This window comes from Euprymna scolopes, chromosome 34 (assembly GCF_053919585.1).
Source record: "Euprymna scolopes isolate OS-2025 chromosome 34, ASM5391958v1, whole genome shotgun sequence".
Lineage (NCBI taxonomy): Eukaryota > Metazoa > Mollusca > Cephalopoda > Sepiida > Sepiolidae > Euprymna > Euprymna scolopes.
Window position 1 is genome coordinate 86,787,924 of NC_136515.1, and position 72,089 is coordinate 86,860,012.

A 72,089-nucleotide genomic window follows, 5' to 3' on the forward strand; every position below is an offset into this window, starting at 1 on the left:
TCAGTGGAGGGTAAATAATTAATCGACTTTTTTTCTAACTTTCATTGATATTGTCACACATCAAGAATATGTGTATAAACAAAAGAGGAAAATTACTAAAGCACTCCAAACACATATGAATCAGTGAACCTTGGGTCTACTTTCAGCATCCTCTTAACTCTCAATCTTTATTTTGTCATTTAGTCTTCCCATTCCATGAGGAGTGTTTCTTACAAAAAGGAAGAACTGCTGTTTTCTATCTTAGAATCTACCTATCTAATACGCAGGCTACTGTACCACAGGAGTGGGGCCTGGCTGGTGGCATTTGGATACCAAAGGAAATGAATTGAAAGGGATCATAAATTTTCGCCCTATATCGCTCCTAAATGTAAAGGAGAAAATATTTTTGGAGCACTTGCTCGTCATATGAAAAACTGCCTAATGAGCAACCAATATTTAAATACATCTGTTCAGAAGGCCGGGAAACCCGGTTTCCTCGGATGTCTGGAGCATTCAAAAATCATCTGGAATTCATTAACATCGGCAAAACAAGATGAAGCGGAACTACATGTAATTTGGCTGAATCTGGCAAATGCATACGCGTTAGTTTCGCATCAATGAATAGGAATGGCCCTTGAATTTCCTAACTTTCCGAAGAAGATGAGTGAAATTATCATGAAATATTTCAATTCAGTCTTCATTAAATTTACTGTAAAAAAAGTATACCACAAAATGGCAGACACTCGAAATCGGTATCATGATGGGTTGTTTGATTTACACCACTTCTTCTCGTTCTAGCAATGGAAATCATATTGCGTCGTGCAGCAAATACAGCAAAAGGAGTGATGATTACTGAGCAGCCGAATCTTCGTCCATCCCGAGCTTTTACAGATGACATCATTGTTCTTGTCCCATGTAAAAATGATGCCGATGCACTTCTACAAAAATACCATGATCTTTTTACATAGGCGAGGATGAAGGTTAAGTCAAAGAAAAGTCGAAGCCTTTCGTTAGTCTAATGATCTGTTAGAGAAATCCATTTCAAAATTGTTAGTGATACGATCCCAACAGTTAGGGAGATTTCGATTAAAAGCCTTGGGCGTGTGTACTCAATCCCCTTGACTGATCAACATTGGAAAGTAACTTTGAATTCAATTCTGAATTCAATTGAAAAAATAAATAACGTGTCTGCAATGTCGAGAATCAGTATGTAAAAGAAACTTTAAGAAAATACTTCACTGAATATAATTCCTTATGTAATGAAATTTATATTAAAAATGTAGCACAGGTGATCGGTGTAAAAAATCGGTAATTGTGAATAAAACCAGACCCTAACTTTAAAACACGCGTGCAAGTCTGTCAGCTGAAGTAGGGAACAAAAACATGAAAAATCTCTAAACAGTCTGACAAAATATATAAGATAATAACTTAAATAAACATAGTTATTTGGAAAAACATGCAATAAAAATTTTTGTTAATAAAAAGTTACGAACGTTTATATATTTTTTATTATAGAAGGAAATATAGTTAAATATAAATAAGTTTAACAATTTTAAAATGGGAAGAATATATACAGCGAAATACAAACCGAACAAGCGAAAGGGAGATAATTTAATGTTTGAGGTTTTGTCTTTGAAGCGACCAAGCGAAAGAGAAAGAGAAAGAGAGACCTAGGAAGAATATATGCAGCGAGATAATCCATTTGATAGGGCAGGTGTTATTAAAGTATAATTTAATGAATTACATTATAAAAAAACATAACTATGTTGAACACTCATAGGGCAAAAGTAGGTATCATTGCGACGCCATTTTGGAATGGTACATTAGCATTCGTTTAACATGCTAAATCCATTATTCCTAAATATAGAAATGACCAGAGCTCATCCAATAAGAAGGAGGGCGATCAACCCGAGAAGACGTTATTATTTTTGTAAAGAGAAAAGGAAAGTTTTCGATCTAGTTTCCAAGGGTGAAACCCCTATATCTGTCCAAAGTGCAGAAAACCTACCGGTTATGACTGGGGACGATATGAGTACTTGTGATTTAAAGAAAAAAATAAGAAGTACCTTCTCTAAAGATGGTTGCGATGGTGATGATTTTGCTCCAAGGATTAAATGTACAATTTTACTATAACGATTAATGTGTCTAAAATAGCGTTCTAAACTTAAATAAGGTAGTGGATAATACATGATAGAGTTGTATGTGGCATCTGTTGTTGCAAACCTACGGTACTTTGGTCTAGAGAAGAATTTCTGCAATTAAAATATTTGAAAGGAGATACAATATAGTAAAAATTTCAAAGGTTAAAAAATAACGTGCGTGGCATCAGCTAAAATAGAAACTAATACTTGGACTGAATATTGGGACTGAAACCTTAGTCGTTACCGGCTGAAACCTTAGTCGTTACCGGCTAAGCTATCGAAAGACGAATAAGAAAAAAAATTATGAACAACGTACAAATTATGCATAATGCAACTGAGCGTAATAGTTCAATGAAAGCAATCATCTAATAAGAAAACGTAATAATGAATAATTAAATAATGAATGCTTGTTTTTTAAAAGACAATGCAAATTTGGTTTCCTTTATTAAATCGCCGCATACTCATGATTTTGTATATCAAAGAGTTTGTTTTTATAATTTTTAAATAGAAAAACAAGGGTGTTAATAGAAATGCTTGTGCTACGAGAAACTCAACTTTTTGTATAGATAGAAGCTATAGATACAGTCAAATGACATTCATCCTACAGTAAAAACATTATGTATTTCCTTTTAAAATTACGTGCCTTGTAGCTTAGGATGTATTACAAATCCTTATCATTTTTTTATACCGTTACTAAATTATATTTTTCATCTAATATAAATTCCCGGGAAAAGCTGTTTATAAAGCGGTGGCGATGTATGAGTTTAGCGCGCATAAAGCCAGGGATTTCGACATGTAATAAACCTTGGTGGTTAATGCACATCGTGTGTTTACAGAAACAAAATTAAAGGTCGAGCTGCTTCTTCTCAGAGAACACAAGTTAAATAAACAAAAATAATTCACAATAAAGAACAAAGAGAGTATGTACAATGCTTGACGAATGGCTTTTCGTTTGACGCAAGAAATAAACACTCTTCGAGAAAAAAAGGAAGACGGAAATGCTGTTACAAAGAAAAGTAAAGAACGTGTTGCTACAAAAAATAGGAAGGAAGTTTAATAAATCTTTATTGAAGAAAACTTCCAAATAAAATAAACGGATAAGATTTGTTGATGTAGGGAAAACACATGATACGATATATATATATATATATATATATATATATATATATATATATATATATACTAGCCTGGGTGCCCGACGTTGACAGGGTGTTTGGAGGTGCGTGTTCAGCAAAATAAATATATTGTAGTAGGCGGGCAGGCAAGAACCAGTGACGCTAAAGCGGAAAAGAAAATGGTGGTATGCGTAAGGGCGTTGATTGAACAAAAAAAAAAAGGGAAAATTGCAAGCGCAAAAAAAATAATAAAATCAGTAAGCAGGCTCGAACCAGTAACGCGCCAGAGGAAAAAGAGGTGAAAAAAGGTCTTACTGATGTACCTACTGTGGTTGTAGAAAAGTGACCAGTTGAGGGGGAGAAATTTTTGGCAGATTTTTTCTATATTTTCGTCCGAAGGGTCGATCTTCAGAATGATACTGATCTCGTGAAAATCTGTCGCCTCTGTCGAAAGTTTTAGGCATACATACATACCTACGTTTAAATAGACAGGTGAGATTTATATTATAGATATAACGGAGTTTAGAGTTTTGTACATACTAAAATGGATGAATAAAAAATATCGGGTTTAGATGGAGGGCTACATGGAGATGATGAATTCTTTTTAGTTTATTCAAGCGATCGAATAATAGAAAAAAATTAGAAAGAATAATAAACTATTATTTAATTAACTTAAGATAGAAATAAGATTAGACTGCAATTGTAAAGGTGATTTATTTATATAACCCTAAACCTTAACAACAATTCTCATAAACCGTATCACAATCCGAACCAAACACTATTTTATATAGACTATAAACCTCATCATCGTAAAGGTACAAAAAAGCAATTATTTCCAGTATAACAAAAAGTATATCTAGGAATTCAAAATATCAGAATGTATTCGATAAAAATTATGATTACTAACACGAAGCATTAATTAGATCAAATACAAAAATGAAGTGGATAATGGTATAGTAATCCCACCATGGCAGATATGCTATGCAACTACCTTCATTATATAATAAGATATACTCCTCCTATATCACAGAGATCACTTTAGTTATTCGGACGCCAAAAAGTATTCTCTATCTGTATAAAAGCCAAGTACGTCCAAGGATGGAGTACTGCTGCCACATCTGGGCAGGAGCTGCTAAAAACAGCCTATCCTGCCTTGACAGAGTACAAAATAGACTTCGTGATTCAGTGGGGGGATTCCCTTTTCTCTTCCCTGCAGCCTCTCTCCCACAGAAGAGACGTTGCGAGCCTGTTTTTGTTTTATCGTTATTTCCATGGCAGGTACTCGTCTGAGCTCCAATCCCTCGTCCCCCTCGCCAATCTTTCACGAGAAACACCCGTCTTGCTGAAACTACTGTCAATAATTTTCCCCACTCTCTATCTGTGCCTAAATCCAAATGTAGATTCCATGAGCAAAGCTTCTTTCTTAGAACTGCACGCCAGTGGAACTCTCTGTGCCGCTTACCTGTTTCCCACCTGACTACAACCTGAACGTCTTCAAGTCCAACATAAACAAACTCCTGACAAACCGCCCCCTTAAGTAAGACACTATTAAAACCCCCAATACTAATGATTACTATAATACTATCTCATTTATTACTGTACACACAATAACCCTTATCCCTGAGTGGCCTTCGGGCCTTGATAAGTGGTGACCCCATGTAAAAAAAATATATATATTATCTCTCACTTCACAATTATTTTGCTAGACGTCGCATCTCTATTATGTTTCCTAGCATCTTCTCTAATCTTCTGATAAGAAGCATTAGGCTTCGAAATACCATGGTGCAAAGAGTTTATTTATCCTACACTCCTAATGTATGCATCATCCTTAGTGAATAAATGAATTTTAAAAATATCATAAAAGGTTAAGTGTTCTTTAAAACCAAATAAAATCGATTTCTGTAACTTATGAACATACTTCGTACTACTGTTCTCATGTTCCTATTAACTTGCCTCACCTAGAGAGTAAAGTTAAAACACAAGGTCGGTTTTTAATGTGGGGAACAACCAGCTCCAAAAAAGGGGCATTCTGGTCGGAATAAAAATTAAAATTGTCACAGTCTAGTAGGATTTCTCCTTCATTGAATGAGGAGAGAATAGGTTAAGTGTAGCATTGGAACAGATAGTATATTTTTGTTAATGTTTCGATCGATGTTACCTCCGACTGAAATTATGTGCAGATTCTCGATTTCAACATAAAAATTTCAGTTCGAAAACACAAAACAGAACAATTAGTATATTAATATTTCTTTTTTAATTGGGGTGAGGGATGGGGGTTTAGGGGCCCTCTGCTTAAAACAATATCTCCCCCAAGAACTGTTCTAAAATTTATTTCCAATGATATTTATACAATAATTGCCTTTTTTCCTAACTGGCCAAAATGGCTCTTTTTCCGCTGCCCTTTCTTCCTTGGACCAATTTTCCTAAATTCATAAATTTAACGTAAAATGTTCACCCGTTTCCGGGCTATTCTAATTGTTTTAAAAGAGTTAACTATTTTTTTTTTACCACTGATACCCAAGCCCAATCATCAAACTCATAAAACCACAAATAATCGCTTTATTTTTCGTATTATCACCCGGATATAGGGTTAGTAGTAGGAAGAGGTCGCGTCTTTTAAGAACGTTTGTACGATGACATATTTTTTACTACAGTTTGACCAAGAACATAACGTGGCCAAAACTAAAAACAAACAAAATCCGTTACATATTCTTAAAACACTGTTTGGTTCGAAAAAGGTGATCATTTTACGATAAATATACATACGAAACTGTTTTTATTTTTCAGATTGTTTCATCGATTTGTTTTTTTCGCAACAAAAGTTATAATTGCGATTCGCGAAAAATTAAAATAAAATTTTCACTTCATTCATAGAGAGAAGAACTAAATAATTACCAAATCTAACGCCCTCTCTATGTTGAAAATGATTTTCTAAATAGTAATATTATTATTTAGGAATTCATTCATAACAGAAGGGGGCGTTGTTAAATATTTTGTTCTTACATCGTGTTATCATTTAGCCTTCCAATCGTCGACTATTTTACACTGCTTATAAAAAGTTTCAAGTAGCATGTAACATGTTGCACACTAAGGACAACCAGATACAATTTGGTTTTGTTCCAAAATCAAAATAATCTTTTCTTGTCTTACAATTTTCAATTAATTACAATGAACACATTTGAGAAAAATATACACTGAAATTAGCGGGGGTTATGTAAAAAAGAGAGACAAGTAAATAGTAAATGAGTGTAATCTTTCTAAAATAAAGAAATCATTTGTACGGAATCCAAACAATTTGATTGTCTGATCCTCATATGTAGATATTCAGCAAGAGATTTTATTTATTTATATATATATATATATATATATATATATATATATATATATATATATATATATATATATATATATATATATATATATATAAAAAGTCTCTGGAATATATATATATAATCTCTGGAAGTACAATCGAAAAAACTACGAATCCCTGATGTTTTAAGCGGCCATTAGACCTCTGGTATATATATATATATATATTATGTATATATATATATATATATATATATATATATGTATGTATAAATGTAATTCTTGGTTCGTTCAAAGTCCATCAACCATATTTCTACATTACCAATTTAATTGAAATTTCCAGAAAATTTGTCTGTAAAGTCAAGGAATGTTTGCATGTTATTAAAATAAATTAAGATCGTTAAGATCGCAAATTATAAAAATATATTAAATAAAATAAAAATATTTTTCTTAACTGTGAGATTGTCCGCCATTTCATTTCCGGTAGAAATGAGCCTTTTACGTGCACTACACGTTAACGACTTTCGGATTACAACATTTAACTATCTAATTAATAGATGGGTAAAAACAAATTCCCTATTTTTTTAAATTATATATATATATATATGTTTTTTTTGTACTTTAACCTTACAATTGAATAAAAAACATATAATAAAACTTTAATTAAACTTGGAAATACGATTTAAAAAATAGCGCGGATCGGTAAGTGCACTAGCACCATTTGTTTATCTTAATTTTTTATTTTTAAAAACTTTCCGGACGAAACCTACCTAAAATAAAGTTGTCTAATTCTTATTTCTTATATTATTGGGAAAAAAAAGAACGTAAATATGAAGAATTACTCCATCCTCGAAAATTCCTTTTAAATTAGCACTCTTATAGGTTTTCGGTGTCGCTGAAAACGGAAATAACGTTTATAATTAAGGAAAACGAGTAGTTTCTAAGATATGAAGAAATGTTGGTTTAAAAAAGTGGAGGATCACTTTTCCATAATAATTTAACGTAAAATGATAACCCACTTTGTAGCCACGATTTTTGAGGGGAGGGGTGAATTTCTTTCTACCCTTGGAAAATCCTTTAAAATTACCTGTTTTAATTGCAAAATGCAAAAGAAATCGAACAAAAAACTTTTTAGCCAAGAAACACACAAAAAAAATTTTTTAAATAGCATCCATTTTTTCTATCGAATTCATTTGCTGTTTTTATTGAAAACTATTTTCTCCCGGATTTTTGATAAAATTTTCCATAAAGGGTCGTGCGTCGTATATAACAAAAAATGTTTTTGTATATTTCGGTGTGCTAAAAACGAATCTGCAAACCGTTCCCGTCGCAAAAAAAATAGTTTTATGATATGAAGAAATTACTTTTTCGAAAAGTAGGCGATCACTTTTCCATGTAAATTTTACTTAAAATAAGCAACCACTTTCTAGCCACCTGAGAGAGGGGGGATTTTTCCCATGTTTATTGGCTAAACAGCTTTCGTTTATGCTTGCGCGTAGCATAAACGAAGGCTAGGGCTGTGAAATGGAAAATAGTCCCAGAGTTCAGGGGTTATTATCATGCAAAAGAAATCAAACAAAAAACTTTTTAGCCAAGAAACACACAGAAAAATGCCCCTCTCTCAGATGGTTAGAAAATGGGTGCTCATTCTAAGCTAAATTTACATTGAAAAGTGATCACCCACTTTTCGAAAAAGTAATTTATTCATATCATGAAAACTTTCTTTTTGCGACGGAAACGGTTTCCAGATTCGGTTTTAGTACACCGAAATCTACAATAAAATATTTCGTTATATACGAACATGAGACGGACCTTAAAGTAAAATAATACCTGATTTTTGGGGCAGATTTGCCGTTTAGTTGTACAAATATCCTCAAACCAGGTAATCACTAAAAGGGACTCTTAAAAGTCGTCACCTGTATCGAGCAAAAGTTTAAAACCACTGTTTATATGTTATCCTACGTCACAATGACATATATTGAGTGAGTCCCTAACAGTATGTTGTATAGTTTTTTTGGTTTAAATTCATTTTCCCAAAATTCCCCCAAACTTAACGTGTTCGATAGTCTGCCGCCATTTGTATTTTTCAAATATACCTATAAACACTGCATATTTTTGAACCGATTAAACATTATACATTAATTAAAACACTACAATCTTATCCCGCTAGGTAGAACATTTACTTTTCTTGCCTTTGATAACATTTATTTGTTATATATTTATTTTTTGATAACTTCTTTGTACCTGTGTTTAGTAATACAAACCCTTTTCATTTAATGTAACGTTTAGTCGGCTCGAAAAACAGTGTTTATCTGTGTATTTGAAAGATACAAATGATAGCGGACACTGTTGATTATGTTAAGTTTGAGAAAGTGAGTTAAAACTAAAACCTATACAAAATACTGTCACAAACCCACCGATTATGTCAACCTATGTCATGGTAACATATATTCGGTGGGTTTTTGACACTGTATTGTATAGTTTTTAGTTTTCAACTTACTTTCCCAAACTTAACGTATTCAACAGAATCTGCAACCATTTCTGTTTTTCGAGCCGATTAAACATTTTACATTACATAAAAACACTAAACAATTATCCAGTTAGGTATAAACATAACTTACCTTACCTTTGCTTTCATTTATTTGTTTTTGGACAACTTTTTTCGAATCAGTATAGTAACACCCCCTCACTCAAATATCAATTGCTAACTCACATTTTTGTATACAGAAAACAAAAAAAACAAAAAAACATTTAGCGTATCAACATTTTTGCTACGTTCAGTTTATCCACTGATTGTTGGTCGATCCCAAGCCAACAGGATCCAATTCTGCAAGAGTACCATTTTTTTTCCATTTTCGCCTTCTTTTTTTTACTTTTTGGAGTTGATTGTTGTACTAAGAATATAAGAAACATGCATTTTCTCTTTTTATTCGAATTTTCCATTACACCAAATTGATCCACAGCAACGCGTAGCAGGGTACAGCTAGTATATATATATATATATATATATATATATATATATATATATATATATATATATATATATATATATATATAATGTGAGTGTGTGTGTGAGAATATATATATATATATGTGTATATATATATATATATATATACATCCTTTTCATTCCAAGTAAAAAAAAAACTTCTCCAGCGTTTTTATGTGTCTCTGATGGTAATGAATTTCCGCTATTCAACATAACACCTGTAAGACGTAGCATATATATATATTTGAATAAAATACTATGGGCGTGAAGCAAATACATTTTTTTCGATTATTAATTATATGTGTGTGTGTGTGCGCGCGTGCGTGCGTGCGTATAATAGAAAGAGAGAACATGGGAAAAGGCTATAATGATAAAGAAACTAAAATATGTAAGCATAAAGAATATTCCTAAAATAAATTAGATATAAACTTATAGATAGATATAAACTTATACAGTATAAAGAAATCATTTATATGGATTTCAAACAATTTAATTGTCTGATCCTCATATGTAGATATTCAGCAAGAGATTATATATATATATATATATATATATATATATATATATATATATATATATATATATAAATTTAAAGGAGATTAGAACAATAGTCTAAAGAGCAGAGTGTATTTTAATATAATTGTAAAATTACTAATTTAATTAAAATACAGGAAAGGAAAAAGTGCTCGTTGTATTACTGAATATATATATATATATATATATATATATATACATTACTGAATATATATATATATACATTACTGAATATATATATATATATATATATATATATATATATATATATATATATATATATATATATATATATATATATAATCTCTGGATAGACAATCGAAAAAACTACGAAGCCCTGATGTTTTAAGCGGCCATTAGACCTCTGCTATATATATATATATATATATATATATATATATATATATATATATATATATATATGTGTATGTGTGTGTGTGTGTGAATATATATATATATATATATATATATATATATATATATATATATGCGCGATATATCCTTTTTTCTCAGTAAAAAAACTCTCAAGCGTTTTTATGTGTCTCTGATGGTGATGAATTTCCACTATTCAACTTAACATCTGTAAGACGTACCATATATATATATTTTAATAAAATACTATGAGCGTGAAGCAAATACATTTTCTTCGATTATTAATTATATGTGTGTGTGCGCGTGTGTATAATAGAAAGAGAGAACATTGGCTAACTAAAATCTCAATAGAAGGAACGTATATAAAAACGACAGACGACCACAAAATTCGCACATAAGCCTGAAGAATCCTAGAGCGGATGAAACGCGGAATATTCAGTGTAGCTTAATCGCCATATATATTTTATAAATTACTATATATAAATATATATATATATATATATATATATATAGAGAGAGAGAGAGAGAGAGGGGGGAATGGAAATGGATACATACGGAGAAAGAAATAGAAAGGATAAGAGAGTAAATGACTGGAATGCTGGTATACATATAGGGACATATAAATAGTTAATAAAAAAAAATTGGACGTGTAATCTATATTTTTAAAACAAGACCTCGGTTACTGGTCAGCATTACCTTTAGGGAATTACATAAAATCACGATTGGTCTGGCGGTTCGGTTTCGTTCTTCGGCTGAAATAATATCTAATTTCAGTTTTAGATTTTTATATACTTATTTATTTTAATCTATTTTATGTATTTATTTTTTGTCTAGCTGGGGTGTATTTTACATTTTCTTCAAACAGCGAGATTTCAGAAACCCTGAAAGATCTTGAAATATTCGACGTGAAAAGCGCAGCAACCAAACTTGAGACGTACAATCCGCCATATTTGATGACGACAAAGATTCAGTCCGTTCTCGCTCTGACTCTCGCCCTGCACAGATGAAAGTCAAACCCCGACGGAACGTCCCAAATTCCCTTCTGTGTCAGAATTAATCAATCCGTGCATCGATCGACAAAATAAGATGTTAGAACTGAGTTGATTTATCTGGATGAACACGTTTCTTTCTAACTCTGTTATTTCAGCGCTTCGACTTTATTTTGCAGTTACCTTCAACTTCTGTCTATTCTTGGTAATTTCCATCTATTCTCGTTTATTTCAGTCATTTGATGTCGATTAACCTCATTAATTGATGTATGTAAATGCTTACTTTTCGCCTTTGAATTATAATTTGTTCTTACAAGAAAACCAGACGACTGCTAAATTAGTTAGTTCTGCTATTTTGAACAGTATAAATTACGCGGTTTTGTTTTCCTTTGGGCCGTGTTAGAGCTATTCGTTTTTTTTTTCTTTTTCGGCATTTATTTAAAATAAGAAACATACATTTATAAGATAGAATATATGATAAAATTAAATGGAAAAAATGAATTACGAAAACAAAATAATAATAAACAATCTATAAGTATATGAACAATTGATATTTCGCCTAATTCAGTAATAGGTGCCATTTAAATAATTATACGGCATGTAAGCTTTAATTCTTTAGCGTACATTTAGTGTTCGTTTATAGAGCTTTCAAAAGTTATTCAAACAACGGGCAAAAGAAAATAAAACACTTAAAGACGCATTATCTAAAAATCACAAAATTACTAGGGTTGAAGTTTTTGTCAGTTGAAAGAATCTCAATTTCACTATTGGAATTTAAATACGACCCAGATATTAATTCAACGTTTTCAGCCTGTTTTCATGGGTTGTAAACGATATTTTCGAAAAGATGTGAACCAGTGTCGGACGAAGAAAAAATCGCGCTATAATCACAAAAGTTGAAAACGGAGGAAAATTCTAAATACGCAAATTTTATTATCTGCCTCCCCAAAAATCATTTCATTCATTGAAACATTAGAAATGTTGTCGAAAGTTTTTTGATTAAATAATATTTCTTACACCATATACATGCTAAAACATCGAAAAAGTGAGAACTATGATTTTGTCCCGTGTTCTGGTACAGTGATTGCAAAGTATGACACATTCAATTTGACAGAATAATTGAACATGTTTAAACATGTTTAAATTTTCAATTATTCTTCAGATTAAAGTCAGTAAGGAATGTTCGGATTTACTGACAAAAACAACATATGAAGAAACCTTTACACTTGATCATCTTTTTTTGGATTTCAACTAGCTCTATGGATATTCTAGCTGTCTACAATGTCTACAATGTTGAAAAGAATGGGATATTCAAGCGCATATTTTCGTGATATTTTGATTAAAGCAAAAATGAGACGAAACACAAGGCCTACATTAGTTCAGTATTGTAGAATATTGCGAAATACGGATTGTTGTTCTTAAATAAGATAAAATATAAATACAGATTATTGGCAGTAGGTGGTTCGCACGGCAACCAAGAAGGCTAACATACTTCCCAGTCGGTTTGCCTGAAACTCCACATTGGACCCAGCAAACCACTCCCTCCTTGACTTTCATTTGCGGAAAGATGTACAACTAGATAATCTGAAAATCACCCCTCTCAGATACATGATATTATAAAATACTAGACACTTAAAAAGCAGGTTGACTCTGCTGAGGTTGCTGCAATCCTCTATAAACTTCACAACAAATGTCTTAACGAACCTTGCTTTCCTGACTGCTGAAAACTGCTTCTGTCGTTACCAGTTTATAAGATTTTTGCGAAAAGGCTGGCCCATTAAATTATCGCTCCATTATCTTCATCCCGCATTTCGCCAAAATATTTTAGTTCATAATCAAATCACGCTCTAGTCCATCACCTTACAGCTGCTAAACTTCTGATTGATCAACACTGTCTCTGAACGCATATACCATACACCGGACGAAGCAGGGGAAGGTAGAGTGATAGCCCTAGATATATATGTTTTTTGATAGGATATGGCACGATGGTCTACTTAGGAATATAAGATGATACGGTATCACTGGACGAATATTAACATAATTAAATGCTCGACAACCGTAAAGCTAAACAATATGATATAAATGTGTCTGTATGTCAGGAGTCTGTCCTGAGGCCTTTATTATTTCGAATATTCAGAAATGACCTCCCTGATAAAATTCTCTCTGAGATGAGTATATTTGCTGATGACAGCACTTTCGGTTAAAGGCACGAGGGGAAAACAAATGAATACATATCTAATGAAATGACAGAAACACCAATGGAAGACTTCGAATCTGTAGTGGATTATCGGCAAAAATGGATGGTCACATTAAATATTGCCAGGACTAAGCTTGTTTCCTTCAATAATTACAAGAAACATTCTTTACTACCGATAGCTCTGGCTAAATATAAAATACCTGAAAGTACTTCTTTTAAACTCCTCTGCTTAATGTTCACAGGGAGGTGGAACAGTAAATTGAGAGCATTTCCAGGGCCGCTGCGAAGAAGGTGGGCTCACTCTACCGTGCTACTTACGCCTGAAAGTATCCTGTATCTCTACAATGTCATTATTCACCATAGAGTATTGTTGTCACATTTGGCCTGGTACATCTGCTATTAGTCTCTCGCTCATGGACAGGGTTCAAAAGAGAGTCGCTGTTTTGATAGGCCCTGAACTGTCATATAAGCTTCGGCCTCTGTCCCATCGATGAAATGTTGCATCCCTCATCTTATTCTAAAAGTATTTCAATGGTGGATGTTCCGGCGAATTACAAGCCTCTGCACCTCCTTGATGTAAATACCCCCGACAAGCAGAAACCCCTCACTCCTACACAGTAGAGATCACTAGATGTAAGAAAGACTTCTACTAATAGTTTCTTCGCCAGAACTGCTAGACTTTAGAATTCTTTTCCGGATTTCTGCTTCCCTTACTGTGTTGACATGCAGATCTTTAAGTGTAATGATAACAGACATCTTACTGCTCAACTCTCTACATAGTAACCCTGAAACTTAAGGCCCCAATAGTAGCCCCCTACATAAAAGTTGCTCTGTGCCTAGTTTGGAAGTAAAATTGAATAAAAATGAAAACAAAAGTAAAAACGAAAGCCACACTCAGAAATGGTTCACGCTATAAAGAATATGCCCGTACATCATACCGTTGTAAAATTCTACACTTTTTATGTAAATTACTAAGCATATATATTCAAAATGTGTATGATAAGAGACCGCCGTGAAATAATATGCTAAAAAGGGCAGGGGGTGAATATAGTCAGAAAAATGCGAGCATACGTTGACGTTTTGTCCATTAATTTAAATTTATATAAAAAGATTAACAGGGTCAATTGGAAATTCTTTGACCACAACCATCAGCGCAACACAAAGACAATATGTCTCACAGAGTTGAAAAACAGTGTATGGCTAATTGAAGTCGGATGCCAAAGTTGTATTGCCATCTCAATCTCGTGTTCTTGCATAATCTCGTTCTTTTCTCGTCAGAGAAGAGGAACGCAATAAACTAAATACAAGAAAGACTCAATATGTTTCAACATATATCAATCCCACAAAGTGACAATCAATTAAAATGTGGTTATATCGTGAGACACTGCTAGAGTGCTCTAGACTAGTGTTAATGATGTGTCGGCCGCGAAAGCACGAATTAACCTAGAGTGATCATCTGATAAATATTTTATTAGAAGCAATGCAAGAAACAATTATTGTATAAGCATGATGTATATGTGTACATGTGTCGCCTATGGATGTTTGTGTCTGTATGTGTGTTCGTGTATCTGGGGTATAAAAATACAGAAAAAGAAATCGAATTAGAGTAACACACACATACACACACACACACATATAAATATATATACATATATACATATATATATATATATATATATATATATATATATATATACTGAGATGGTTGAATACTTATACAGCGATTATGTTTCATTCACCTATATACGTGTTGTCACAGGAAGACACAATAAAATATGGGATGGCGGCGTACCTAGAGGACATATATGTGAACGAAGACATTGTGTCAGCATTATGTGTAAGGTCCAAACTGGCTGAGTTTGGTTTGACGTGCAAGGATCCAGAACGATTGCAGAATGGCGTCCGTGTCTTGGGCCTGAACGTTCGACAGGAGCGAGGGACTTTGAAATGGAGGTGCGGAACTGCAGTTCCTGAAGTGCCCGATGTCTTCACGATGCGAGGAGTATTCTCCCTGTGTGGAAAACTTTTGGGGCACCTACCAGCGTGTGGATGGACTCGTGTGGCAACAGGCAGCGCAAGCGCAGTCACCAAAGGCTGGGATGATGAAACAACCGACGATCTGTTGGTTTGCACGGTGAAGGAAACTATCGCAAGGATAAAGCAGGATGACCCCGCCAAAGAAGAATGGGACTGTGATTGATGATTGAGGACACCTGCTTGTTGCGACCGGCAAATGACGCTGCTCATATCAACTTGGTAGAGCTCGATGCGGTGATAAAAGATATCAACCCGACACTCCAATCGAAAGTCAGGAAATTACGCATACACACGGATTCGCTATGCGTGTACCATTGGATGTCAGACACACTGACAGGGAAGATCACGGTGCGCGCTAAGGCAGCCAGCGAGAAGCTGAACAGACGGATGGTTGGAGACCGTAAAAAAGATGGTAACTTGTTTGTGGATGCGGTGCTGGTCACTTCAAACTGCAACCTTGCTGATAGGCTCAATCGGGTGCCACAGATATTGTATGACACTATGAAGAAGAAAGCCGAGCCAGTACGATTATGTGCCGCCTCTATTAAGGTGGTGGATGAAATCAGGAAGATGCACCACCTCAGCGGACACCCCGGAGTGAGAGGGACATGGTATTTTGTGCAGTTGTCCAATCGGTCGGTGTACAAAAGTGCAATGAAAGCGGTAGTCAAGGAATGCCAAACATGCCAATCAATCGACCTCGCCCGGGTCAGATGGCGGAAAGGTCAGCTGGGAGTAGACGCGACTTGGAGCCGACTGGGTATTGACATAACCCACTATGGCAGCCAGCACTTTCTCACCCTGATCGATTGTGGACCGACAAGGCTCGCGATCTGGCGCCCGTTAATAAGACAGGATTCCTCCAGTGTCACCCGTGAAGGGGATTCCATATTTTATGAAACGGGGCCGCCTGAAGACATCCTCACAGACAATGGCATGGCCTTCTGTAGTGGGGAGTTCAGACGTTTCGTAGACAAGTGGGGGTCCAGCTCAGACACATACGTGCATATGTACCGAGTAGTAACGGCATAGCAGAGCGGTGCCATCGAAGTGTGAAGAGGATCGCGGCAAGAAAACAATGCACGATCTCAGAGGCGGTCTGTAGATATATGCAACACCAAAGGATGGCATGATTGCTGCAAGCGCACCCACCAATGCTATCCATTGCTATCGAGTGCGTATCAAAGACATTGACGCCCGTCTTCCTGATCTGCAGGAAACCCGAGGGCCGTATGAGTTAGGGGATACTGTCTAGGTAAATCCTCCCAATAATCGATGCACCAACAGCTCTCAAAGAGGCCGAATCACTGGCATCATCAATGAGTAAGCCGTGCTAGTCGATGGTACCCCACGCCATGTGAAAAATATCCTGCTAGCACTAAATACGAACCAGTTGATGAGTAGCAGTAATGGTGAATCATCCAACGATGACCTGTAGGTCCGACTTATTCCCCGTGATGGTACAACTGCGAACCCTAACGCTGACGCCGATAGTTTCAGCACCCCTTCTGAGAGCTCCGATGAGGATGAAGAAGCCCAGCCTGATTGTATGACTGTACGCCCTAATGCTGATGCTAATGGTTCCGACACCCCTTCTGAGAGCTCCAATAAAGATGAAGTAGTCCAGTCAATCCCCCCGTCGTAGGAGTGCCCGCAACAAACGATCACGTCCACCATGCCACATATGTGGTCTGGAGACCAGGAGGGAGTGTAACGTTGAATGTAATTATCAAAGTAGAAGGCGCCCGCGCCCGCGCGCGCGTGTGTGTGTATGTGTGTGTGTGTGTGTGTATGTGTTCGTGTGTATTATGCGGCTATACAACTTACCTTCGGATAGGACTTGAGAGAAAGAGAAATTGAAGATGGCAGCCATGGATTTATAAGGTGTAGTCTCGTGTAATCTCACGAGATCTTATCTTCCACTGCACACGTATGCAAATGGAATGGGATCAGTTTTCTAATAAAATGCCTGTTGGCAGAAGTGGTGGCCAGAACACGTACTGGAAGTTGAGAGAGAAAGTTGACCGTGATGAATTCTAACTGAACTGTTGCTTATTGTATTTATTTTGTTTTGCTGTTTATCAGCCCATTTAACTGCATCAACATTCGGCTCCCTCTTTCTCTCTATCTCTAAACACACATGCACACACATATAAAGTGTGGAACGATTCATTTGTCACTCAAAGGAAAACAACACTACAGCTTTATTTTAAAACTTTTATTAAAAATATTATTTCAGGTAACTTGATTTTGTAGTAGAGCTGAAATCATTTCAATTTAGCCGCCTTCAGCCTCAATCACTGCCTCGTTACGAGTCCAGAACTGGGAGTATGTCTTTTCCACAAAGACCGACAGGAGTTCGACGGATGACAGCGATCAAGCTGGCTTTGGTGTACTGAGAGGTCATGTTCATGATACTCTTGACGTATAACCAAACGAAGTAATCCAGGAGGTTCAGGTTGGAGGGGAAGGCGGCCCTGTAAAAATAGGGTAAAAAGTCGTAGCACTCCTTCTGAAACCAAGCCTGTGTCTCTTTGGAGTTGGCCGGAGTCGAGTCTTGCTACAAAACCTAGGGTTTGCCAGGAATTCCACCAGGAAATCACCACACTCTTCAGCACATCTATGTACACTTTGGTGTTGTCTTTCAAGCCGACTTCAAAGATGTGAGGTAGCATGTTGTGGCTCTCACTTAAAACTACACCAAACACCATAACCGCGGCCGGAAATTTTGTTTTCATCACTCTGTGTATGTCCCTGTTATTCTTGGCAATCCAACAATGAATTTTGAGGATGCTGGCAACGATCCTGTTTTAATAAATTGGACTGTTATAGAGCATGAGTTGTACAGCGGCACCTCTCCAACATGACAGAAGATTCCTATCGCTCTTGGGATGTATACACAACTGGCAAACTAGTAGATGGTCTGACAAAAAAAATGAACACGGCTTTCATCAAAGCGAAATGGAATTAGATCGTCTTTTCTAGGGCGAAATGTTTATCGTTCCACCCTATATACACACATATATACACATATATTAAATAAAGATTGAGGACTTAATCCTACATGTAACTTTATTATATCGTCATGACTATAAGGAATAGATATGAGGAATTCTAAGAAAAAATTAATTAAATCATGATATTTAGAAGCTAAGTGCTTCTTATCAGAAGAGGAGAATAGCCAGAATTATACAAATTGCAAATATATAAAGAAAATGGCTTTAATGTATACCGTTTTCGTTTTATGGGTTGAGACTATTATGTTAAAAACTGAATCACTGTTAATTTCGAGTTAAGCACAATGTATCTATTTCATAGGTGCAGCGTATATATAGTACAAAACTTTGTTGAAATTCTAAGACTTACATTTTTTCTTTTTTATAATTTTTGTACATAATATATATATATATATATATATATATATATATATATATATATATATTAGGTGATAACTCCTTACGAAAATGCCAAATCATAGAATTTACACTCATTAAAAAATCCAATATTTTTCTGTACAAATGAATTCCACTCTATGCCGGTAACCGTAAATATTTAACGGTAAATGTGCTACATACTTGGATTTATTACCGTCCAATAATATGTATGGAAACTTATGTAATCTCATTAGTTGATTTTATATGGATACTTTTACACTAACTAGCCATATCTTCTTCACACAGATATATGTGGGATTATCTCAAATATTATGTTTATTAAAACAATTTCCAGAACTGAAAAGAACCATCTCATCCATAATCAAAATCAGTGTAGTAACAGGAGAAACATATACCAGGTGTTTCCTTAGCACGCCGGGATGATCTGAAATAAATTTTAGAAGTGGGAGTGAAGAATGAGTGCCCTAGAAAAAGAGCACCTCAGTCTGCAAAAATGTCTGGACAGCCAAGTCGACAATCTCACACAGGGGCGCGTCAGGGGGTTAGCAATAAGCTAACTATTCTCAAAGAGAGAAGAAAGGATTGGCGGATGGAGCTGTTAGAACTGTACAGAACCAGCAATATACAGCAGTTAACAAGTCAAAAGACATTTAAAAGTGGTATCATAAAATTGAATAAGTATTGGCTAAAATATGGATAAAAATATTTAATAGATATATTTTATATATTAAGCTTGAGAGTCCCGGTATTATCGGATATATATACATAAATACACATATATATATATATATATATATATACATACATATATATATATATATTTATATATTTATATATATTTATATATACATTCTAATGACAAGAAAGAAACAAAATGCTTGCTTATTCGTCTGTTCAGTGGGTTGTATATGTAAGGTAATACATTTAAACATATATATATATATATATATGATATGTGCGTATTGTCAATATATTACAAAAGATCAGGTAATGCACTTTTTACAAAGGAGTCACCACTTATCAAGGCCCGGAGTCCACTCGAGGATAAACGTTAATGGGTGTATGGTAGTCAACGGGACACTATTGTAATAATCGTTTGTAATATAAATTCACTAGAGTTCCCCGGCTTCCAATAATGTGAATTATAGCGAATTCTGTTGTGTTTGAGCTCCGAGTTTTTGATAATTTTTAAAAAAGAATTGGTTACATACCAGCATTTACCGGTTTCCTGAAGTCTAATAATGTTTTGAGACATATTATTTGAGTCGTGATAATTTCGAACCCTGAGTGAAAAGACATGCTAACGACAAGGCATACGATCAAAATGGTGGTAGGTGTTTTGAGAATCTGGGGGTTTGGACATCCACTTGCATCGGCCGAGATAGGTATGTTTGAACGAAAGTCCTGTTCGATTGTGGGGCCGGAGATGGTGGTTTGGGGCGAGTCGAATTCTGGATGTCTCCGTTGACGATCATTCTGGTATTCGGTGTATCGCCAGTAGGTGCATTTTGTAGACCACATGTAAAGGTTATGAACAAGTGAAATATAACGGCGGTGCAACAGATTAGCAGAGGCTGATACGACGTGGGATACCCTATGACTTAAGGTGGTGTAAAGGCCCTAACAGATTCACATACTGTTGTAAACTCCTGCTCTCACGATAGTGCCAGTCATTCTGCTCGCCGTTCGATGAAATGCTGTCGATGAATATTAAATTTGGAGGAAAATTTGGAAACATTAGATTGTCATTCTTAAGACAATGTGGGAACTACATGAACCCGTTAAGTCTAGGAATGAAAGGATAACGCATGAAGACAAGGGAATAAATTCTCCATACTATAACGGAGGTAGACCTGATCACGCTAGAGCATTTAATGGAGCTCCAAAGATTTATAAAAGCCCGTAGAATAAAAAGTGTGCCGTCTTTTAAAAAAACTAGCGATGATAATCATGCATTCACACCTGTCAGTGACCTTAGTGAATGATTAGAACCTGTGGGATATTAATTCGAGAATATCAAAAGGTAATCGACAAGATCGATTATGCTAGGACACCTTTAACTAGTAATTAATACTACTAAGGTAATAATCACGCATTCGTGCCCTTCAGTGACTTTAGTGGGTTGTTTGGAACCTGTGGAATATTGATCAGTAAATATCAAGAAGGAATCGATGAGTTTGAAGAGGCTAACTAGTAATGGAATATATAGAGGAATATGCCCGAGCATTAAACGCATTAGAGGATGAGTTGCGGTTATGACGACATGAGTGGTTCGTGCAACGTAATTATCTAAGGAGGTTTTAAGTGTTGGAAAGCAGACCAGAACGGGTGTTATGCTTGCAATGGGGAAGGTGTTGAGGGATTCTGGATATTCATTACTCCAAGCGTGGGTAAGTTCTTGTTGCTTGATATTACGAGTCTTGAAAGTGTAGAGACGGCAGCCTGTTAATGCCATAAATTGCCCATTGCGGGCCGTGAAGAAGTATCGTTGAAGAAATCCAATACGAAACATAACGAAACGTCTCCTGTAAATTAAAGCAGTAATGTTGAAGAGATCCCGTATTATGAAATAAGAAAGGTTTCTCTCAAAGTAGAGACGGGGATATTAAAAGAAGTATTGTTGAAGAAATCACGTATGACAAAATACGAAGCGTCTTCTGTAAGGTAGATACAGTATTGTTGAGGAAATATCGTGTGAAAAAATACGGAACGTCTTCAGCAAGATAGAGACAGGGATAATTCGAGAAAAAGCATTGTTGAAGAAGTCCAGTGTGACGAAATATTGCATATATTTGTTGGGACGTCTCCCGTACTGTAGAGACAGAGATATCAAAAAAAAATCCGAACAGTCTCTGGTACTGTAAAGACGGAAGTATGCAAAGAAGAAGCAGCTAACTATGAGGTTGGTGCAAAAATAATGTCATTTTATCACATAACGTTGAACACCAAAAAACGACTATTTTTGCACCAACCTAATACAATCAAAAGGTGTAGAAAAAAAAAGCAGAAACCTTAATCCAATTAAGTCAGGAGAGATTCTCGGTATTAACGATTTCAACCGTAGAGGGACTTGTACGAGTGTGCATGGCTTGAGGTTATGGGAAGTCGAGGGGGTATTGATACTATAATTACATTTACAAATCCTAATGAAGAAATGTGAAACGTCTCCGATAAGGTTGGTACGGATGCATCCAAAGAAAAAAAATTGTTCCCGAGATACGTCACGAGAGTTATATATGCTGATCCGGCTAACGCCTGAATTGTGTGGACTGAACATATAAGGGTATGATTAAAAACGCCTGGAGTTGAGACTCAAGCAGTTGTGCCAGATGCGATAACGATGCGACAAATAACGGCTGGTCATTTAAAACTGCCTAAGAGTTCGGAGAAAATTCGGGATGTTGATCAATGTCCTCGGGGATTGGACCCCACTGGACAATATTACACCACTCTTTTGTCCCCACCTCTCTGAACACACCCAGTTGAAGTTGGATTATAAATGGAGGAGTGGCAGCCAGACCTCACGCCATCCTCAATTTATAAGGCACTGCAGAGCAAGGAAAATCAGTTCGGAGAGAGTTTTTCGAGTTTTTTGTGTTGGGAGATCGCGTTGTTGTCCACCGCTCCACCTCCGCTTAAAAACACCGTTTACTAATCGATCGATAAGCAAAAAAAATCGATTGTTAAAAACAAGAAAAACACTCCCTTGGAAAACTATCAGCAAACTGCCAGAAAAAGAAAATATATCTAATATTTTTATTTTATTTTTTCCTGATAACTGTACATATTTCTTTTTCGTTCTTGCAATAATTAATCCTTATAACCAAAACTAAACCCAGCATTCGCATCAATTATTCATCGTTTGTTAAGTTGTGAATTAACTACAGGGACGGGAAACCATATTGAAGTGATCTTTTTTTTTCAGTGAACAGCCGACGAGAGGGAGGATCACCAAACTACTCAACCAGGAGCGGGGCCGCAGCGTCATATCAACCCTGTCATTATAGAAGCGGCTGAGACTGCGCCGTTTGACTTTTACGTGTGTTCCAACCGAACCACGTAGAAATAAACTTGTAGCTGGGGGACACCACGATCTTCTCCGTGTTATATCTTAATTGGGGTGTAACCGGGAACACCATGTTATATTAGTCCCGTTTAACCAGTGCGTTTTCTATGACTGAGATAAACAACGGTGTTCGTAATTTTATGTATACGGGAACATAAATATGTATCGATATAATTTTTACACTCCATACTCTTATACGGGAGGTAGCACAACAACGCTGTGCTAGTTACGTCCCCCATTTTCTATTTTACACAACAAATTATTCTGACTTTTAATAACTACAAGTTTTTAATAACTGTACTAACATTCATCAATTTATAAGCTAGCATATACACATAAAACTACTACAAAAAAGATAAATAAATAAGTAAATAAACTAGTTATAGTAATGACTATTTCGACCATATAACATATTAATATAAATTACAGTAACACTTTCCGCCATGTTAAAAAATTAAACATAAAATCAACTCTAGTGCAGTTTCTTCAAAAACATAAATAAAACAAAAACAAATGAGTAATAAGGCTACCATTCGCCCATATATGGAGTATTGTTGTCATATTAAGGCTGGTTTATCTGCTACTAGTCTCTCACTCCTGGACAAGGTTCAAAAGAGAGTCGCTAACCTGATAGGTCCTGAACTGTCATCTAAGCTTCAGCCTCTGTCCCTTCTACGAAATGTAGCACCTCTCTGCCTGTTTTATAAGTACTTAAACAATGAATCTTCCGACGAACTGCAAGCACTTGTACCCCCTTGACGTAAATACCCCCGACAAACCCGACAAGCAGTTGAGATCCCTATGTGTAAGAGAACCTTCTACTCCAGTAGTTTCTTCCCCAGAACCGCTAGATTTGGGAATTCCCTTCCGGGTTCCTGCTTCCCCAACTGTACTGACATGCAGAAGTTCAAGTGTAGCGTGAACTGACGTCTTGCTGTCCAACTCCCCACATAGTACTCATGTAGCTTATGTCCTTGATAGTCGCACCTTATATCAAAGTGGCAATGTGCCTTGTTTGGGGTGAAAATGTAATAACAATTTTTTTTTTAAATATATCCAAAAAGGCAATATAGGCATATATATTTTTGGATATGGATAACACATGTAGCAGCTGGAGTTAGTTACTCCCTTTTTTTACAATAACATAAATTTGATTAGGATAAGGATAGATAATCTTTATTCCATTTACTCGCGAGATGTGCATTTAAATTCGATAATTATTGTCTGTTAAAACCAAATTAATACTAAATGACCTTTTAAAAATATCAAAATAAAATTGCTACAAAATAAACAAATAAATAATAGGAAAAATCATATATAACAAGAACGATTTCGCCATTTAATGTACCTTGTGTGGATTTTCTTTCATGCCATTATGGTTTTTAGATCCTGGCCAAAGTATAAAAATATAAATTGATAATGAACCAGTATGAATAATATTCAAAGACAAACCAACTAATATTAAAAAAGGCAATATATACAAAAATAATTGAATCCACACACATATTAAAGAATAATCTCCCAAACTAATGAACTGATCATATAATATTTTGCAGTATGTATTCTACTCAACATTGTAACATGGACACAGTGTTTCTTTGTTTCAGCTTACATTTAGTGAGAGCATACATATGAGGTTTATTGTTGGCATTATTATTATTGGCTCACAACGAGCTTTCACACAGGTCATCAAATATCTCATTGAATACAGCCTGTGGTGTTCCCTGAAAGTTGAGTGACAACAAGTCTCCCCAGATTTTCCAGTACTCTCAACCTCTTTCGATAAAATTTGCAAATAAATTTGCATTATCGCAACAGCTGCTTGCTATTAATTTCTCGTTGGCAGTGGCCATTGGTTTTTACTGGAATTTGAGTGGCAATAAGCCTCCCCAAGGTCCCAATTCTCTTCTCTCTTATACAGTGGAGGTCTGGTCAGTGCTCACTCCTCGGTAATAGGATGGGGTGGGGTTAGAGAACTTATAGGTATGCAGCTTCAATGTTTTTGCTTCCATATAGCGCTTCATGTTTTGTCTCGGTAACAGTTTGTCTGGTCTGCGCTTAAGGTTCGTGTGTGTTCGTCTCCACATTCAAGTGTTTTCCTTAATATTTCAGCTGTTGTCATTATTGTTGTTCGTTGTATTTTTCCAGTCATTCTTCTGATTCCAATTTTTCCCATTCTTGTTTCAAAGTTTTTCGTATTGCTCCTAGTGTTCCTACTATCATAGGTATGATTTTGATTTTCTTCATCATCCATATCCCTTTCAGCTCTTTGGCTAGCTCTGTGTATTTGCTCCGTTACTCTTTTTCTTTAATATTCACCCTCTGCTCAGCTGGAACAGCAAAGTATATGATTTGACAGCATTTTTATTTCTTGTTAATTATTACGACATCTGGTTTCTTGCTTGGATATCATTATTTACTAAATAAGTTACGGAAGGCATTATCAAAGATTTTTGTTAGATAACAACTACTGGCATTCTGTAATCTGAGTGACAACAATTTCTCCAGATTTCCAGTACTCTCCAACTCTTAGGATAACCCTAGCAGATGAATTTGCGTTATCGTAATATCCGGTTACTATTGATTTTCTTTGGGGGCGACCATTGGTCTTCACTAGAATTTGAGTGACAAAAGTCTCCCAAATAATTCCTCTTTGCACTCATCCAGTCCTTTTTGCACTCATCCAGCGGAGATCTGGCTAGTGCTATCTTTCCTCGGTTTTTCAATTCTCCTTGACTCACATCACATATTTGGTGTAATTTCAGTTTTTCATGACACATACAAAAAATGCGAGAAAAGTTAAGGGTGCGGGGGGTTAACTTACGGCTATTCAATTTCAGTTTTCATGCTTCCATATAGTTCTCCTTTGTGTTTTACATTTGGAGCATTTTCTGTACATTCATTATGTGTCGTAACTCATTTTTCCTTAATATTTCAGCTGTTTTCGCTACTGTTATCCGTTATATCTTATCGGCCGTCCCTCTTATTTCAATCTCTTCCATTCGCTTTTCAAAATAGCGCTCCTATTATTGTTGTTGTTGCTGTTGTTGTTGTTTAATGAACAAATTCTTTCATTATGCGGAAAATATTGATAATAATTTATGAACAGGAAACAGTTGTCCATATTCAAATTATTTATTAATAACAATCATATGTTTATTATAGTTTTATTAGTCTCTACGACGATATAACAAGTAATACAGGCACAAAAATTTATACGCACCCACACACATACACACTGACACATTTATATACATACTAGCAAAAGTACCCGTCGTTGACTGGGTTCAAAAACAGCCTACAGAAAATAGACTCTGATTTATGAAAGTATGATAGGTTATGAAAAGGAAGGGTTGTAAATTTGGGTTGAATTTGGGGTTATCAAAACCAAAGCAAAATATGATGAAAGTAAAAATAAAATAGATAAATCCCATAATTTATTATGCCATACCTGTTCACACTGAAACACTTATCACAATATTCTGTGGATCTATATTAAAAAACCTTGTTAAACTTTGTGACATATTTCCATTCTATGGAGGTCAGGTTCGAACGAACAACCCATAATTTTATTATACCATATTTCTTCACACTGAAACATAATTTATCAAAATATACTTACGCAGATAGATATGAAAAATCTTTATTAAAGTCTGTGCCTATTTCCATTCTATGGAGGCCAGCGCGAACGCAGACCCCACAAATTTATTATACCATCCCTATTTAAGTTAAAACATACTTATCAAAGTATTCTTATGTACATCTATATCAAAAACACATGTAAACGTTTTTTTTTTAATTTTCAATTTTTTTATTTCCATACTTTGTGGACAAGGCGCGAACGCAGACACCCCAACCAATTTTAATGAACCGCCGTTCTGCCAGATCAAACATACCCATTCCTGTATCTCGATACATATTCTATCATTATATGTAAACAGTTTTTTTTTAAATAGTCAACCATATAGGAGCCTATTCGTGACCAGACATGCGCGCGCACAGCCATTCAGCTTTACATTATAGATGCTAGTAGAAGTGTACGTATAGAATCATTTTAAAATTTCATAAGATTGTATAGATATATATATGTCCATATCATATGTGTGTGTGTGTGTGTGTGTGTGTGTGTGTGTGTGTGTGTGTGTGTTGAACGATTAATCGGGACCGGAATCGGGAATCGAAAAAGTCGAAACTTTTGGGAGTATTAGAATCGGTGTCGGAATCAGAAAAATGTGTGCATCATTTCCGATACTAAAAACAACTCTTTACTTGTTTTTATTTTATTTTGTATAAAATAAAATCTTCCACTTCTGCTAGTATGAAAGGATAGTAATGGAAAAATAGTAAATATTTATTGACTTAAACTGTATATCATTTCCCAACAATTGGGTTTTACGTTTGAGAAAATATATACACATTTCACATGTGTTTTTACGATACTCGAAAAAAAACCCTTTATACTTCAATATTTAGGGATTTATAAAGTATCGGAATCAGAATTATTAAATGTATCTGAATCGGACATTTAGTAGGGAATCGGCAATTGTATCGCAATCCAAAAAATAATGCAATCGTTCCATCATATATATATATATATATATATATATATATATATATATATATGGGTGTATGCATATAAAATTTATTAGTTTTACCGTTTCCAGCAATGTGTATGTACGCTTTTTGCTAGATACTAATAAACTGATATCGGATTTATTATAAACATCCCGTTTGTGCAATCAATCTTTACCCAATATCTTCTTGTATTTCTTTTGTCTCTGTGTTCGTTCTATCAGGTGACATCTGGCTTTTACTTAATTCCCCAGGTGTCAATAATTCAATAAACCACCATTTGCCTGATTGTTGAATAGAACAAAGATTGTCTGTTCTTTCTTTTTTTAGCTAAGTTAAAACGTATGGTTTGGAAGCCATTTGCATATCCAAACAAATGAAAACAGTATACACTCTTCCGTGTTAGATTTACTTTGTAATGCATATTTATTAAACACGTCTTTAATATATCTCAATTTATGAAACTTAATCATACATATATATATATATATATATATATATATATATATATAGCCAGTAGAGTTTAGTTTCCTAGAAGTACATCCAATGAAACAACATGTGTCTACCAAAATAGTGCTCAATGAGTGAACAGAGCAGGTACATTAATTTTATTTATACAAACATTAATGGCTACATATGTGCATACATGTTTGTGTTATCACCCACGTTGGGGGATTACGTCTTCAGGCCAAGAATTACTGTCGAAAGTAATATTTCAACCAAATACATTTTCCTATTTCGTTTATCAAGTTAGAATGTAACCTGGGTGGGAGTCATAAAAACAGTGAGAGGACAAGTGAGGTCTTTGAAGATGATAAACATCTTTTTCATTTCCCTTTCCCCCATCCAACCTATCTTTTGGTTTTATGGCGTAAGGTACTTGAAAATTTAGTTTTTTTGTCTTGGAGTCTGCAAATTAAGAACATTAGCTATGGTCACCAAACACTGACCGGTGCCTTTCAATCTACATCCATCCCCACATACATGCCACACACACACAACACACACATACACAGACACCGCCACACACACACACACTCACGTTAATACATATATTCAAAAGAGAATCTATGCTGTTCGCTTTTATTTTACCCACAACACACGTACTGAAACTAGGCAATAACTCTAAACTACGCAGAAATAAAGTTAAAATTAAAATAAGGTAAATTAAACAAAACAAAAAATAAATAAAAATAAATACAAATAAAAATAAAAACCAAATAAACAAACAAAATATGAATAAACATAAAACACGAAAGTTATCTAAACCCCACATGTATATATACATATTAATATATCAATATACTTATAAACGCCTACACTTTGCTACACCCGCGCATATATACATACACACATACAGACATACAGAGACAAATATTGACATTTTTCTTTACTTCAGTAGCGTGGTTACCCCTTCATATATGAAATAGTATGCTACTACACTCCAGACGGGTGTATATATATATATATATATATACACATACACACATACATATATATACACACATATATATACATACATATACACATACACACACATACATATATATATATAACATACATATAAACAACCTTTGGACATCCATACATTCTTGTAATCTATATTGTTACAACAATCATATAAGAGACAGCCTATTCTAATAGTTCAGAAATATATATGCATATACATACATATATATATATACACACATACAAATACATCCATATACAAACATACACACAGATATATAGATACATATATATACATATACAAACATACATGCATACATAAAATACACTTATACATACATACTCACACAAATATAGACATATATATATACATGTACCCTGCCACCAAGTGATACATCTAAAGTAGAAACAGACATGAATACATTTACTACATAAATTCCCTTTTTCTATCAAACTCCACACGCATAGTTATACTTCATGGCCCCACCCGCTTGTTACATTTTCCTAAGTTGTAGGTTTTTTTTGCTACGTAAAAAATTATACTACGTAAAAATTTATATTGAATTCAGCATGAAGTTCATAGGCCTATCTTCATATTAAGCAAGCACTCTTTCGATGGTTAGGCAGATATACATAAGATGTATAACGATACAATAATCATATATAATAAGACATGACAGAAATAAGAGTATTTAGGTTATACAAACTGAGTATACAAGCTTATATATTGTAGTACTTACCTTCACCTTTATTTATTCACCCTAATATCCTTATCCCCTTTTCTTTCAATCACCCTTCATTCCTTACTTTCTTTCATCTATTTATTTATTTATCCTTTGTTTTTAAATTAATTTTCCTACCCAGGTATATAAAGATCATATATTCATACATGCATACACCCAAAAATACCCATATGCATACATTATTACGAGGTTCGCCCAAAACAATCTATTACTCGTTTGGTTCAAATATACCTTCATACAGGTACTTATTTAGGTTAGTAATATTATAACTGCTTGATGAAGTAGAATATTAAGCGACTTACGTAATCCATACGGGTATGATCATAGTTGCGACCCCACTTATCCTCTTTGTAGGGGGGGGGTATTTGATGGGGGTTAGTTGTACTTATAGTTGTTCTGGTCTACTAATTTAGAGTTCTTTAAGTGCGTGTATTCTGAAATGTTTGCAGGATATAGCAGTTTCTTGTTTAATATTTAATAATTTATCTCTGTCTTTAAACCTAGTTATCTCAAGTTTTTCTGATAAGCATAATGGACATGGTGAGATCAATGAGTGGCAAGTATTGGCCCTCCTAATAATCTTCCATTCTATACTAGGTGTTTTATTTTCTCTAACTAATTTCCAGTAATTATATATATATATATATATATATATATATATATATATATATATATATATATATATACATACATATATATAGAATTATTTACTATAATAATTATAAAATATCTACTGACACTTGTGCTGCATCCTTTCGGGAATCATCAGTGCAGAGTGTCACGATTACCACCAATCGATAGATTCGAACCCGGCAATAGAAGCCATGTATGGCTTCATTAGCAAAGCAATTCAATCGGCTACGGTTAACCGCGAGAAATACTGTTGAAATTTTAAAATTTATTTATTTTAATGTTTTAACGTATGTCAGAGTGCTCTAATCGTTATATGATGATCTGTGCATATGAGTTAAATTGACCGACTTTTATTTCAACTAAAAGTGCTCAACGATAAGAAACGAGTTACGTAAAGGGTCTGACATAATTATTTACTATAATAAATTTTAAATACCTACAGACACTAGTGCTTCTTCCTTTCGGGAATCATCAGTACAGGGTCTCGCGATTAACACTAATCGATAGATTCAAACCCGGCAATAGAAGCCATGTCTGACTTCATTAGCAAGGACCAAATCTAATCGGCTACCGTTAACCACGAGACATACTTTTGAAATTTAAACATTCATTCTTTTTTATATCAAATAGAACACATATATAAAATACGTTTTGAAGCTATCCAACGGAAAAAATAATAAAGAATTTCAACGTAATGTTTATTGATTATTTTTTTAAATAATTTTGATGACCAGACGATTCTAATTGACTTTAGTCTTAAAAAGACCAAGGTTATATGTGCGAGAAAATGCGTCATCAGTAAAGAAACCTTCAAAACTTCTTTTAATAAAGATATTGGAATAGGAAGATTTATTACAATTAATACCAAAACAGGGAATTGATGGTGACGACTAGACCAATAAGTAAATCAGCTGTAACAAGGAACCATGAAATATATGTTATAATTCTGGAGAACACTATAATAGGGTGTATATAAAAACATAATTAGTTATTTAAGAGAAACGTTTCCAATAAGTAAGGATAGAAACATTAAATTATATATACGTGTATGCATAATATCAAGGAACTTCTCTTGCTAACAAGAATTATTCATAGTCTCAATGAGACAATGCCTGACTACATTTTCTTTCGCTACCCGAACAAATTTATTACTCGGATCTCTTATCGCATACACTATACTCTCGCGACGATGCTTATATCAGAATATTTTGGTGAGACGATTGGAATTAATATATGTCTTTTACACGAAAACACTCACACATACATATATATATGTGTGTGTGTGTGTGTGTGTGTGTGTGTGTGTGTGTGTGTGTGTGTGTGTGTGTGTGTGTGTGTGTGTTGTGGAGACGCCCACTAATTAACATAGGCGGGTGAGTGAGATATATAAAGGTATTAATCACAAATACCGGAGGAGTCCGACAACGACCGCCAAATAGACAAGACGCCCATGCTGCCTCCAGTAAGACATGCAACACGTCACTTATTTCACAGAGTTTCAAAGAATGCAATTCTTGTTATTCTTCTAATCACAGGACATAAAGAAATCGGCAAATTATATTTGTAGCAATGCTAGAATTTGCTATTCATGGCAATAAGTGAAACCTGCAATTCATTATAATTATCAATTGCCAAGAAAAGAAGTGAAAAAATGTTGGATACGTAAAAAGATATAAAAACCGTGCATAATGTATATATATATATATATAGAGAGAGAGAGAGGGAGACAAAGTGATTGAGACCAGAAGAGAGAGAGAAAAGGGGCGAGAAAGAAATATTTTACATTTGAGAAACCATTAAGAATCTATTATTTTTATTAACACAAATGAAATGCATTAAAAGAATAGCGGGATTCATTACAAATGTAGACCCAGTTTGAAAAAATCATTTTCCTATGATATTTTTTATTTGAAAAAGCGTTAAGCATGCATTATTTTTTAAATAAATAATATTTATTTAAGCCTTAGATCTTAGAATAAAATATATTTTAAATGCAAAATATTTTTTTTTATTTTTTACGATATACATCTGGTGTCGTATGGAATAAAGACTTAAGTTTTGCATATTTACAGTTAACCCATCAGATGCGAACCCGATCATCAAACTTCACTAAACCCTACCTGCTCAATTTTAACGTGTTCATCAAGCCACTATCTCCTGAAACGATTGCTAAAATTAGAAGGTAACATAGCAAAAAAAGAATAATCATGGTTCCTTTGAATTACAATTCCACTCGGTAGATGGATATGTTCTCTTCATTTTTACTCTTCAATGAAGACGTGATTTTCTTCTCTAAATCGATCAAATCACCTGTCGCTGGAATGCTTTGCTTTTCGAAACTGTGCAACACCATTTTTCTGTTACATTTTGCCCTGATCTAATCGTCCGTTTATTTAAACTGAAGCTTCCATTTCTTTCGTTCGATCGGTTGCTCTGTCAATCAGGTTTTATTCTTAAATGCCATAGAAATCGCTATGTTACGCTAGAGTGTAAAGTAACATTGTCAGCAGTTTCATGTTGTTGGTCTGTCACATTTCATTCAGAAATTATATTTTAGTAAGTGCAGTGTTCTTAAGTTTCAAGTAATATTTTCATCGATAAACGCGCTAAGGAAATGGGGGTATCTTACGCCATTCGTTTCTATTTCTGTGTTTGGTTAATTTTGTTTTTATTCGTTTACCTTAGCCTTACGCGTTTTTCTTTTTCAATTTTTTCTTTTTTGTTTGTTTGTTTTTTTGTTTTTGTTTTTGCTTCGCTATTCGCTTCTATCCCGTGTCCAAGTTAAATAAAAGTAAACCTATTGGCCTTACCAAAGATGATTGTCTTTTAGACCAGTCTGCTCATGCATTCTGCCCAGTGTGATTTATTTTGGCTGAAGTTAATGTCGTAGATTTTTTGCTAAGACAAACCACAACAGATAGCATCAGTCCGCTTTGTACGGTTTCTCTCTGCAGACATTTTTCTGGTCTTCGCACAGAACCGAATTGATTAAATCGATTGAAAACTATCCAGTATCCTCTCTTTGCTGAAAGTTACGAAATCTTACAAGGGTCGCAGACAAAATGTACTGAACTATTTGTTGCCTATCGAAAATTTCTCCGTGGGCATTCACAACAAGAACGTGTTTTTCAATCATAACGGAAAAAAGAGTTTCCTTTCTTTATGCAATCCTGAATCAACAAATACTTGAAGGTTCCATAACTAATCAAACAAAGTGCATTGGGTTGATCAATTCCTTACCTTAATAAGTGCCGAATAAAAGGAAAATAGCTGCGTTTGTAGTTACAGATATTTTACCATTATTACAGTACAACGCTGAATTATATTTTTGCTGTAAGACCATCATTTGGAGGGTGGACCATAACGTAGATGACTTCTAGCAGTGGAGGCGTCGATGTGATCATGATTTTTTCTATTTCTTCTTGGTGTAGTTGTCTCCTTTTCTTTTTAAGAACTGGTTGTAAAATGGTATTCACAAAATCATTTGAAGTTTAACAGCACGCAATATATTGGCGTCTACCAATTCTGGATTTCTTTAGTTTACAGTATATAGTGCAGAAAATTTTTGTGATTTATTCCCAAGCGCATCTAATGTAGAAGAGGTAGCAATGTTTTAAAAAACCTTTCTTCTAGATTCAGAAACAAAAAAATATTTTCTTTCTGTGACAAATCCTCAACACATACTGTATATTAAAGGCGACAGCTCCTGGGTTTTTATTTAGAAACGAAGTAATTAAAATCGGATATTATTATTGAAAGACGAATACTGGAATTGAATACAGTTTTTAAAATTAATACATTTTTGTTAGTTATTTACAATTCAAGAAATGCCATGAATTATCCATTTTAGTGTGAAATGCAAGGTAGAAATAACGTATACAGAAAGGAAGGCGCTTAAACAGAAAGTTGTGTTGGTTTGATTTGGTCAGAGCAAAAATAATAGAGCAATGGAATTAAGGAATGTGCACATGGAAAGTCTGGGACTTGTGTTGCCAAGGCACGTGTTGAAAGGAGGTGCATGGAAGTCACGTTTACCCACGTGCTTATCTCACAAAAAAGTATAGAATTAATATATACTATTAAGAAGACTAGAAAAGAGAGTCAGTCCGAGTGAGTCTGGGAGAGATATGCAGTTAGTTCGACAGACTGACAGAGCTAGAGGAAACTCTTTAGGGGTGAAGGGATCAGGAAAAGACGATAATGTAGTAACTTAGCAGGCATCGAATTCTAATCACGGCTGGATGCATAAACGTCTTCTATTTGCCATTGTTATTATGAAATGACTTAGCATACCCTGTACAATTATATAGAGGCAACGTAGATATACTCCTACAAGAATCAGAGAGTTCCAAGACACCGGAAGATATAGACCCTCGGCTTATATCCTTGTAAATAAACCTTTCTATTAACCCTAATTGAATGTCCTGTGTTACATTATCGAAAGAAATATATATTATTTGGCGAAGAAAGATGAGCGTATTATATTTTGGAGACAAAAAAAAGTTCTTCGCTAAGAAGAACTGAAAAGGAAAATAAAGTTAAACTGAATTCAGGAACGCACATATTCTAAGGAAAAAACATTGAATCTTAACGAAAGACGGAAATAATTTCTAAAAAGTAAACTGAATAAATAATTCAACGAATTGAAAAATATTTTTTTTTAAATAATACGGCAAAAAGACAACACAAAACTAAGACACACGAAAAAGTAAGTAATTGTTTTTCTAAAAAAACGTAATTCAGTCTGTTTAGTTTTATATTAAAAAGAGGAAAGATAAATATGTGTTCTATTGCTAATCTATTTGAAATTTATTATAAATAAATATGAATATATAAAACTGCAAAAAGGAAACATGTTCTTATGCTGCTGTGTATCGCTGTTGTATTTTCTTATCCAAAATTTTTCTAAATTGTTCCGAAATACTACGTTTCTTTTATAACAATAATTTAGCTCTTTGTGTGCAATTCATTTTTGTTGTTTTATTATGTGCTTAACATTGCAATATGGAGCAAATAATTTAACTCACAAAAGCCATGTAATTGGTCCTGCAAACGCAACAAAAGCAAATGGAATATTTACACGAACAACAATTGAAACAAAGTGATTTATTACAAACTATATTAACGAGGAAGGTAGAATAAAAGATTGTCGGTTCACATCTGAAGGAATTGCAAACTCTCTATCAGAAGTTTTGTATGATCCAACAAATGATCTGTTTGTCCAGCCTATTTTAGAATATATGAAAATATTTTCTAAACGATGTCAGTCGTAGTCTGACGAGGAAATATTATTCTGCTGTTACAAAAACTTGTTACTCAGGAAAATACCAAGTATACAAATTTAATTCTCCCTTAGAAACCTAAAGATATTTCTTTTAAAGAAACGAAAGATATATTTTCGAGATTTTTTGAAGAGCGGTACAGCTTTTTTATACGCGTCATAAGGGTCTAAATATTGTGAAATTTTATTGCTTGTGGAGGAAAATTAATTGGCCAAAGTGAATTATTCAGGATAAAGGACTTCAAGTAAGATGTGCTTAAATGTTTAATAATTGTTAAAGGGTTTAAACGGCGCTAAAGATAAAGAAATTCATTCGAAGATATTATCAATCATGAATCTAGACACTGAGATAACTTCACAAAAAGTTTTTTTTTTTTTTTTATTACATTTTCACCCCAAACAAGGCACATTGCCACTTTAATGTAGGGGGCTACTATCAGGGGAAACATCTACTGGGGTACTATGTAGGGATTAGGGCAGCGAGATGTTGGTTCACGTTGCACTTGAACTTATGCATGTCAGTACAGTTGGGGAAGCAGTGACCTGGAATGGAATTCCAAAGTCTAGCAGTTCTGGGGAAGAAACTACTGGAGTAGAAAGATCTTTTACATCTAGGGATCTCTACAGTGTGGGGTGGGATTTTGTAGCTTGTCGGGTCTGTCGAGGGTGTTCACGTCGTGGGGGCACAAGTGCTTGCAGTTCTTCAGAGCATTCACCATTATAATACTTGTAGAACAGGCAGAGGGATGCAACGTTTCGACGATGGGACAGAGGCTGAAGTTTTGATGCCAGTTTAGGGCCTATCAGATTTGCGACTCTCTTTTGAACCCTGTCAAGGAGCGAGAGACTAGTAGCCGATGCACCGGCCCAAATATGACAGCAATACTCCATACATGGGCGAATAGTGGCCTTATAGAGGTACAGGATACTTTCGGGTGTTAGAAGTTTTCTAGCACGGTAGAGAGAGCCCACCTTCCTCGCAGCGGCCCTGGCAATGCCCTCGATGTAATTGTTCCAGCTCATGTTTCCTGTGAACGTTAGGCCAAGGAGCTTGAAAGACGTACTCTCAGCTAAAGAGTTGTTGGCCATTGCTATAGGTGGTAGAGAAGGTTTCTTGTAATTATTGAATGAAACCAGTTTTGTCTTGGTGGCATTGAACGTTACCATCCATTTTTGTCCCCATTCCACTACTGATTTGAGGTCATCCTCTAGTGTTTCTGCCATTACTTTAGATATATGTTCATTTGTTTTCCTGTCGTGCCTGCTATAGAGTGTGGTGTCATCAGCATATATACCCATCTCAGAGGCAATTTTGTCGGGGAGGTCATTTATGAATATCAGGAACAGCAGAGGACCAAGGATAGATCCCTGGGGCACTCCCGCATTTATATTATATTGTTTAGACGTACGACCGTCGAGGACTACCTGGATTTTTCTCTTATCTAAGAAGGATTTAATTATGTTAAGTATTCTACCAGTGATACCGTAAGATCTAATCTTCCTGAGGAGACCCTCATGCCATACCCTGTCAAAAGCCTTAGATATATCTAGAGCTACCGCTCTGCCCTCTCCCGCTTTGTCCAGTGAATGGTATATGCGTTCAGAGATTACAGTGAGGATGTCTGCCGTGGAACGGGCTTGTCTAAATCCATATTGATGGTCGGTCAGAAGTTTAGCATTTGTAAGGTGCTGGACTAGAGCATGGTTAATTAAGGTCTCAAATATTTTGGCGAAAAGTGGGAGGAGGCTAATAGGGCGATAATTTAATGGGTCAGTTCTTTCGCCAGAATTCTTAGATACTGGTACCACAGAAGCAGTTTTCCAACAGCTCGGAAAGCAAGATTCATTGAGGCATTTGTTGTAGAGTTTGGAGAGAACTGGAGCTACTTCGGCTGAGCACTTTTTTAATAGCACAGCTAGGATGAGGTCGGGTCCACATGCTTTGGAAGTGTCAAGGTTTTTTATGATAGCATGCACCTGAGCAGGGGTGATTTCCAGATCGTCTAGCGTGGCGTCTGTCCGCATAGGAAAGTCAGGTAGGGGGTGGTTTAGAGGGTCCAGTGTAGAGTTGGAGGCAAACCGACTGGCAAGCATGTTAGCCTTCTCGGTGGCTGAGCAAAGAACCTCGTGATTGTTGGTTAGTGGGGGAATTGTTGATTGCCCATTATTTACTACACTGTTGTAGATTTTCCAGAAGTCACGAGTTCCTAATTTTTGTGCTTCGATGCGTTTTTTAGTGGTTTCCGTAAATTCCCTCTTAGCTGTCGCTATTTCTTTCTTAACGTTACTTCTAGCTTCTATGTACTTACGGAAGAGTCTCAAAAGCTGTTGAATTTAAAACAGGACAATACAAGTATTAAAGAATAAAATAAAGAAAATATATTGCAAAAGACCAAGTGTTAAACAACTTGTCCACTATGAAGAAAATACTGTGGAACATGTGGAGGAACAACAGGTAACAAATCAACGGTATGCAACAGAAAAAAGATAGTAAGCCTGAAAGAATAAATACCATCGGATCTAAAAATATAAAAGGTCCATGAATTGTAAGAAAACAAAATATATTGATGTCAAAATTAATGGCTGGAAAGTAAACTTCTTTCTGGATACTGGCAGTAATATATACCTTATTGAAGAATTAACTTGGAAGAAAATTGGATATCCAAATTTAAAAAATACGGAAAATATTGCCAGAGATTTTTCTGGAAACGGACAAAATTCAAAGGTGAATTGTATACAAATGTGACACTGAATGAAAATACAGTAAAAATAAAAATTTATGTCACACCAGGAAAAAAATTGTAATTTATTTGGTATCGATGATGATACTTTTCAATTACGGGGAGAAACCAGTCGTTTTGTAGAAAAATAAGTGTGGCAAGGATGCAAAATTGCAAACTCCTAATAAAATTCATTAAGGATTTAAAAAAGGATTTTAAAAATGTATTTTCTGAGGAACTGGGTTATGTACTAAGGTTGAGGTGAAATCCGAATTGAAAGATAAAGCTAAACCGGTGTTCAAACTTGAAAGGGAGGTTCCATTCTCTCCACTGGAAATAACAGAAGAAGAACTAAAAGACTCAATGAAAATGGAGGAATTAAAAAAGCTGACTACTCTGAGTGGGCATCACCCACAGTATATGTAAAAAGAAAAATAAAAAAACAGGGCATAATAGAATTTACCTTGTATAATTAGAATCAACAATTAAAAATTTTAGTTAATGAGTTTTTCTGTAAAGGAAATAAAATAGTGTAGAAAATTAGACAAAACTCTAAATATTAACACCCTCGAGAGATTTAGATAAGCCATCGAAGAAGGAGTTGTCAAGTTTGGTGAAAAGACAAATGAGGTCTCTGTAGTAAGGTGGCTGGATTAAACAGCTGATATTGATCAGAGGAGGTTGTACCCTACATACAAAAGGAAATATGCCACAGGATCGGGTGGAGATTTCGGTTCGAAAACATTAGGAGAGTCAGTTGTTTAATGGCTGAATAAAAAGATTTTTTTATGGATGAGGTCTTATATTTTTAGCCAAGGGTGAGTGTGAAAACTTTCAGGGGTTTGTTCAGGTGAAGGTAAAGAAGAGAAACAATGTAATAGTATCTGAAAATGCGTACATTTATTTGGAAAAATGAGAAGGAAAGGGGTGTTGCATATTGAATGGAGCAGCTCCCGGCTTTTAGAAGTAATTAGGATCGAATATTATTATTGAAAGTGAATTCTGGAATCGAACGCAGTTATCAAAAGTTAAAATGAACACATTTTTGTTATTTAAATACAATTCTAGAAATGCCATGAATTATCCTTTGTAGTGAGAAATGCAAGGTAGAAATACCGTATATAAAAACAGAATGCGGGTAAACCGTAAGTTGTGTTGGTTTCATTTGGGTCGGAGCAGAAATCATAGAACAATGGAATTAAAGAATGTCCACAGAGAAAATCTGGGATTTGTGTTGCCAGGACACGTGTTGGAAGCAGGTGCATGTGCATGGGATTTATACGACCCGCGTGCTGACGTTACAAACAAGTATAGAATAATTGTATACACTTAAGTTAGATTAGAAAAGAGAGTCAGTCCGAGTGAGTCCAAGAGAGAGGTGCAGTTCATTCCGACAGACTGACAGAGCTAGCTGATCTCCTTAGGAGCGAAGTGGTCAAGAAAAGACGGCAATGTATGTAGCAATGCATCGAATTCTAATCACCAGCTTTATTGTATTTGTTATATAAGTCTTTTGTCTTCGTTCTTTTTTCAACCACAAGGTAATGTGTTTTTTCTTCATCGTCTTGTATAAAGAAATGTTATGAAAGCCCTCTTCCACAGGTTAATTGTATCCCCCTTCCATAATGCATTTCCCTCTTAAAAGCATTAAACTTCTCTTCCCATTTATCTCTCAGTTCCACTGTCATAAGAATTGTTCTTTCTACTACTTCTATTATAAATATGGACTCCTCAAGTACTGGGTCTCGCCTCGTCTCTGTGTGATCTCCACAACAGTACTTCTTATTCTAATCTGGAATTTCTAATGCAGTTTTATTCCACTTAAACTTAGTCGGATACACTTCGTTTTTCATCCACATTTTAATAAACACCTGCCTCATATTTTTACATTATAGTTGTAGCTACGTATCGAATTCGCATTACTCAATCATTAATAGAATAAAAGTATTGTGTTCATGTTAACCTCTTTAATAAAAGTCTTTCCGGTTGTATAAAGGTCGACATTTTTCGGCTATCGTGAACTAAGGACGTATTAATACCGATGTTTCTGATGAGCTACGAATAAAATATATTTTGTCGAAAGGTTAATTATGCATTTTTGTGGATTTTCTCTACTCTAAGAGGCTGTAACTCCCGCCATCTTTTGCAATTGTCGATTTTTACCTGCCAAGTGCGCTGTTTTCACATTGTCTATGTTTTATCTGATGGGTTGCGTGCATGCTGAATTGTGTCGATTCGTACGCCAGCTGCATGTCGACTTCCTGTCACATATATAAGCTGCGTTTATTTCTAATTTGTCAGGGAGGATAAATCTCGACTAATACTATATATCTATTAACCAAATTCATTAATACTAAACTTTACTTCTTGAAGTGCAACTCTCGATTTATTTACCCAGTTTAATAAGTATAAATGAGTGATGCTAATTTAACCCTAAGTTCCACATGCAAAAAAAAAAACATTTAAGCCGTATTTATTACTTAAAAAAACAAATGCACTTTTGTCATACATTTCTACACATTTAATAGGATTTATGGTCAGATATCCTACTTCACTGACCGAATATAAAATAGACACTACACTAAGGATAACTTATCAAACATTAGAAAGCTACTTAATTGTATCTAATGTAGTTTTTATAACTAAAGTAATAAAGGCTCAAAAAGTGGTAATTTACATATAAATTACTAAAATCTCCAAGTACGTTCCGACCCGCCCTAAATCTCAATATTGAATATTTTTTGTACGATGATGTTTCATTTGAATTAGATATCGTGTTGGCGTTATCCGTCAGTCCAAAGTATATGAATGAGGACCATTTGCAATTTATTGAATTTCTTAATGTATCCTATAATAATTAGATTAACGAAATGAAAGTGTCTATCACTATATATTTTGACATTGAACATTATTTCCAGTCGTCTTGATCCTCCAGTTCCAACTAGTTTTAACAATCTCAACTAAAAGATGTGTGGGTGGAGATTGCACAAAAATACTACGCGCTGGCAGCCTTACAGTGGGTATCCATAGTCTGTCAAGACTAAAGAAAATCACTATAGTTTGACAGTCTATTCGAAAACAATACGTCCAAAAAATTGCATTATTCACTCTACCTTGACGTTGTCAACGGAATGATAATGATGAGAATACACGTACAACATCCTAAAAATGCACTGAGAATACGGTCACCCTTTTCATGTGTAGAAAAGTGTTATTAATCACCGATTTTGTTTACATCACGTAACTATGCTCTTTCTTTTCCCTAATGTATTTTAATCACATGTGACTAGATTTTACTCAGTCGTATTGTATATGATAAGTGTTTGACTGAGCTAGAATAAATTCCCCCCTTGTAAAATATTCACAACAAAACCCCGTTTAGCTACAACAATTTTACAAACAAGTTTTATTTTTCTCTGCCTAAATCTAAACTGAAATTCTATGAGAAATGTTTCTTACCAAAAACTCCACGTGTGTGTAACCATACTCGCTCTCTCTTTCTCTCTATCTATCTATCTATCTATCTATCTCTCTGAATATATAGTTTTTAAAATACGGAAAAGGGGATAATTATATTTTAAAAAGAATACATATGCCGCTCCCCATTTGGGGGTGCGAAATTGGTCAAAGGGAAAATTATTCCCAATTTGCATTTAGGTAAAAATACACTTTCGTATAAACAATTGAATTCATTAAAAATGTATCGTTAACAAAAACAAATAAACAACATCTACATAAAAACGCGATATATTAGTAGTCGTGCGAGATAGCTCGGTGGAACAGGTTTAGTCTTCTTATCACGGGGTCCCGATTTCGAATCCGGCTAGATTTAGCCACTCTGATGAGCGGCAGACGATGGAACAATGCATATGCCGCTGCCCATTTGGGTGAACTAAATTGGTCAAAGGGAGCAATTTCATTTTTTTAACTGTGGAAAATTAGAAAGAATTAAGAAGTTTTATATATATATGTGTGTGTGTGTGTGTGTGTGTGTGTGTGTGTGTGTGTGTTACGGAGTCACCTAGCCAGCATTGGCAAACTTAAAAAGGGTTGGTAAAATAGTGTGAAAAAAATCTTAATTTCAATGTGTTGGCGTCATTTAAAGTGGTCATTTGATATCGTTTGACGATTTAGTTTTCCGTTGCTCAACTGACAAAGCACAGAAGACAGTGTAAATTTGTCAAGAAAAAAATGTAATTGTATATTTTAAAAACTATTTTAAAGAGAGTCAAAATGTGCTTCATGAATTGAAAATTAATTATGGGTTGTTTTTACAATACACATAGGTAGGAAAAATATATAATAAATAAATGTTATCAAAACCTTTTACCTTTCTGAATAAGTTTTTAATGATTTTACTCACTTTAACGTGTTTGATTTTATTTTAATCGTGTCGAGGGTGATGTGAGAATACGAATAAATGGTCACTATGTCTAACAAATGGTCGCCATTTTTCAATATTCTCACCTTACGTTCGACCCGATTTGTTTTTCGGGCCATATAAATATTTTAAAGTGACTTAGCTTGCCTTTGATAATATTTATATATTATACATTTGTTTTTTTACCACTTTTTCGTCTCTGTGTGCATTGTAAAGCAACCCCATTTAATTAATTTAATTTTAACTTCTCTGTACGTGTTATGAATATGTTAATAATGAAATTTAATAACAAAGAAATGTTTTGTTGTTTTAAATAGACTGCAGTTTTAATAAAATTTTAATTTTCAAATATAAAAATATATTTATTGAATAAAGAAAAGATTTTTTTAATTACACGATGCGCTTACGTTTACTTTTCGTAATCTTCAAAAATAACAAACAAAGCAAAAAATAAGACAACTAAGACCTAGTGTTATCAAAGGCAAGATAAGTTACTTTTTACCTAACCTGATAAGATTTTGGTGTTTCATTTATTTATTTCCGTTTTTATTCACACTACTTTTATTTTCATTATAAACATATTCATAACAAGTAAAAGCAGTTGAAATTTTAAACACGCTTATTATTATTTGTTATTAGCAGTTTTATTTTTGCTGTTAATTTTCTTGCTAGACTGTACAGTCGACTCATAATTTCGTTTCGCTAAAATTTGCGTTCCGTTCCTTTACGCCCCTTCGCAGTCAATATATATATATATATATATATATATATATATATATAAGAATTAGACTAAACGCCTTTAAGTAACTTTGATATTTACAGAAAAAAATAAGTTACTTAAACGGGACAAGACCACAGGGACAGAAAGTAATATCAAATAGTTTCACCTGTTAGTTTTTTATCATAAATTATTTGTTCAATGGCGACAAAGTGTTACGATTGTGGATGGCGTACTCGCTGCATGACGGAAAGTTGTACTGCTTTTGCTGTCGGTTGTTTGCTTAAGATCACAAGGCTCCTAGAACATTTACTTTCTGCACTGGTTTTGATGCCTGGTTGAAGCTAATTTCCAAAATTATTGAGCATGAACAATCAAAGGATCATCTGACGTGCTGGAAGAAGTAGCAAACGTTGGCTTAAGGACCCCATCTGCAAAAATCCACCGATGCAGCACCACATTTCCCTGATAGAAAGGAAGAAAAAAGGACAGATATTTTGCACAGAGTTTTCGACGTGATACTTTTTCTTTTTCTTTTCTTTTTTTTAAAGAGATTAACTGGAAAATAAATAATGTAGTCATTCCTTAACTTTCGCTGAATTAAAATAAACAATATTTGATTATTTATGTCAGCCAATAAGGGCTTACGGTAAATAATAAAACCTTATTTGCTTCATTATAAAGTACTAGCAAGACGCCCGGCATTACCCAGTCGAAAAATACACGTTTTATGATATTTTTATTTATGGAGATTTCGGTTTTTATTATAGAGCTACTTCTCTATTGATTAATATATTATATCCAATAAATAATAGCGATTTTAAAAGTAAAAACATATGATTCGGTGTCATCAGCTAGAATCGAAACTACAATATTTAGCGCTGCAGCCATAGGCGTTACCGTTTGACCTATCGTCAGGCGTATAAGAAATAAAAAGCAAATAAACCGACGTTAATGTACAACCGTATAATTGTGCGGGTACACAAGAACACTTGAAGTCGAGTTACGCTTACCAAATTCAATGTTTGTCCAATTTTGACACTTTCAGAGATATAATTGAAATCCATCGAACACGGTCCACAAAATATGCAATCATTTGACTTGCCTCACGCCGCTCTGCGACTTTGCGTCTCGGAGAAGATACATTTTAAACAGCTGGAAACATACAGAGAGACATGGTGAGCTTATGAATTAGATTTATCTGTATTATGGACAATATTATCAAGACTTGACGAATTTATTTTTTAGGCTAAAGGTGATACATTAAAAGTTTTCATAGAAATGAATTTTTAAGGTTCAAGTCACACACATTTGTATAAGTTTATTGAGACAATATTGTAAGTGGGTGTACAAAAACGTATTTACTTCCTTTTATAACATACAAAAAAATTTCATAAATTAAAAATATTATATTTCTCTTGTGCATCTGTAGTTGTTAACCTGCTATCTAAAATAAAGACAGAATATTTTCAATATAGTTAGTGATGCTAATTAAATAAAAAAAAATTATCAATATATGTATATGAAGAATTTTCATGAAAAGAATTTAATAAAATTACAATTAATTAAAGGTAAAAGTTTAACATGGCGAACCGACAAAAATGTTATTTCAAACATAAACGTGACGAAGCGGCAAAATGTAATTTCAAACTTAAACATGGTAGCCAAAATGAAAGTTATTTAAAGGTTAAATGTGGTTACCTAAAGAAAGTGTAGTATTAAGTTAAACATTTGTAAAATAAGTATTACTTCGAGGAGCGCGTTCGTTCAGTAAAGTTCTATTTACAAACTGAAGCATGACAGACCAATAGACGGATTGGCCGACGGGCAAAAGCTTTTATGTAGCAGCTTAGCTGTATCTAAAAAAATGACAGTAATATTCTTTAAACGTTCGTAGAAAAGAGCGTTATTTCTGTTCTAAATATATTATATCTTGTCGTAAGTACGGAGAGGGGGAAAAAACTAATTAGTCCCAAAGGGAGATAATTCAATTATGGACCACACGATAGAAAACTAAAAGCTAATCCGCAGCTTGGAAAGAAGTAATAGTTTCAGTTCAGAAGAATGGACAAAAAATGGACGGACGAGAAGAAAGCGTTAGGCGAGTAACCGGGAAACTGATAAAAAGGGGAAGAGAGGAAGTTTAAGAAAAGCATTAGGAGAGACGAAAAAAGGGACAAGATAAGAAAAAGAAAGAATGAAATGAAAAACTGGTTAACAACAGACTAGCTCATTAACTTGATTTAATATATATATATATATATATATATATATATATATATATATATATATATATATATATAGTCTGTTTATTATACAAACATTATTGGTTACATAAGTGCATACATGTTTCAATAAAATCCTAATTCAAAGAGACAACTTCATCAGACCAAAAGAGGAGCGATATTGACACGAGAGTCAAGATTATATTCGTTTTTTATATTCGGGTGTGGTTTACGCTCTGGAAGAAACTGTGATGTATACAGCTTATGTTGCTGCAATGCTCACTTGTAAATATACTTCCTTGGATTTTGTTATAGCCTAAAAGTATAATATCCCTTATGTGGAGTTATCGTAATAAGTAGTCTGTCGTGGAATTGGCTACACATGGCTGTAACATTTAATGCTTAAAAACTAAGCTTATTTTGTTTAAGAACTAGAAAAACCTTCCTAACCAACGATTGTCATGACAAAAAACATCCTAGCTGAGAACACATTTTTCAAATTCTTTGACCTTACATTCACAAGAAAAACGAATTAGAATAACTTCATTGACTACATTGCCAAGGCCGCTACAAGGAATGTAGTTTCCTTCTACTATGCTAGAAAATTACTCACAATAGAAAGCATCCTATATCTTTACAAAGTCACCATTCATCCATACATGGACTTGGTGTGTCTACCATTAGACTTCATTTTTAGACAGAGTCTCCACTTTGTTGTCTAAGCTCTAACCTGTTCATTATCCGCAATTTCGCATCCCTATATTTTAGAAGTATTTTGATAGAATGTGCTCCAACAAATTTATAGCACTTGTGTCTCTTCGACGGACATAATTCTGACAAATCTTACAAGCATAAAAATCCCATTCTTTTGCTGCTGAGGTTCTTGATGCAGGAATTTTTCTACTTTAATATTTTTTCAGATTGCTGGAATTTAGTATTTCCTGTTTCTAAGTTCCCTAGCTATACTTAAATGCAGAAGTTTAAACGGATTGTGAACAGCCATCTCGCTGCTTAAGTCCTTGTAGTCCCCCGTTAGACACGATTACAAATATTATCCCCTTATATCCAAGTAGCAATATGCCTTGTTTGGAGTAAAACTGATAAAAAAGAGACTCGTTTTTTTTTTTTTTTAATCTTTTCCAATTCTATGAGCGATGTTTCTCACAATAGGAGAAAGAATTACTGTTTTCTGCGTCAGAAACTATCCATCTATCACTTATTATTAGTTCGGTTTTTCCTTTGAAGTATATAGTTTCTTACATCAAGTGGGTTCATGCTTTGTCTAGAACGATTTTTATAATAGAAATAATATTGTGTTTCTGTATACACACCCAACGTCTATACAATTGAAATATCTAATAAACTTCTTCAAGTTTCTGGGATATAGACTCACCATAACAGATCTATCCGCTCTGCAAGATCTACAGCAGATGTGCTAACGGTTATATCTCATAGGATTAGTGAATCTCTTGGCAAATACTTCCTTTCCAGGGCAATTGCTCTTGACAAATCAAAGGTCTTAGATAAGGTATGGCATAAGGGTCTACTTTACAAGATTTTCAGCTATGGTATAACTGAAAATGTTTTCTCAATCATTAAGTCATTTCTCTCTGATAGGCTCATCAGAATAGTGGTTGATGGGCAGAAATCAGAGGCCCACAGTATTAATGCTGTAGTCCCTCAGGATCCATCCTGGACCCAACTTTCTTCCTAATCTACATCAATGATCTCCCAACACACATACTTAAATCATTCGTTTACATCTATGCTGATGATACGACCATCTACGGCAACACATCAAAGGCCGTAAATGACAAAGTTCTCTCTAATTCTCTCTCTCCCCTCTGATCTTGAGCGTGTGGTACAATGGGGGAAGAGGTGGCTGGTTACTTTTAATGCATCCAAAACCAAGCTTCTATCTTTACCTCATCAACGCTCTGATCCCCATCTGATAAGTGGTGACCCACATGTAATAAATAAAACTGTCTTAACGATACTAATTAGATAAGTGTGTTTCAGTTTAAACCTACGTAATAAAATAACATAATAATTGTGCTCTGAGTTCCTGCTGAATGTCCACTGACAGCAGCTATGGCAAAAAGTCCTACGATGGTATAGCCATGGAATTTCCACATTTTTCGATAGTAAATACACATTTATTCAAATAATTGCAGACCAATGAAATGTCATACGAAATTAGAGAAAACATAAATACGATTTCAAATAAAAGTGACAGACAAATATTCTGTTTTACAAATAGTTATGACAGGCTAATAATAATGATAAAACGAATCGAAAATGCTTTTTGAACTTGTGGGGTATATGGTTAAAAAAGAATAAGAAGAAAAAAGAAATGTACCGGGCGTATCTGCATCGCTCTTTGGGAAAGAAGAAGGAAAGAATGGGCAGCGTATTTGTATACGCGAAGTGCATCTTGGGAAGGCGGAGCATGATGGGAGAAGCTATTTTTTTCCTGTCTTTTCCTTTTTTTTTCTAGATAGGAGGATATAAAAACTGGGAAAAATTCCCTGGGGGAGAAGAGAAAAGAGTCGTGAACATCTTCTCTTGAAAAGAATTTCGTATTGCTGCGTTCAGATTGCGCGGTGTTACATTGGTGGCGAGAGGCCAGGTGTGCTCGATTGGAAAAGAAGAGGACAGAAACGTGTTGTTGTCGAGATAGTGACTCACTCCTTCCCGAACCCCAGAACCGAATCCTGATTATAACGTGTGACGGAACAATGTAATCCATACAAATTCCTAATGAACCGCCCCCTTAATTAAACACTTCATCAAATCTCCACACTAACGTAATGTACTTGCAATAACCCTTATCCTTGAGTGGCTTCCGGGCCTTGATAAGTTGTGATCACTGTGTAAAAAAAAAAATATTTAATTAAATCTTGACAGACCAAAAACTGCTATTTCTAACAGAAGCATAACAGATCAACGAAAATATTATTTTAAATATAAGAATAACAAAAGAAAATAAAACAAAAGCGTATTTCAAATTTACGTAAAGTTACGCAAACTTGAACGATCAAGGAAAATACGAATTTAAAAAAAAACTGTGATATGATTCAGACTTTTGTTTTGAACGTAGATGTGATACTCAAAAAGTTTCGTTCTACTTAACCTTCACCCGTCATCCGGTACATTTAGCAAGACATATCTGAAGAAGTTCAGGGTGTGCATCTGCCGAAATGTTCTGGAAATAACATCCAAGATGAGAACAGTGGTTAAAATAATTCAAGTAATACAAAGAGCATTCTATTTAAAAGTTAAGCATGGCAAAACAACGAAAATACTAATTTAGAAAAAGTCTGGCACTTATATTATTTACGATCTAAGAATGACAGATCTAAGAAAATGCTGCTTCAATGTAAATTCAGTAAACCAGCTAAAAATAGTAAAAGTGTGAAATTGTCTTTTCAAACTTAAGCGTGACAGGCCGGACGTCCAACGGACATAGCCTCTGATAGTGATGGCTTGACACATATAAAAAGTGATAAACAAAGAAAAAGGAGCGTTGGGAATTCTCGTGTTGATAACGCGGTTTTCTTTCATTAATTCTCTCGCATTTCTCGTCAGTAATTGCTTTCAACCCTAAAGTCAGAAACACAAGCGTTATCAGCTAAACGGTATACTGAATGAAAACTAAAGAATCTACCAGGACAAATAGATATTCGTTTCGAATACTAGTTAATTTTTCTCATTCTCTCTTTCTCGCTTTCTTTTTCTCTCGCATACACGCAGCAACTATTAACATCTCTTCATTAGAAAGGTCAATAAAAATAGAGTTGGCACTCTAATAAAGCCTACTGCTATATAGCACACAAAATGTGTATGTTATATAATGTGTATATAATGAGTACATATTATGTGTTTGCTTGTGTCATCTACGTTCATGTAAGTTTGTATCACCGTCTCTATCGGCTTTTGCGTGTACGCATGCGTTAATACGCCTGATTGTCTAATGTATATATTATTCGTCGTGACTGTGTGACTGTTTACACATATACATTACAAATAAATGAATAAACATACCTTTTTGTAATCGCAACTATTGACCTATGGTTCAAGATGTGCTCCTGAAAATGCAAACCATTCTCTCCTTCGAAAACTTTGGCAACCAAATTAGATTTAACACATGTAACATTTATTTATTCTTGCGGCTTTTTTTGCTCCTGTAGTGCACGACATTTCTTTTTTTAGTGGTTACATCTCGCTGCATTCCCAGCGAATGCTTCCATTACCGTCGACTCCAATGAATCGGAAAAGTCTGAGGAGTCGCACAACAAAGTTCACTCTATACAGGTTCTATCAAGAAATTCGACGAGTCGCACAACAAATTTCACTATACACAGCTTGTATAAAGAAATCCGACGAGTCGCACAACAAAGTTCGCTCTACACAGGTTGTATCAAGACATCCGACGTGTTGCACAACAAAGTTCACTCTATACAGGTTGTATCAAGAAATCTGACGAGTCTTACAAGAAAGTTCACTCTACACAGGTTGTATCAAGAAATCCAATGAGTCGCACAACAAAGGCTCAACGCTTCTGCCTATTTCCTCCAGCAACCTGCTTTTATGGTGCTCGGGCACACCGCAAAATTACGTGTGAGACGCGATTTTCGAAAACTGTTCGAAACCGTGAACATTAAAAGAGCTTGGTCGCCATCTTGCATCTTTTCGCTTTTCCTTCTCATCCCGCAAAACAGAAAGACGCGAGCACGTTTTTGCGGTTAACCTTGTCTATTTTCCCCATATTCAACTATTGAACGGGCTAACTGATTTGTTTTCTGACTCGGACTGACTTTAATTGTTCTGTTCTCTGGCTAACTCTATGTGCATATATCAACATTTTCCTTTCTAACTACGCCATTATCTGCAACGTAGCACAAAAGAATCCGTCACATGATATCTGTCATATATTTTTTCGTTATTTACGGAAAATAAAGTACTTAGTTGTTTGTTTCGAAAATTACTTTTCAGCAAGTTAAAATCCTAATACATATTTTAGCTGATATTCCATTTTTAAACTCAAAACACTATCAAAATATTTCGTTTTGGTCAACATTATTTCTGTATTGCAGCTATGGAATTAAAATTGTATAGCATTAAAATATCTAAATTTAAAACTAACAACAACAACAACAACAACAGCAACAACAACAACAACAATAATAATAATAATAATAATAATAATAATAATAATAATAATAATAATAATAATAATAATCGTTACTTGGCAACGCCGGGCAGTCCATAATATAATATTACATTGTTTACCAATCTCACATCCTTATCCTCACACTGGAATATTGCGTCAATGCGTTTGCTCTGATGGGCCATCCACGTAAATACACCTGACAAACATGACAATGATATAAATATCAGACATTCGTTGTATAGATTCCCAGATGCTACAGTTTTTTTTTTTCGAATCTAATAGATTTTTCCCCGCCTTGCTAGCTTTTAAAATCCCAAATGTAATTATTACCTTAAATATTTTCTTAACAAATATCTCACTTAGCATGGACAACACCTCACTTAGCATAGCCCCTATAATTCTAGTCTCTGATCAACAGTAGATCCCTACGTTTTAGTGGCAATACACGTTGCTGAAGGTGAATCAAATATAGAGAGAAAGTTATGAAAATATATATTGCAATTAAGCAGCACAAAGGTTTTAGTCCTTGTATGGAGTCATAAGGCTAACTTGAAGTCATTTTAGTCTGATGATTCTCTACCGAAATGAAATTCAGGCACAATTGTGTAGCTTACTTATAACTTACAACTAACTATACCTACATATCCAGGACCGTTTTAGTATTAAAAATGTAAAATAGTAAATGTTTAAAATGATATATGAAATATATATATTATAAAATTTTATAAAGATGAATGAAATTATATATATGCATTAATATATATATGTATATATATATACATATATGTGTATATATATATATATGTATATTACATAGTAACCGGTGTTAATCGTAACACCCCACACTGATGGTTTCTGAAACGATAAAACACTAGTGTCTGTAGGTATTAAATAATTTCTATAGTAAATGTTTATATCATCTCCTTTTAAGAAACTCGATCCTTACTGCTGAGCAATTTACAGTTGAAATAAAGTCGGTCAATATAATGATTAAATCACTCTGACAGACGCTAAAACAGTTTTAAATAAATGTTTCAATGTAAACAATATTTCTTGTAGTTAATGGTGGCCAAATGTAATTATCTAGTGAATGCGTAATTATATAAGAATGTTAATACGAGATTTGTATTAATCATACAAAAATACAATAGAAGAGCACTTTGCCATTGTTTGTGTTTTCGGGTAATAAAAATAAATCAACTTTAAGCTTTTGTTCGGAAACTTATTGCACCAACCATATATATATATATATATATATATATATATATATATATATATATATATATATATATATATATATATATATATATATATATATATATAAAGGTGATATTGTTGATATAAGGTGATATAAGGAGATATTGTTTTTTTACGGGTACTTTCGACTAAATTGACACAATTCAAAATATTGTTAAGGATAGAAAACGAATAGAAAATTACCATACATACCGGAATTTAAGATCTACTTATTTTCAAAGCTATAAACACACAAAATATTTTTGGAAAAGAAACTATAATAAAAATAGTTACAATCTTCTCTAAGTATTACTTTTTATTTAATTGTAAAATAAAACACAAATTTAAAATCGTAAACAGATAACCATCTTTTTTTAAAACTTTTCGGCAAGAAATGGTTTTCATTATTTTTAATTAATAAAGAGCGACTATAAAGCGAGCTAATTCGTTTCTCAATGATTAATGTTTGAGATTATGATGTTTTTTGTAACACTGTACGTACAGTCAAGTAAATTTTATTATTTTTATTAGATACTCGCTAAAACGTTATTGCACGTCAAATATATTTCTATTCAACATAACTAAATCAATGAAATCAAACAACTAAAAACATATTTTAAACAAACTCTGTATTCACATTCTCTTATGAACGAAACATTATTAACACATTTTCGTTGATAGACTTATTAACTCTAATAACAATGAACTCATTATCTCTATTTATATCTAAAATAACTCCATTAATTCTTGTGTGTTGAATTTAAAAAGTGGCCATGCATGTCGTTATAAAATCGCAATTATAAAATCTTTCATAAAACGGGTTAAAATTATCTCCCTGTCATAGAAATTCCGTCCGTCTTATAAAACAATTAAACAAGCCTTCAGTAAATTCCTAATAACTTGGTAGATGAACAAATTAAATAAACTATTACAAACATAAATAAAACCAAGGACAACAAGCCACTAAATAGATTAATATATTCTAGCGTAAGCAATTGCATATAAGCTCCTACAAGCAAGAGAACGAATTAAAGACGATCATATCAGTTTCAGTGACCCTCGAGAATATTACCTCAATAATAAAAAAAACAACTCTTACATTAGCTTCACCAATACTGCTACACTACACGTACGCTCACGTTGCATCTTCCGATTCTAATTTGATTTCCTTGCATGCTAAGAAAATCAATTGCTATCATATTCAATTTAGACAACTTTTAATTAATAACAAAATGGTACATTACGATTCCAAGGAAATACTGAAAATACTCGAACTGTTGTATATAAAGATCAAACGTCGGATAGTAAACAATGTTAATAACAAATCTTATCACGATATCTAAATATGACTAGTTATGTTATTGGCTTCAGAATATAATAAGCTCGCAAAACAAACTGCGTTTGGTTTTTTTATTGTAAATTACAAATACAGAACATTTTAAGTAGACACACGCCTTATATGTCATCACGTCTCAAATATGCTACATCTCCATACTTCCTTTCACGAGCTATAAATATGTGTAAGCATACAGACATACACACATATATATAGGTATATATATATATATATATATATATATATATATATATATATATATATAATGAGAATAATGGAAATAATGTGCTCATGAGATAGAGAGATTAAAATGGAACAAAGTTATATGTTCATCAACGTTTCGTCAATATTATATACGCCTTCTATATGAATAAATTAAAAATATAATACCAGTACAATATTGGAAAATCTATTTTTTGTGAAAAATATGACGTTGGTCTGTTTCAGAACGAAAAATCTCGTTGAAATATTTGAAACTAGCAGGACCCGTTAACCAGCGTTACCCAGTAGTAATATGTATCTCCCGCGAAAAAAATTAATATACGGTTGTTGTTGTTGTTGTTGTTGTTGTTGTTGTTGTTGTTGTTGTTGTTGGCCAACCCCAGCCTCCTCATGTTTATAACGGCTTTTTGGAATAGACACTATTTTTGTGACTGGGAGTAGGGTTGTCACAAAAAAATTCCGGGCGGTTCAGAGTATTTTTAAGGGTAATGTTCAGGGCAAGGTATTTTTCTTGGCAAGACTGGAGTTAAGGTTGCAAAAAACTCTCTGCTCCTTAAAAGGAACTACATTCCTGTAGTCACCTGTACATTACCAATTATAAATGTAACCGATATTTCAGAAAGTGACTGTTTTAAGTAAGGTGTAAAATAAACAGTATAAACCGAACGGTTTCTTTAAATGACAAAAATTCTTATTTTGAACAATATATAGAAGCTTTTGTTTATATTATAAACAATATAAATAAAACATCTAAGAAAGGTTAAACCTTTTTAAATTTTAAGTGATAGACGACATCGACAGAATTATTGTATACTTTTGAAAGAAATATTGTTAGCAAACAATCTGTATACCCGAAAAGAAATAAAATTGGGGGAAACAAGGCTTAAACAATGTATTATATTTTGTGGCCTATATGTGTGTAAAAATATGAACCAGATATGTAATAATCGTTGTGAGTGTTTAATGTACGCACAGAAATGTATCAATATATATATATATATATATATATAACCAAACACAAACAAAATGTGGTTAAATAGGCAAAAAACAATATATTATTCTGTTAGACCTATTTGCGTTTCCAAAAATTAATGAAAAAAATAAAAACAAAAATTCGCCACAGAAGTCAGGATTGAACGTGCAGTAAAAGTTGTAAAAGGACAAAAACACTTTAACCGACTGCTCTACGACGAACGTACGACATTACAATTCCAAAAAGAATGCTTTAAACAAACTTGAATTGTTAAAAGAAAAGGTCCCCTTTTCTTGTAAGAAAAACATTAGATGAGTAAAAATAAAATTGGATAGACCGAGATTCGAACGTTGTAAGCAAGGTTCAGATATATGGCCAGAAATGGAATGTAGAATTTCGATTGTTCAGTTTTCGCATGAAGCAGTTTAGATGTGTTGATTGCTTAATTCTTTTATGAAAACGTAATTAAAATAAGGTCAGTTAGAAGAACGAACGATAGAAAATTAAAAACATATTGAAAAAAATGTTAGGTCGAAAAATAGGTTTGTAAGGATTCTTGTCTGCAGACATATGCGCAGCATGCATGTTCAGGCCACATGGGTCATGCACGTTTTTGGACATGCGTATGACGTCATGGCAGAAATGAATTCTCAATATAGGAGCTAGAGTCGAAGTTGAGAGACAGACGGGAGACAGAATTGGAGGCGAAGATATGAGACAGAGCTGACATTGGTCAGAAGAGGGTCCCTTTGGAAGCGAAGGGTTAGAAAGTTTTAATCATGTAGTCGACTTTGAATTCCTGGAGGTCATTATTGTGATCGGTCGAATGTAATAAAAGAACACAGCATATTTTGTAACTGCGTCTTCGTGCCGTCGATTCTACCAAATTGAAGGTAATGTGAACTAATCGTTATTAATGAACATTGTGTATAACTCATCTAAGTAATGTGTCCTCCTCTTCATCCAAGAAATGTGTCCCCCTCTTCATCTAAGTAATGACTGCCCCCTCCTGTGTCATAAGAACTGATAACACTCCTCTCTAAATATATGTTATAAGAACCACAGACAGTAAAATGTATAAATGTCTTTCTCCTTTCTCCTCCTCTCCCCCTCATCAATATACATGTCCGCCGTCTCTAGTAAATATGAATGTCCCCATCTCATCTCTTTAAAAGAGCCCAACAACACAACAGAATCATGTAATCACCGAAAGGCACTCGTTCGGTGGACACTGATAATCACGTAATGTAAACAGAAGTTTATCAACTGTAGAATTAAACCAGCACATTAGTTTTGTTAGTCAATGTTTATAAGATTTAATTATAAAACAGAGCACCTGCTATATTTATTTTGTAGAACAATATATGGGTTAAAAGTAAATCTACATGTTTTTTTAGTAATGAATGTTTTAATTTTTAATAATCAAATAAAGCACAACTTAAAGCTTCAGAAGCACACAAAATTTGCATATTGATTTTATGAATGTAGTAATGGTGGTAGCTATCTTGGTATTTAGCGTATAAGGAAAGAATTTTAGTCAGTTATACTAAGGAAGAAGAATATAAACGTTTTAGATAGTGTAAAAGCTTCTAACTCACACAAAAGCCGGGTCTGTACTGCAGTAATAGTCTAATCAGTTGTGTTTATATTTTTATTTAGCGTATAAGGTAAGAACTTAGTGAGTTGTACTAAGAAATAAGAAAGTAAAAGGCTTTAGACAGTTTAAAGGCTTCCAAATCACACAAATGCAAGGTCTGTACTGCAAAAATACACTAATCAATTGGTGTTTTTTTAAATAAGTGTGTAATAATGTTAAATCGAGCGTGTAGAAAAGGAAGCAGAAATATGGCTATCAGCCTGTGTGTGAAAATATTATGTACACTGTAGCTAAACACAAAATATGTATCAGGCTACCGTAGATGTGTACGAAAAGCTTACATGTACGGTATATTTAATGTCTAAATGAAAATAGTATTGGCTTATGAATATGTTTTTATGTCTAAAATAGTTTGTAATCCGGGAATTTAATTTGAAATGATTGCCTAATCTAATGAGGGAATACATGTTTGTTTTAATCTCGCGAGCGTTCTTTTTTAATGCGGGTTCATTCATTCCGAATGACCAAATATTTAGTTATCAGTTAATGCTTTTTGTAATTTGTGCGTAGGGAGAAGTAATTAGTTTCGGGATCGGAAAAAGGAAAAATTATAGTATGTGTATAAGTATATAGGCCAGAAAATTAGGATGAACCCTATATATGACCAGAATACTTCCCGATGTCGACTGGTAGCTTGGGAAGTACTTTTTATTTAGCTTCTTCCATTGAATACCTTTGCGATCGTGATGATGTTTCTGCTAGGATAGATAGTATGATTTTAATATAGCGGATAAATGTATGCAAGATGACGTTCAAAAGTTACATAATATACTGGTTAATAATCTAGACATGATAAATTCGTATGTGGCCTTTGTTGGAGCAAACCTAGTGTAATTTGGTCCAATGGGAAATGTCGGCAATCAAATTATTATATGGAGGATTATTCTTGTTGTGAAAAGGATGACTTTGTTATATTTTGAACAACAAAAGTCGTTGGAAATTCCAAAAAGTTATAGCGTTGTGGAGAGAGTATGATTTGTTAACGTCATATAAAATTAATATATTTTAATAAGATACGACGTAATTTACACTTTCCATGACCGTTATAACTCAGACGAAAAATTAGCTAAAAACATTAATTCCTTCACCCTTAACTAGGCACTTTTCTAGAAGGTAGGATCGCTTTTTTCGCCGATATTTTCGAAAGTAATCCCGCTTTTCGATTGACTAGCCCAAATTTAAACCTTCGACACTTTCGGATTGAGCGATGGAAGTAAAGGACGTACTTTTTTTCACGTTATTTTTCTCCTTCGCGGTATGACCTTGTGCCTGCCTTCCTACGACTACTTTTTTTTTTTTGCTTAACAAGCATCCTCAAACACCCGGGCAACGCCAGGCACCCATAATAATCTATTATATAAATGTACCATGTCTGTTTTAATGTATGTATGTATTTCTGCCTAAAACTTTCGACAGATGCGACGAATTTTCACGAGATTGGTATTGTTTTAAATCCCGACCCTTCGGACGACAAATATCGGGAAATTGACAAACACATTAATTCCTTAAACGCAATTTTGCCTTTTCTACAAGAAGGGATCGTCTTTTTCGCCGATATTTAAGAAAGTCATCCCTACTTTTCGACTGACTAGCTTTAATTTAAACTTTCGCCATTCCGGTTTAGCAATGGACGCAACGGATAAGACGTAATGTTTTTTCTACATTTTATCCTCCTTCGCGGTAGGGGTTCGAGCCTGCCTGCCTGCCTACCTGCCTATTACCATTTTTTTTGCTCAGCACACACCTTCAAACACCCGGGCAACGCTGGGCACCCATGCTAGCTATATATATATATATATATATATATATATATATATATATATATATATATATATATATATATATATAATTTTAAAAAGATTTGAGTCACAAAGAATGTATAAAATAAAATAAAAAATGAAGTTTAAATTCCCGGAAACAGAAAAACTAAATTTAACCTATCGCAGACTTAGCACTTGTATAACCTAAACTCTAAAAAGTATATAAATACAAAATAATATTTCACCATATATTTATGAAAAGATAAAACTCTAACTACAATTGTTAAATAGGAAACGGGGATAATCAGCTGCCTACCACGTAGCTGTTTCGGAGATTTAAAAAACAGGACAGCTGTAAAATGCATTGGTCACCAGCGGAAAATACCACTTCCCAATAAAAAAATATGGATACAATAGAGTTATGCTTTATACTCTGATATAAAAAATGACATATTATTAATATATATAAGTAAATAATAAGATTATAATATCCATTCTGCGATAAGTTAATTAGTATATAAATTTTCTCAGAATAAAAATGCATAAAAACTTTAGTACTTTTAGTACCAGACGAATAAGAGGAATGAAACCTAGCCATATATATCTACAAACCCAATATATAGTCTAAAGAAGCTTTTACTAATAAAAGTGTATAGGATAAAATGAAGAATGCAGTTTAAATTTCCAGAATATATATATATATATATATATATATATATATATATATATATATATATATATATATATACTAGCAAAAGTTGACTGGGTTCAAAACAAGCCTACAGAAAATGGACGCTGATTTATATGTTGTATGATAGGTTATGAAAAGGAAGGGTTGTAAAGAGATAGCTTCGAATTTGGGGGTATCAAAACCAAAGCAAAATATGATGAAAGTAAAAAAAAGTAGATAAACCCCATAATTTATTATACCATACCTGTTCACATTAAAACACTTATCACAATATTATGTGGATCTATATTAAAAAAAACCTTGTTAAACTTTGTGGCATATATTTCCCTTCTATGGAGGTAAGGCACGAACGAACACCCCATAATTTTATTACACCATATTTCTTCTAACTGAAACATGATTATCAAAGTATAATTACGCAAATAGATATGAAAAATCTTTATTAAAGTTTGTGCCTATTTCCCTTCTCTGGAAGTCAGGCGTGAACGCAGACCCCACAATTTTATTATACCATCTCTAGTTAAGTTCAAACATATTTATCAAAGTATTATTATGTACATCTATATCAAAAACACTTGTGAACGTTTTTTTTTTATTTTTAAATTATTTATTTCCATACTTTGTGGACCAGGCGCATACGCCGACCCCATAATTTTAATGAATCATCATTATTCCAGATTAAACATACTAATTCCCGTGTCTCGATACATCTTCTATCATTATATGTGATCAGTTTTCTATAATAGTCAACCATGTAGGAGCCTATTCGTGACCAGACACACACACAGACATGCAGCTTTATATTATATTATATATATATACATATATATATATATATATATATATATATATATATATATATATATATATATTTATATATATATATATATTGATGCTTCTTTTTAACTGTACTTAAGAATTGAGCATTGTTCGAGTAAATATTGATAGTAAACAACAAATTATATACAGGGTGACCAAAAAAAAAACAGAAGACATTCAATTATTTTTCCTGAGCATTTTACAGTAACCGGGGAAAAATGCCAAAGACCCTAGTGTTTTTATGTGATATTTTGAATATAATAAACTAGTTATGACCAAAGTTTCATTTCATTCGGATAAAACACTAAGAAACAGGGACTAATTAGAGTTGGGGCCCGTTTTGGGGTCACCCTGTATATATATATATATATATATATATATATATATATATATATATATATATATATATATATACGATGATTGTTGCATCTTTCCAGATAATCGCCGTCACATTGAGTTCTCCTAATCTTGTCATCCATGCCATCTCAGATGAGTCTGCACTCCCGCCGCAGATTTGCACATCTTGAAGCAGATGTGACATAAATATTGAGCAATTTCTATCGAGTTGACTTACTTTGGAGGTTGAAGGGTATTCCTATGAACAATCACATGTCTTCTCTAACCAGCAGTAGGCTTACAAACTTTGCTGCATGTTAAACAGATCGTTTGGTTCGGACTAATAGGTACAAAGTTGGCCTGAACAGATGTTTTGTGCGACTTTAGGGTGTTGGCGTAGCCAGCTTTTGACAAATGCGCTCGTTCACAAGTGTGGCATTTCCAGTTTTGTGGGTTATGGTTAATACCCTCAATTAAACCTTTACGGAGCTCTCGCTTCAGATTGCTGTGGGCCTGCTTTCTTTTCTTTAGATCATCATAAGTTTCACGTTCACGTTGACCTTTACTCCTGATCTGAAATGGAACACGTACATCAAGTCTGTTGCCAAGGTCGCTGGAAAGATGGTGGGATCCTTCTACCGCTCCAGAAAATATCTCACTACTGATGCAATTCTCTATCTATATAAAAGCCAAGTACGGCCAAGGATGGAATACTGTTGCCATATCTGGGCAGGAGCTGCCAAAAACAGCCTATCATGCCTTGACAGAGTACAAAATAGACTTCGTGGTTTAGTGGGGGATACCCTTTTCTCTACCCTGCAACCCTTCTCCCACAGAAGAAACGTTGAGAGCCTATCTTTGTTTTATCGTTATTTTCATGGCAGGTGCTCGTCTGAACTCCAATCCCTGGTCCCCCCTCGCCAATCTTTCACGAAAAACACCCGTCTAGCTGAATCCACTGTGAAAAATTTCCCCCACTCTATATCTGTGCCTAAATCAAAACGCGGATTTCATGAACAAAGCTTCTTTCTTAGAACTGCACGCCTGTGGAACTCTGTTCCGTCTGCCTGCTTCCCTCCGGACTACAACTTGGATGTCTTCAAGTCTAATGTTAACAAATTCCTAATGAACCGCCCCCTTAAGTAAACACTTCATCAAATCTCCTCACTAACGTAATGTACTTGCAATAACCCTTATCCCTGAGTGGCTTCTCGGCCTTGATAAGTGGTGATCTCTGTGTAAAAAAAAAAAAAAAAAAAAACAATCTTTCGCCACTTCGGTCTTTACAGAGTAAGTTCTTCCCATGTGTCGATATCGATTTATAAGACTTTCAAATTATTCTTTGTAGAGTCCCTGAATATTTTCCTAGACTTGTGTTGAGGACGCTTGCCATTTTCCAGCTCCCCGTAAAAATTTGTTTTCGCAGCCTACAACCTTTCATTCGAACCAAGTGGCCCACCTAACGCATCTAAGCATTAGATTACATCAAAAAACCAAGGATAGTATTAACTATATTCACACCTCCAATCCTAAGAAGTTCCACTGGAACACCATCCAAACCAGGTGACTTGCCACTGCTGATTTGTGCGATAGCCAACTGCACCTCAACCAGATTAGGCAAACGATCCATTCTGAATATGATATCACATTGTGGTAGGCTATCAATTGTATCAGCATGTACTGTTGAGGGATGTATTCGATTTTTTTGTGTCAAACGCCTTTTGGATCTGCGTCCTTATATTCATCCACCATTGTTTTTTTCATTTTTCTTAGCTCACGTTGCAATGTGGCTTTGACTTTTTGTATTGTCGCAAATTAGTTGTATGATCAGAAATTTTTGTTTATTCATCAGCAACTGATTAATGTCAATATTGTTGTCGTCAAATCAGTCCTTGTTCTTATCCCTCTATAAGCCAAGAACTTAAGCACCAGCAGAATAAACCTGATTCTTAAAATTCACCAATGTAACATCAAATACAAGATTATCGAGCTTTTCCGCCATACTATTTTGAACTTCAGGCAACTTTAACTTGGCGACATAAATACGGCTAGGCACTTTAACACCATTGTGACGAACTTTCTTACGGATTCGTTAATTAAAATTTCCTCTCACCAACTTGTGATCAGTGTCACCCTCAGCACTGCGCATGACACCAACAGTATATGGATCTCGAAGGTCGCGTTTTCGAGTTATGATGAAGTCAATTAGGTGACCCTGCTTTGAACGTGGGTGTATCCAAGTTGCTTTGTGTTTCAGTTTACGGCGAAAAAAAGTGTTACAGATAGTAAGATATAATTCTGAACACAGCTCTAGTAGCTTAAGGCCATTAGCATTCATGGTCCTGATACCATAGCGGCCAAAAAGACTGCAGGTCTCATAGTCTTTCCCAATACGGTCATGGAAATCACCAAGAATAACAAGTTTTTCATTAATTGGTGTAGATGCAACAACAGACCTCAGAGACTCATAGAAATGCAAGATGTCATCTTCATTCGCTTGAAGGGTTGCTGCATATACCGAAAGAATAGTGATGAATCTGTCATGTGAGAGAGGAACACGAAGTTTCATGATACGATCACAGATACTGGAGGAAATTCCATATTATCAAACAAGGCTGTTTTAATCGCAAAACCGACTCCATTTTTACGGATACTCTGGTTTACCAATCCAGAAAAGAGTGTAGCCTGGTGATACCTCTGTCATTTGATCTTCTCCTGACAGAGTAGCAATATATATATATATATATATCAAGTCTCTGTAGCTCTGCAATGACGAGCGCTGTCCTGCTCTCTGGACGGTTGGATGATGCTTTATCAAGAAGAGTTCGTACATTCCAACAGCATAAATTGAGTTTTACTCTTTTGGGAAATACATTTTTGTTTTCTTCCTTCTTACATGAACCACCGTTAGCCGCAGGAACCTAACCAGTGATAGGATGACAGACAATTTTAGTGCACCTTTCCTAGCACTTTTCCAAGACATTAGGTGAATAGGATTGCTCAGTCATAGGAAGTCCCACCGGAGTTGTCCTCTGTCATGTGAAGGCACAACAACGATATTACGTTCCTGTCGTCTATGTGCAGATTTATAACTGTGTACCTCCAACTGGTCAAGTCTGTACATGTTGCCACTCCTTCATCGTCAATAGAAATAAACGACAAATAAAAATAAGGTAGAAAAATATAAAAAGATAGATCACAAGTAACATCTATACATCGTTGTATTAAAGTGACAAGCGTTTGTACGAGACGAGTGTCACTCTTTAAGTCTCAGCAACAATAACTCAATTACAAGCCATTGCAAGATGACATGTAATTGCTTGACCGCAAATTTCTCGTAAGAGTTGTACTCTCCAAGAAGGATTGCCTCCACCACGGTTTACAGGAGCTCCTTCTACCCCGCTAATGTCATTTACCCATGACTGGGACTTAAGTAGCTGGACACCAGAGCATCATCCATACGCCGGTGGGTCATAAATGCCGCAATCAACATGGCCTAATCTCCTCTGGAGGTTTCTGTCAGTGTTTCCTGACCCTTAACCTTTGGTTCAAAAACCTTATCCAACTAGGCAGTTTTTCTGACGGTGAACACTCGGCATTCATCACAGCCCCGTTAGCGTGGCAGAACTCACGACGTGCACGTGGGGATGATTAGATTGGGAGAAGCTATGTATGACGCTAGAGCATTTGTGTGCTTTAAACACACGCCCTAGCAATCCTTGAGCTCTCTCTCTCTCTTTCTCTCTCCCTCTCTGTATATATATATATATATATATATATATATATATATAATTTTGCTATTGTTTTTTTATTGGTGATAGTATTAAAACAGCTAAACTTCTTTAATATTTAAGAACTGCAAATGACTTCAGAGAGGGGTTTCTTTCAGTAAAAAGCCAAACTACCGACCATGTAGTTGTAGTTAGGTACAAAAAACACGACTCTATGTATGACGTAGAATTATTTAATATATACATGTATACACGTATATATAGAATTAAAGTATGTAAATATGTGTACATTTAGTTGGGAGACTATCTGCGAGAATAAAACACAAACGCCTCTGCGTATCTTAATTGCCATAATATAGTTTTATACAAAACTACTACGTTGTACTCACGCATTGAACAATGTATAAATGTTTATTTTATAATATATGTGTTTACATAGTATAAAATATATACATATATATACATGCGCAAACACACATACACGAACACACACACACACACACATATATATATATATATATATATAGAGAGAGAGAGAGAGAAAGAGAGAGAGAGAGCAAACAGTTAATAAAACATGTTAAAAACACTTTGAAAAAGAGTTAAAAACATATTTAATTTGAAAGGGAAACACTTGATAAGTGGATATTATAAGCTCTATCTCCTATTTGGTTGTATTGGGCTTTTACATCTGGTTGAGAATACTTTATAAATAGTAATTCTTTAATATTTATAATATACTTTAGTTTACCATCTTGGATCATTTTGATAAATTCAATTGTAATTTATATATATATATATATATATATATATATATATATAGAGAGAGAGAGAGAGAGAGAGAGAGAGAGATTAAGGTGGGGTGATAGAGAGAAGGGAATCAAGGAGAGAGAATGTGAGTTATAAGAGGGGAAGAGGAGATAAAAAATAATTAAACATATGTCAATAGGAAATCCGAGTTCTGACCGAAAAGAAATTCACTAGTGAACTTGTTAACCAGCAAAATCTTCAAAGAACATAGATGGCAAGAATAAAAAATAAATCAATCGTTAACCTCAAAAATATCGTCAAGTTTGTTTTGTTTTTCTTTTGTGGCTGACATTCTTAAAACAAAAGGTGATTTGATTTATTTCTTTAAAATGGCGGCTACCTTTTACATTCAGATTAGCAATGTTATTCTCAAAACGGAAGTAACTCGTTCGCGTTTCGCAAATATGTGTCGTTTACAAAGCCTCGAGCCAACGAGATTTCGTCATGAAAATCGTGAAATGAATCAGAGTAAAAAAGTACTTACCAACAAAAATAAGAAAAAAAAACAGAAAAAAGAAAAAGAAGCATTCAGTATCACACCAGCTACTTTATTTATTAGTGTTATTGGGTGTAACGCGCATGCGTTGAAGCATGTACGTACAAAGAAACAGTCATTTTATGAAGTTTGGCAAATTAGTCATATAGTTGATTAGCTTGCCTCACCAAGAGGAATGGAAATGATACAATATCTAGCTCAATACGAGTTGTTGCTGTTTGTAAACGACATATGGTCGCATATTGCCGGTAATAATTGACTTATCTAGAAAGATTAACATAGATCAGATCATTCGGCATGTTGCACTAGGAGCGCCTCACGCAATAACCCTATCCCTTTGCGGAATTAAGAGGTAATTCAATATGAATGGCTTCCAGAACAGAAATCTTTAGAACAGAAAATCGATTTTTTACAAATAAAGAATAAAATAGCCCTGTAATTGATGTACAGAGTGTACATAAACCATGAACTACTTTTCTTGTCTCTTGTTGTGTTAGAATTAGGGTTAGGGCTAGGGTATGGTTGCTTATATATGGTTTGGAAAGAAAAAGTTGTCGATTGAAGTCAATAGACGTTCCGTTTTTGCTTCCTCGGCTAGTAATTGGAGAACCAGAAGTTTACTGTGCTAAAAGGAATGTTGACAGTTTACATGTAATACATTGGAAGATATATTTTTAAACAATCGGTTTTATTCCTTCTATTCTGTAACAGCATTTTTGATTTTGGGATCAGTTAAAAACAAGGGAATATATTATGTTTTCTTTCTTAGTATTTGCACAAAATCTTAAAATACATAACGAACAAATTAGGCACAAAACCATTCAAAATTGTGGGTATAATTGGTGTCGTTGGCCATCTTTAGTTTCAAATTCTAAAATTTCTCTATCCTACTCTTAACTAGGACTATCTAAGTCACCATAATACTGTTGTGTTTTTTGTTTCTTATTTAACCATGCGTTTCTACTAGCTGCTTATTTAACGCACTATTGTTTCCGTGTCTCTTTATGTCTATTTTAACGGCCCTTAGCCCATTTAGTGTTCGTGGGTGCGTGTGTGCATTATATATAATTCGCAGTATATTTATAACGACATATCTGTTGCTGCGTGGCTTCTAGTTTTTGGCCACTGACTGGTGGATTCGCCAACGTCTTGGGGTGCCAGGTTCTTCTATACCAAGCACGAATGCAAGACACGCAGTACGCTGTATGTGTTTATATAGTGGCTTATTTTACTCCCAGGTATCTTGTCTTCCGCAGCATGGAAGAAAATCGACGATTTCGGACTTGTTCTCTGCATCCATTCTGAGACCGTCGGCTTCTCATGGAGAGACCTGTTAAACCCATTTTGCTTCCTCGACGTCTCAAACCAACTCACAAATTTAACTCAGCTTATTCAAACCTGAATACCTGACCCGTATCCTCCGGTCCCCGTTCGGTGTTGGGTGGGTGCGTAAGAGAGACGGACGAAAAGGAAAGACTTACCTCGGGGCCGCTCGGCATCGCCGACCGAAAATAGAGAAAGAAAGATCAAGATGGCGGCCGCCGTCTTTTGTAAAGGATGATATCTCGCAAAGTCACATGAATTCTCGCAATATGCAAATTTAGCCGGCCTGCAACGGCCATAAAAGCGGTGATTGAAAGAAGTTGGGAGAGCGATGATTGACTTGGTCGGGAACTGTGTTGCTGTTGCTTCTCGTGCCGTGTGGGTGTGAGCATAGCTTACCGTTGTTGGGACCGTTCTGAGTAACCGATTGTTGGATCCGTTCTGAGTAACCGTTCTCGTCCGTCTAGGTACCTTGCTAGTTGGATTCCGTGCAGAACCGGTGTTTACTGGTTATTGAATTGCTTTACGTTGCTGCAACATTACACATCTACAGAGGGCGCAGTACTTTTAAAGGATTTTCCTTATACATCTACAGAGTGCGCAGTAATTTTAAAAGACTTTCCTTACACATTTTCTACAGTTTCATGATCCCCACAGTACCTATCGGATCCTTAACTAGCGGCGAGATATCATGTGGCAATTTCATCCTCTGCCAGCGTGTTGAGGCCACCAAGATCAGCGAATTCCCATTTCATACAACTTTAAAGAGCTAACCAGGTATCTTGATACTACAACTCCCCTTAGGGGAACATCTTAACCGGTAAAAAAAATCACACATATTGTCATTTATTCTTTATCATCGTCACACCTGAGTGGACGCAACACAATTGCAGATTGCCATCGTGGTTTTCCACTTTCTAATCTTTCTTTTTTTTTTTTTTGTCTATTTCTTTTTCGGTAATCGCTTAAGTCTTCCGTTTTATTTCTTTTCTTTTTATTAATTACTAATTGATTTACAATACGTAAGTCACATCCAAGATCCATTCGACTCGCTCTTCCTATACAAGACAATACAATTCAAAACAGAAATAAAAAATTGATATAAAATGGTGCAAAATCACATACTGCCGTTCACATATAAATGATACCTACAACAAACATTTAAATACAATCATTTCACAAAGTTTTTGTTTCACAAAGAATAAACAGTTCAAAACAATAAAAGAAAACATAAAATAAAATGCTCATCAAGTGCGCTTGAAAGCCAAACAAGTAAAATATCTGTTTATTTCACTAATATTACGTTGTGATTTGGCTTTCAAGCGCACTTGATGCGTATTTTATTTCATTCAAATTAAAACAACGTATCTATATGAACTCACACCCTTGACGTTAAAAAAAACACCAAAACATTCACGCCAGCAGTTGCATGATGTGCACGAATCACAAAAAAAACATTAGCCGCACTGCATAGTTCGATTCAATCTGAAAAACAATTCCTTTTTTCATAGTTCTTTCTAGAAAAATACGCCTATATAACTACATTTAATTGAAACAAAGAATGGTTTTCCCGAGCGATACCAAACAGTTCACACCAATTCGCTTCAATTTCTTTTTTTTATCATATTTTCTTCCCTCTTCCTTCCCCAAAAGAAAACCATCAATAACACAATAAAACATTTTTTTTTAATTTCAACAACGAGAATTTACTATTTCCTTTTAAAAATGCCATACAAAAAACATAATAAAACATTTCCAAAATTTCAGCAGCGAGTATTCACAATTGTTCTAAAATAAACAGCATAAAAAAACACAATATAAAATTTTTTGAAATTATCAGCAACTGCATAATTATAATTTCTTTCTAAAATACCATTTCGCCAAGCGACACCGTTATATCAAAGATCAGTGTTGCTTACATACATATGCGTATCACAGATACACATCGCATTACAGCCCTTTGTTGACTGCGAAAATCCTTTTTTTCTTTCCTTCTTTTTTCCATCAGTTATCGTACAATGTCTTCTATCTCTCTTTCGTTTTTTTAATTAAACGCACGTGTTTAATACATAATTCACAAATGACAAAATTCACAGCAATATCCTTACAGGACAAAAATATTATTAACCATTAAAAAAAAAAGAAATTGCATCAATTTCACAAGCAAATAGATACCCTTTCCCCAGGGACGCCCATATGCTGGCAAGACGTCGACGTCTTTGGCCATCCATAGATAAAATGAAGAGCGTCTCCTAAACTGCAGTCACATCAACTTCCAGGGACAAGAAATCTCTCCAGACTCGTGGCGCCAGGCCTGCAGTCTCTTTCATTACACTAGTCGAGAACAGAGACATCATTTTACCTCATTCAGTGTCGAACACGGTTCCAAAGTCCGCCGGTGAAAGGGCACTCACACTATGCGCCATGCTAAAAATCACAAACGCTCTTTTGTTCTGGCTGCAGCTCGCGATACCACCAATGTCTGGGAAATGTTGGTTTTAAAGACCTATACATATTTGGATAGATCAAAACTAGAACCCACCTCTTGCACTCAAGCAAAGGTTAAGGGAAGCATCATTTCTTTGTACAAGATCTATATCACGCACAAACCCACGCACACAGACATATATGCAGTTTCAGTGTTGTTCTTATAAATAAGCCGTTTATAAACTAATCTATATCAGGTAACGAGAAAACACATTGGGCTCATAACGATGATTGTTTCCATAACAGTGACGACGACGAGAAAACTTATCCACCTGTATTCTAATAAAACTTAGGTTCACAGCGAGGAAAGTTATGATAGCGTTTAAAGGATTTCTATATCCTACGTTAAGGCGTAATATAACAATTACGATTAGGTAACCATTACAGAAACTATTACACGTTGATGTGCGGAGTGAAGGTATTCCAATACATATACCCGAAGTTGTCGAGGTGGCAGGATTTTGCTGCCTTTGATAATAACTCCTTCCGTGCAATATGGTTATTTACACATAGACTGAGAAACTTCGTTTCCTGACTATGGAAAGCCATTATGAATTAGATCTCTTAAGTATTCTACACCTGTATCTGCCGCGGCCATTTAATAACCTTCTTAACCAGTGTATTGCCATGTCTAATAGTACACTGTCTTAAAGTACTTACTCCTAAGGTTAACACTTACAGACAACATAACTTTAAAGTAATTGCCAAGACTGCTGCGAGTAAATAGGTCTCTTTCTACTGTGCTAACAGGCTACATAATACCGGAAATATCCTGTATCTCTACAAGGCCATTCTTTGCCCATGTATAGAGTATTCTTGCTGATGCATCTGATGCTAATTTCTCGCTCATAGACAGGGTTTAGAAAAGAGTCGCCAACCTGATCCTGTGTCATCACCTAAATCCCAACCTTATTAGTAAATCTGAGTGTATAGATAATATAATCATCCGTTCTTGATATCAGGAAGTGCCCGTGGAGAATCTAACCTGAACAGGAAGTAATCTAGGGTGATCTACCCTGATATCTATAAAATAGAGGACATGGTGCCGCCATTAGCTTTTTGTGTGGATATTAGCAACGAGCTGAACAGACACATTTTCTCACTTTACATGGCGCCACACACAGATTGCACATTGTAAAGAGTCGAAATTTGTAAAACGACAGTGGACATTGAATATACATTCCACAGATCACAATGGTGCATAAAAAGGTGCATAAATTAAAGCAACTTATTGCGCTTCAGAAAGTAAACGTCGAGTTAAGAATGGAGATGTTTTGCAGTCGTCTTAACATGTAAAAAACAGGAGATGGACATCGATATGATTGGATACCACAAACAGAAGAACAGCATTGTGTTTTAGACACACTGGCCAGATACAATGATATATGTGTAGTAAAAGACCCAGCCGCAATATGTAATGAACTATGGGAGACATGTACACCGGAAACAAGCATGGTACTCTTTGAACTAGTAGGTTCAGAGAGGCTCTAGTCTGTTACAGAGGAGTACCTTATTTGTCATATGCGACTGGTGGTAGTAAGAGAATTGCACATAGAAGTCCACCGACAGAAATTTATTTCCTTGACGCAGAACGATAGTGAATTAGTGAAACATTTCTTACCGACGCTTCGTGGCCAAGCAAAATTTTGAGAATTTCGAATTCAATGTTTAAACAAACAAACTTGCAGACAGCAAGTGAAATGTTTAGACGACATGGATGCCGGGCAGATTATAGCTGGACTGAGAAACACAGAACTTCAATGATTGTACTGGCGGCGGTAGCTTCATTTACTACATTGGAGCAGAAATTATTACGATTGGTATGTCCGGAGGTAACTGACTAGTCAACTCCCCACTTTAATCATGTCTTGCACTGTCTGGTGTACACAGAACCAGTCAAGAATAACACTACCAATATATTAAGGCTCGTCCGCCATTATGATATACAAAACGTTTTAACAAATACGGGAAGACGTTACACCCTACAGAGTCAGTGAGCCGAAACCATTCTCCAGCAGCTAGACTCAGGTTTGACTTTTACGGAATGGCAGAGCAGTTGAAAAGAGTATGATATTAATTGGAGGGGTCCAGAATTGCAGCCACAAGCACCTTATCGAGAAACAGAGTGTCATTTGTATTCACTAACAGTACCCCAGATCATTGTTTTTAGCTTGCAAGTACAATGCACAGTCAGCGAACATCAGTCATCTTGAGTTGGATGGGGATCAATTGACCCCATGACTGATCTTTCTTAGTGACAATAGTGGTGACTATGATGCCGGAAACTCACGCAAAATTCGAACATTTACCGAAGAAAACGGTGAGCCAGCGCTGTCATTGCATTCTTCCGGTTGCAGAAAGCCGGGTGATAGCTGTATTTGAATGTGCCTGAAATTAAGCAACGTATATCCATAGGGTTACTTCGAGTTAACAACCCATCGGATATAAGGCATAAAAATTGACGTTTACACATCAGAGGTGTCTTGTTTTTTTTCATAAAGTTAAGAAAAATAAGACAAAACAGATGGTATACATGCCAGAATACATCTCTGGGCTTTATTTATAAAAAATATGCTTAAAGGATCTGAACTCACTGCCTCCCAATTTTCTGATCTCCTTGAGAATTATAAAAGAATTCTATATGTCTGTTCTGAGAAAACCAGAATCCATCTCATTCAACCCAACAGAAGCCAACGTCCGTTGAAAAATTGAAACAATGGTTAATGGAACATTTTAAATCAAGCGGGTTCACCATATGTCAAGATCAACCACTGCAAATTAAAAATAAAATAAATCATATTTGTAAGATTAATTGCAATTCACACATCGATACTTGTTCCTCAACACTGGAAGAAAATAGTGAAGCAGGAGATTAGCAGAGAAATCGATTGGGGATAACATAAGCAGTGGCGGTAGCTAATATTACTATTTGGTGGTCAAGGATTTTCGTCACGCCAAAAGAAAACAATTCTTTATAACACACGGTGAATTTATAGAAGTTGCATGATAATGAGAGAAACACACCACACCTCAGACCCATTCTATCAGAGTTTGATGATACCAGCGCGCACCAGAAAAACGGTACTGGACGCCTAAAACGGATTCCACAATCTACCGATATCCTCAGCCCAATAGGATATTACTACGTTTAATAGTGATTTATGTATATGTAATGTAGAGATCCACATGGATCCTAT